This window comes from Neopsephotus bourkii, unplaced genomic scaffold (genome assembly GCF_033783945.1).
Source record: "Neopsephotus bourkii isolate Nb327-2 ecotype Australia unplaced genomic scaffold, CSIRO-AGI_Nbou_v1 NB_801, whole genome shotgun sequence".
NCBI classification, from domain to species: Eukaryota; Metazoa; Chordata; class Aves; order Psittaciformes; family Psittacidae; genus Neopsephotus; species Neopsephotus bourkii.
Window position 1 is genome coordinate 62,494 of NW_026901297.1, and position 66,680 is coordinate 129,173.

Here is a 66,680-nt window from a genome sequence, read left to right on the forward strand (position 1 = left end):
AGGAGATAATACGCAATAACCAATTACTCCTTTCCTAAACTATAGCCATAAGTATTTACAGGTATCTCTGATTTCCTGTGAGGAAACTGTTACGCTAGCTGACTGTTCTCTGCCTTGTGCAGTAGTGTTTCACTCATAGGCTGGGGTTATCAAATCACACAGCTCAATCAGTTGTGCAGGTGACAAGACCTTATCTGTCTTGTAGCCTGTGCTGCTCTGCAGTTGCTGTTATTTCTGCTGCTAAGCAAGAATAGAGCTAACAAAGACACATGTGGCTCCAGTTGCTTATAGGTGAAATCCTGGCTAACATGTCTTAACTTTTTTTCAGTCTGTGATGCCTCATATCTTCAGACCAGGATGGCCTGATTTTACACCCTGATCATATAGCTTCCCCTCCACAACTTATTTTTCTTTACCAGTCACCATTTTTGTAATGAAATTTTTAGAAGCTTCATCACCTTGTCTATCAAATTTTGTTCAAAGAAACCTTAAGTTCAAAAGCTATTTGGAGGAGACCAGCTATCAAGTGAGCAGGTTGACAATGAAGTCTCGTTGCTTAGGAGGCCTCAAGAACTAATACAGGGAATAAAAAGGGTGTTAGTAGTCTTTGTCTTGTCCTCAGTGTCATTGGCTGCAAACTGCTTTCTAGAAAAAACACACCTCAATTGTAAGATGATGTCCTTAATGATATGCTACAAGACTGACCTGCTTGTCAGGCTTGAGAGGCTGGGGAAAAAGGTGAGGTTAAGAAGTTAATGTTAAGGTTGGTGTCAGAGGAAGTTCCAAGGGATTTTACTTTTTCAGAGCTTGAGACATTATACTGTTTGTAATATTTAAGCTTTAATTCATGCTTATAAGTTGTGGTAGATTAACATAAGGGAAGTATTTGCAACTGTTGTGATTGTATAGTATTTATGATTACATCTAGTTGGAGGTCTTTAAAATATACCTTTAAAATCAAGATAATATATTGGTTGATGAGAAACTCAACATGAGCCAGCAGTGTGCGCTCGCAGCCCAGAAAGCCAACCGGTATGCTGGCCTGTGTCAAAAGAAGCTTGGCCAGCAGGTTAAGGGAGGTGATTCTTCCCCACTCCTCTACTCTCATGAGACCCCAAGAGGAATGTGGAGCTGTTAGAGCGAGTCGAGAGGAGGACCACAAAGCAGATCAGAGGGCTGGAATGCCTCTCCTGTGAAGACATGCTGAGAGAGCTGGGGTTGTTCAGCCTGGAGAATGCTCCAGGGAGACTTTAGAGCAGCTTCCAGTTCTTAAAGGGGATGACAAGAAAGCTGGAGAAGGACTTTTTACAAGGGCATGTAGTGACAGGACACGGGGAAACGGCATTAAACGAAAGAGGGGATATTTAGATTAGATATTAGGAAGACATTTTTCACTGTGAGGGTGGTGAGACACTGGAACTGGTTGCCCTGGCAAGCTGTGCCTAGCAGTGTTCAAGGCCTAGCAAGTGTTCAAGTGGACGTGGCTTTGAGCAATCTGGTCTAGTGGAAGGTGTCCCTGTCCATGGCAAGGAGATTGGAACTGGATGGTCTTTAAGCTCCTTTCCAACCCAAACCATTCTTTGATTCTGATATATATGTATATTCTGAATACAGCTGTTTAATATTTATAATCTCTCAGATGTGGAAGAAAATGTTTAACCATGAAATGTGTTCAATGGGCAGGTTCTGAAGTCATAAATAGAATTCATAATTAACTTATTTTGTAAATATCTTGATTTTTAAGCCCATCTTGAGAACTTTGACATCCGGTTCTTGCTTTTTAAAAACTTTTTGATTGGCCAAAGTGTAAGAGAATCATAGAATCAGAATCAGATAGCGGAAAATTCAGGTAGCTAAAAATCTAAAAAAAATGCATAGCTAATGCATGCATAAATAAGCCAGCATGTCTTATTCTGTACCCTTTGAATGTTATTGGCCTTTTATTTTATTTTTTTTTTTCATTTACAATGCTTCACCTATATTCAGAAATAAAGGCTTGGTAGTATCTGGTAAGGACATCAACAGCTGTAGAGGTCACTGACCATTAGTTATCTGTGCCTGAATAAAAAACATTGTCCGTGTGAAACTGGAATGTTTGCTCAAATAAACATTAGACCAGATTTTAGGGGACATTGCCCAGGCAGCAAGTTAATAATGGATTATTTAATATTGTAAAACCAATAACTGTTGAAAAACTGTGAAACAAAATTGAAAAATTAGTTGGGAATTGTCTTCCAAAATCCTCCTGCTTCTCATCTCCAGTGATGAGATGGATGGCTTCTCTATGTTACTGGCCTGTTTTCTGCTGGGCAAGGAGAAACAGCACTTCAAGCACAAACAGGGGGTTCACAGTCCTAGCAGAAGAAGAGACCATTTGGGGTGTGACTAAAGATAGGTGTAGGGTGTTACTGCCAGCTGTTTTGCTCAGTTCGGTTAGAAGCTGAGAAACTAGACCTAAAGATGAGAGGTTTGACATTGTCTGGGCCTGGTGTTAGAACATTTGCTGCAGTCCTGTCTGATCATGCTGTCACATAGAGTAAATGTGTGGTGATCAGATACATTGGATCCTGTGCCCTTATCTGTCCATGTGGGCATGTTGATGGGAGTGCTGGCCCACTCAAAGGTTGGCATAAATCTACTGAATCAGCAGCAGGATTTGAAGTAGTGATGACTAAACGTTATCAGCTGTCAATCATATCAATGCCACCTGGGAGCACTAAAATATGTGTGTCCTGAAGATAAAATAAACACAGAAACTGTACATCTTCAGTCTCCTACTTGTACTTCAATAATTTAGCCTTGGATATTAATGCCAGGCCTCAATTATGATAAACATTGATGGTGGCCTAGGTGATGTGAAAGCTGGGTACAGGACTTGGTGCTGGAGCAGCCACAGCAAATAAAGGAAATACTCAGGAATCTCTACTGACCACTGATGTTTGCTGATCCATACTGTAGATACAGTTACCACTTAAATAAATACCCCTTCTGGTATTTATTTTTAAATCATAGAAATCTTTGAACCTAAATCTCAGATCAATGCTAGAAAACGAATTGAGTCAAATGTCATTTCTGAGCCTGGTCTATGGAACAGGTGAACCAAAATCAAAATTAAATGCTCAAAACTTTGGATCCAGACATTCAGATGTTCTCTTTAACTCCCTATTTATCTTCAACTCCACTACATTTATCTTCACTTGTTGCTGTGGCTGTTCAATTTACTATCGTAAGCAGCTGTAGTCAAGAAAGAGAACTAATCAAAATGGGGTGTTCTTGGCTGTGGCTAGTAGTTGATGTAGTGGATTTCTTTCCCAGTACTCCTTTTGGTGAAGAATCTGGTTACATATATGTCCTGGCTTTAGCAGTAGCAGTCATTTTTTCTCTTTCTTGGTAGCTGGTGCAGTGCTGTGTTTTGACTTTTGGGCTGGGAACAGAGCTGATAATGATGTTTTGGTTTGGCGAAGGACTTTGTGAGCCTCATGCTCTGCCAGGGAGTAGGGGAAGCCGGGAGGAAGCAGAGACAGGACACCTGACCCAAACTGACCAAAGAGGTATTCCATACCACAGCACGTCATGCCCACGAGGTAACTGGGAGTTACCCGGAAGGACAGGGGGTCTGCTGGGTCAGACTCATTTTCAGCAGGTGGTATTGTATTCTCTTCCCTTGTTATTATCTCTTATCATTGTTGTCATTGGTGGTAGCGGTGGTGATTTGTGTTGTACATTGGTTGCTGGACGTTCTTATCTCAACCCGTGGGAGTTGCATTCTTTTGATTCTCCTCCCCATCCCTCCGGGAGCGGGGAAGGGGTTAGGGTTAGGGTTAGGGTTAGGGTTAGGGTAAGATCCCATCTAGTTCCACCCCCCTGCCATGGGCAGGGACACCTCACACTAAACCATGTCATCCAAATCTTTGTCCAGCCTGGCCTTGAACACCACCACAGATGGAGCATTTACAACTTCCCTAGGCAACCCATTCCCGTGCCTCATCATCCTTACAGTAAAGAATTTTTTCCTTATATCCAATCTAAACTTCCCCTGTTTAAGTTTTAACCTGTTACCCCTTGTCCTATTGCTACAGACCCTAATGAATAGTCCATCCCCAGCATCCCTATAGCCCCCCTTCAGATACTGGAAAGCTGCTATGAGGTCTCCACGCAGCCTTCTCCAGGCCGAACAACCCCAACTTTCTCAGCTTCTCTTCATACGGGAGGTGCTCCAGTCCCCTGATTATCCTCGTGGCCCTCGCCTGGACTTGTTCCAACAGTTCCGAGTCCTTTTTATGTCAAGGAGACCAGAACTGCACACAATACTCCAAGTGAAGTCTCATGAGAGCAGAGTAAAGGGGCAGGATCACCTCCTTTGACCTGCTGGTCACACTCCTTTTGATGCAGCCCAGGATACGGTTGGCTTTCTGGGCTGCGAGCGCACAATGAAGCCGGCTCATGTTCATTTTCTCATGGACCAGCACCCCCAAGTCCTTCTCCACAGGGCTGCTCTGAATCTCTTCTCTGCCCAACCTGCAGCTGTGCCTGGGATTGCTCTGATCCAGGTGTAGGACCTTGCACTTGGCATGGTTAAACTTCATGAGGTTGGCATCAGCTCACCTCACAAGCGTGTCAAGGTCCCTCTGGATGGCCTTCCCTCCAGCGTATCAACTGAACCGCACAGCTTTATTATTTATATTGATATAAATCTCAGTAGTGTCATTAACTGATAGAGCCACAGTGAGATAAAAATCAGCATGCAAAAAATTAATGCAATAGACTGCCTTATATAACAGCAGAAGTGAGAGGGGCAAAAAAAAGCATTTTGAAGATCATAGTGGGTTGCTGCCCCAATGCTCTTGTCCTCTGACTCCCTAAAACCAATAATGAGTGCGCTGTGTAAGGGTATGGGGTGATGTCTGCTACCCCTGATTTTGGTATGTGGGAAATCAGCAGTGCCTGTGCAGGGAGGTAAAACATACTGGTCATGCTAGGCAAAACTGAGCTGACAAAGGTGAAACTTCCCAAGGGAAAACAAGATGCTGCAATTTGATGATTTAATAAAAAGGGGAATGCTGACACAGCCAACAGCTCATACTGTGGTAAGAATTAGATAGAATTTGAATTTTATGATTTTTTGAGAACTAACTGATTTTGAAATGTTTTTTACTCTGTAATGAATGAAATGAAAATATCTTGAAATTTCTCATTATGTTGAATTGAAATGGAATTATTTTTGCCTCTATTGTGTTTCACATATCACTTTTTGGCTTTTTTTTAAATCTCGGATGCAATTAAATTATTCCTTTATGTAAAATTTATGTTTTTAAGAGCTTTTCAAACTGAAAAAAAACCAAACATATTTGTTATGAACATAACTCCATACAATTTTTCAATATTAGTTTGTATCCACTCAAAATAAAATAATTCTTTTATTTATATTTTATTTATAGCAATAAAATAATCCATTTTAAGCAAATTGCACAAAGCCAGAATACTCCAACAAGCCCTTATTTGTTTCCTGCAAGTCTCTTTGTATGGAGAAATTGTCCGCCATCCTGAGGGATGATTCAGCATCATAAACTCTTCAGAAACAATAATATTTTATTGATTTTGCTTTGAACAAATGATTTTACATATCTGGTGGCAACTAAAGAAAGGCTCTCTGGTCTCATACAAACTGCATAATTATTGCAAATATCAGTGTACTCCTGCCCACAAATGACATTTCTTTCCCATATTCACTCTTCTTGTCTTCTCATTTATTTATATTTGTTATTGTCAGTACAGTTGCTACGTCTCGCTTTAGTGAAATTGATTTTTCTTAGCTACAGGCTGTAGAGTGTCCCTGTGGTTTTTATTATACAGCAGTTAATATGACCTACCTCAAGAAAGCATTAGGCTGATTTTGTGAACCATCATTTTTCCTGCACAGCAGGGTTAGTAAAATATAAGAATATGGAGAGCCTGGGCTTGATTCTACACCAGTGAGAATTATGTGCAGAGGTTTCACATGTGGGTAGTCTTTTCCACTGTCTTTAAGTGAAGTTATAAAGCCTTAGGAAGGAATAATCTTTCTTAAGATCTTCCACAGGAAATAAAAAAAAAAAAAAAGGGCTAAGCTCATTGCATTACAATTAAGAAGTTAACCCATAAAATAACAAAACCCCACTAGCTTTTAATGCTAAACAGTGTTGAAGTTCTCTTCGCCTGTTTATACAGAGTCACACCCGTTATATCAGATATGACTCTGTGAGGGCCCTGAGATCATCCCTTTTTCTGGATGCTTGGGCACCAGGTCTCAGGGCCAACTCAGCAATAGTATGTCTAAGGCTGTTCCCCTTTCCCTTGGTGACCTTGGGGACACGGTCCCAGGCAGTGCTGTGGGGAGGCCACACCGAGAGCCCACGCAGTCCCACTTCGCACAGGAGCTGCTAAGCTCAGGCTGCAGCGTTTTGGCTGCTGCCTGTGCTATACAGCTCCTGCTGCATTGCAGCTGTGCCTGTGCCTGGCCATGGATATTATTGATCCAGATTCAGTCCTGCAGCCTGTCTTTCTGGGCAGACCCTTGTCTTATCACCATGGACTTGTTTGGAGACCACTGGGCTGTGTCTGACTCTGGTTACCATAACCAGACCTGATCCTGACAATAAGGCACTAACTCATATTTCTGGTTTGACCTCAGACTTGCATCATTTCGCATGAACTTACGTGGTGATCTGGCCTTTTCCCATAACCTGTCTACCATCCCTGGGTCTGCCCTGTTTACCTCGCTTAGGTTCTATGGGAAAGGCTCCTGCCCTGCCAGCCTGGTTATCATGCTCAACTCCATCTCACTATCTCTTGGGGAGCAGTAGTCCCACACTGTGCTTTGACAGATTTTTGCTACTGAGGATGTTATTTTCTGATGCCTTTGGGCTGTCTGAGCCCTACAAGTTCTTTTACCCTCCTCGGTTAACTTTAATTCATGCTCTTACTGAGAAGAGGAATTTGAGAATTAAAAGCCAAATACTTTTGTTGGAAAAAGCACCAGTTAAATTTCTTTTTCTAATTTATTCTTGTGCTTTCTTAAACCTGAGAATTCCAAAGATGAAGACTATAATAAGCAATTTATTTATTTAAAGATGTTACACAAATTGAAAGACCAGGTTGGCAATGTGGCTATTATTTTGTTGCAGGTAGTTGAGGTGATTGAATGCTGGCTAGACTTTGGTAGGCTTTTGAGGCAACAAAGGCTGGAGGAAGGAATTTATCTTCCTTGCTTCTCCTGGGCATGAGTCTGACAGAGAAACTTCTTCAGGAAAAGGGAGAATAACTGGTCCTGTAACTGATTTTGTCATGTCTGGTTTGTCTGCTTGAGTCTTTTCTCCATCGAGACTGGGCATATGTCCTACAGCCTCAGGTGGAACTCGCTTTCCATCTTTATGTTTATTTTGACTTTTTGGTAGATTTTTGAAAGAGACCTCCTCAGTTGAAGATGATAGAATCTTAACCCAGCCCACTGTCTTTTCTAGGTGTGGGGAGAAAGGATCAGTTTCTGAAGAGAAATCTTGTTGATGATTCTGGCTGGATTTTACAGGTGTCTGATTAGCTTGCTGTTTCCCTCTTCAGTGGCAGGATCCTATATAACAGGCAATAAGCATTACCTATTTTTAAGCTATTCCAAAGTCTTTCAGTTATAAAGAAGGTCACCCTTCACACTAAGGACCTGCTGCAATTCCAGTCTGGAAAGACCAGCTGCAGAACAGAAGGTCAAAGGACAGACAGATGGAACTCCTTATGCCAGTGGAGTTGGATTCATGAAGCTTGGGTAACTAGACAATTATTACTCTTTGTATTACCTTTGATATTTACAGTTTCTTTGTAGAGCATTCTGAACACAGTCTGTACATTTGACTCTATACTTATTCTATTGCCTCTGCAACACCTAGAAACAATCTCTATCCACCTAGCAACATTCTGTGTTATCACAATACAGATTTCTTTCTTATTTGGCCTTACCACTTTCTTGAAGCCTGTATCTTTGTGAAAAAGAAAAATTTTGAATGGCTGGGCTTTAAAAAAATTAATTCTTGTTTTGTAAATGAGTATTACTCTTGCAATATTAAGATTAGATTAAGAAATACCTGCAGATGGTAGATTTCACAGGATATTGTGACAAACCGTTCCTGTTCCAAGTGACTGTTTACTACAGAGCCTTTGCAGAAGCCTGTTTGCTGGAAGAAGAAAGTGCAAACATTTTTTCACATTGTGGCCCTGCTCATTAGCTCCGTTCTTGTAAAATGATTAAGAAAGACTGAATAGTTATAGCTTTTGTATTTGCAGGGATAAGCACCTTGGTCAAACTTCTGCTTGGGGATTGGCAAGCTTACAAAGCTAGGCAGCATTTTGAAAAAGGCTTTGTATTTGCATTGAGGATTAGGTAACATGATAGTAAAAATAAGTCGGCCACTTAGGGCTCAACTACAACAGCATATTTTAAGTTCTGCTGTACCAGAATATCCCCATGCAGGCAAATTGTGTAATGGAACATAATATCCTTTTTCAGGCAAAACCAATTTCACACCACACTACTGAAAGAAACCATAAAAAAACCCTGTTTCTAATACTTGTGGCTTTACTGGGCTGCAGGTGACATGGCTTGGATCTCAATTAAGATGGGGCTTAAAAGGCTATCTCTTGGCAGCATGCTAATTTAGTCTTTCATTTTCTCTTATACTTTTCCTTAGTTCCTAAATGTTTTCCTTCCTGACCTGATTGCTGTATGAATATACTCCTTACGCATTGTTTATGCTTTACTGTCTATGCCTGTTTACTTGGAGAAAATCCTTAAGAATGAATCAGTTTTGTAAGGCAGTGGCTTCCCCGCCTTTTTCTGGGTGGTTTGGGTTTTTTTTCCTGTTTTCTTTATTCATGAACTTTTAGGTAAGAATTCAGAACTCTTACTGAAATGTTTTCCCTATTCTAAAGCAGTTCATACAGTTGCAAGTGTTCATAAAGCTACAACCCATAAAAAGATGCGCGTGGGCTTTGCTTTTTGCCTGCAAACAACAAAAGAGATAGGCTAAATATTCACTGAGGAATCATAGTATCTGAAAAATAGATGTTTATAGAAGGAAAAGTACTCACAGCTAGTTCTGATGAAAGTGGCTTGCACTTGGAGATGTCAGCAGTCGTGTCATTTTTGGAGCAAGATGTTTCCTGAATTAAAAATTCTACAAAATATGCAGGACCTTCAACTCACTATAAATGAGAGAATAGTATAAATTAGACCATCTGTGTGCATCAGGAAGAAAGAAGAATCCTACAGGCCTTGAAATAGGTGTAAAACTCCTCCTAAATGTGGAAGCAGCAGGTTACAGTTGGGGCATTACTATTAATTGTATTACAGGAGAATGATTTTTTGTCAGCATTGCTTTATTGCCTGGTTAATTTTTACTTCTTAGTAACTTACGGTTTTGCTACAGTTGAAATGAGTTTGGGTTTAGTAGTAAGTTAACATCCACAGAACTACATATTCAAAGACCTGCTTCAGTGCCTTGTTGATAATTTCTGGCTGTTTTAATGAACAGGATCACTTTTTATATTTCTGAAATGCAAGTATGTGTAAAGGATGGAAAATAGGAGCGATTAGATATTGTAGCAATATCTGTTTGAGACAAAGAGTGAAAACCACTTTGCTATCTATAGATAATGATTTTTAGAGAGACCCAGGAGATCAGTTAGACTCTGTTAGTCTAAAATTAGTTTTAAACTAATTTTTTTTTTTTTTCAATAAATAGAATCAAAGTCTTGAATCAATGGAGATCCTCATTTCCCAGGGGAATTCTGCATAGAAATATTCTCTGTTTAATACAGATACAAACTCTAAACAATCTGTAAGACATAACAATTTGTATGAAATATAACATCTGGATCCATACTTCTTGAGGGCTAAAACAAATCAGATGAATCTTGGCTTACCTGCATTGAAGCTCTTGTGACATTGAGGGCAGAGAAATAATGAGTTTCTTCACTCTTTACGTTAAACTTGGCTTTGAACAAAAGCTTCCAAATATTTGGGCTCAGTTGGATTGTCATCAACTGGGCAGTCAGAACATACTGTCCAAATATATCTGGGTGGAACTTTATATTCAAACCAAACAATGTCATTAGAGAAAGCATAATCATTAGAGCATATTGTTAGTGTAGGTCTCTGTAAATGCATCTATGCCCTCAACCCTACCCAGCTGTCCTAAAGTCCCTTGGAGTAACAACATGTGGTTTGATTCACTCAACAATTTTAAATCTTCATGAATTTTCAGACTCATAAAAATATTGCAGTGGAGGCAGAGACACTGCAAGAAAAAAGCGCAGCCTACTGGCAGTGGGCTTGCTGTTTGTACTTGCCTTTTACAAACCCATAAAAATGCTTTTTGGACCAGAAGGTAAAAGCCCATATAGAGGCTCTGCTGAGTTTCCCAGAAATTAAAACAATTATTGACTAGTTTGAGCTGCAGGTCCACATTATCCCTATGGTCTCTGACTTGTGAAAATTAGGGCAGCTGAAAGCTAATAGAGACATGGTAGTGCCATAATTGCAATTAAAATTTACAGTAATGCTGTATAGCAAAGAGTGCTTTACCAGTCCTCTTTTAAAGTGTGTTAAATAAAGACATACCTGGTTGTAAAATGCACTCATAAGTATTAAGATGAGCAAAATTTCTTGCCTGATTAATGTAAATAATTGCTTTGCATTGACCATAAACCTAAAACAATATAAACATTGATAAACAGTTAATACTGCACTCTTTGCACCAATTAGCTAGCACCTAGACAGTGAGTGATTCATTTTCTCCTTGCAGTGATGATATTCTTGTTAAGGAAAAAGTTGTGTTAATAGATCTGTAGTGCTCCTGAAGCACATTTTTAAGTATCCCCTTCAAAAATAAAAGGCCAGATCTTCCAGTGGGGTAATTCTGAGCTAAATGATTCTATGATTCTATTTCTTGATTTCTCAGAAGACATATTGGCCATTTATGCTTTGCACCCTTTTCCTGCTGAAAGATCTGTAAGTAGAAGTACACAGAAGTGCGAAGTTTAAAAATGAAAATTGATTGACTTAAGAAGCAGCCCAGGACAATTTAATCATAACTTCTTTTTTTTTTTTTTTTCTCACCTGAAGCTTCTTTCTTGTCGTTCTTAATTATATAAGGATTTGTTTGGGGTTTTTTTTCACTTGTTCAGAATATTTTTGGTCACCTGTAGCAACACTCTTAGATCACTTTCTGTCTTTGCAGCTTATCTTGCTGAGCTTTCTTTTTCCAACTCTTTCGTTGCAGTTTTTGCAAAGTTGTCAGAATAAAAGGGGAATTAAATGAAACAAAAAATCACATTATATAAAAGTCAGTTTCTTTTATTCCCTTCTTGACAGGCTGTCTTTAAAATAAACTCTTACAGAGTTGCTATAAAAATAAACTATTTATTCTAAAGAGTGTCCTAGCATGGCTATTTGGTTATTTCTGTTTACTAGATCTGGTCAAAAACTGTCTTTTGATTTTCATTTTTAAAAATGAAGTTTACCAGTCTTGAAACTGATTAGAAAATAGAGAGGGAAACTGTGGACCTTAAAAATGGAGTTTGATGTCTTCTAAACTCTGCTGCCTACTAAAAATGCATGTGTAGGGGTTTTGCTGTCATCAGCAGTACTTGAGTAACTCATCATACCTGAGATTAAATAAGAAAATAAAATCCTTACAGTTGTATGATCAAATCTGGCCGTATAATTTTTCCACAACTTTTTGCTGAATACATGGCATTCGGTATCTACTACATCCAAGATGAGATAGAAGACAGAAACAGTGATCTCCTGAAAACAAAAAAAGAAGAGGTAGTATCCCAGATTTGATAGAACAAAGTAGGGACACATAAAAGGGAGAGGTGGAGAAATGCAAAACACACAGGTGTGACACAGATACTCTGAAAACTGAAAGTTCTGTGGGACAGATTCTCAAGAGTGGCCATGTTGAGAACAGCCAGAGCCTCAGGCCATGTTAGAACAGGCTTGGACCTGCATTTAGCCAGCTTTAATTAAAGAAAAGCCCTTTGGAATAATTTTTATCTTTCTGATTCTGGTACCAACCAGAACCCAAGAATAAGGATTAAATATGGTGATGTTTCCATCGTCAACTGCATTTTATGATTAGATTTGAAAGGCAAATTATTTTACCTTCAATAAGAATGAGGTGAGAAACACCACAAATAAAAAATAAAAAACCCCAACCAAACAAAACAAACAAACAAACAAAAGACAAACAAAACCACAAACAGCTGATGTGGATCATTCTCAGTAGGCATTAGAAATAAAAATATTATCTTATTTCTTAGAGTTGTGTCTTCTTCAAGTATGTATGCTTTGCACTTGCTGTAAAGAGGAAATGAGTGCGTTGATGTAGATAACTTAAATATTCTCTCAGGTATCAGAAAGTCCCGTGAGAGACCTTGCATGTCTGTGACTTACTTAAAGCTTCAGTCCAATTCTTGAATTGTGAGCCTGTGCTTAAGTACAAAAACCTTTATTCAGTTCATTGCAGCGCAGGCTCACAAAGCAGTTAAGGGCTCAGTTTTTGGGCAAACGTGTTTCTATGTGAGAGGGACAGGGAAAGATTAAAGGAACAGCTCTATGTATCTAGTGATTACATTATATGGTACAGAAATACAAGGTGCTGCATGATGCAGCTCCTAGTTCTGCTTAAACTGTAGATTATATAAGTTATATTCTCACATACTTACAACTTGCAATGTTTTATATGATTTCTTTATATTTTCATATCATCTTTTTTCCCTATGTGTTCTATGAAATAAGCTGGTAATGTCTTTCACTTAGCTGTTAGGTTTGCCTACACTAATCCTGAGGTTTAATTATCTGTGTTGCTTTAAAAGTTGTGAAAAGATCAAAAGCTGTTTTGACAAAGAGTGAAGCTGAGGTGCAGCAGCCCTGTGTACAGTGTCATGACAGTATCCCCACACCTGGCTGCATAGATCTTTCTGTGGAAAGAACTAGTCATAATCTTCTGTTTACGTACAAGGTATCTAAATACCATGCTAATATGTCCTTACGATGCACTAATATAGGTTAAATCAATAAACAGAAAGCAAAACTGGTGAAAGACTAATTGCCATTAACTGAAAGTGTGGTATGTTTTTGAGTAATGCAGCATTTGGGTTCAAATACACAGGGGAAGTTTAGGTTAGATATAAGGAAGTTCTTTACTGTGAGGGTGGTGAGGCACTGGAACAAGTTGCCCAAGGAAATTGTGAATGCTCCATCCCTGGCAGTGTTCAAGGCCAGGTTGGACAGAGTATTGGATTACATGGTTAGTGTGTGGTGTCACTGCCCATGGCAGGGGGGATGGAACTGAATGATCTTAAGGTCCTTTTCAACACTAACTATTCTATGATTTTATGGTTCTATAATTTAGTACAAGTCTGTAATTTTAAGTATATCCTCTAGGCGGAAAAAAACATCATTAAGACTATCCTGCATGAAGAAGTAATAACCAAGAAAAATGTGTATCTTTAAGGAGTCCCAAAATTGGGACTGATGACCTGAGCTTTCAAGCTGGTTGCTCAAGGTATTCTGATGGCAAAAGCACACACGTCTCATTAAAGAAATGTTCTTAGAGTCAAATGTTTGAGGTAGATGAGTTTACTCAGCTGAATCATGAAGACTGATCATAAAGCTTAGTGATCTTGGGAATTCTAAATGCAAGCAGGGTGGACCAAATTTCCTTTTGCCTGTGGCTCTCTTGTATAATACTAGCAGATGAGGTTATTATAAATTCCACATATATTTTTGTCTACTTGATTCTGTATGCATCATCCTCCACTGGGGAAAGAATAATTTGGGGTTTATTCAGAGCTCAGCAGATCACTGAAGGTTTCATCATCCTTCTTTTAATTTTCATTAAAAGACCATTATGCAAAGGCCTTTTGATATCTGCTTAGTATTGAATAAAATCTGTCTTTTCTGCATTGCCAAAAAGATTCCTTCCTCAGCAGTGCTGATGCTAGAATTGCCACTGGAATGCATGCTGAGGAGCCTGGGAGTTCAGAAGAGATGTGACAGCAGTGCAGCATCCCCTTTGTGGCAGAGTGACCTGGTGCAAGGGAAAGAAATGAAATATTTTGACATATTTTGTAATTTTGGTTAAATGCCCGTCAGTGAAACTCATCATAAGTATCTTGTATGATAGAAAGGTTCTGTTCTACTTGGATATAAGTTAATAGCAAATGTCTCATTAGTTTCAATTAGAGCAAAACTGAACTGTAGGTTGCTTAAGGGCAGATTTGAATTTGAAGTAACTTTGAAAATGTTTTTTTCCTGAGTATCGGTAAAAAAATGGGAGGAAGGACCATTGACTGATGAAATAAAAGAGACTTGTCCTTTTTTTTTTTGAGTGAAGTAGAAGGTTGTTACTGTCCATGAACATCCCTGCCATAGCTGACTGCTTCATATGTACTCAGTTCCAGCAGCAGCAAAAGTGTGACAAAGGGCTTAGATTGTCTACTTGTCTTGAAATAAATTATTTATAGGATGAGCATAATAAATAAAAAAAAAAGTAAATTAAATTCCTAAATTAACAAAGAGCTAAGCATCCCTAAGGCAATAATTTAAGCATCTAGAGAATTAAGTGACAGAACAAATCACAAACAAGGACCAAAATTCTCCTGTGCTGAGATATTCTTGGCACAGGTGAAGGGAGAAGCATGGACATGAATTAAGTGGTTTACAGCATGTCTGCTCCCATCATGCTGCACTCTAGGGTGGGCACAGTGGTGCTCCAATTACTGTCAGTAAGAAAAAACCCCAGGGTGGGGGTCTAAGTACCAAACTCCGCGAGTGATGATGTGTGTTCTGGGCCAGCTCAGAGGCATCCCATGTGCAAAAATTCTCAAGAGACGTGATCCAGTTGCTTAGTGGACACATTCTGTCACCTGAGCAAAACAGTGTAGAGAACATAGTGTAAAGCACAGTGAAGTGCACATCTGCAATTGTGAGATCTCAGACTGCTGGAGGTCACAGCATGTCTGCAAAAACTATGTTCTTGTGAGAGCAGCAGGTAGTGTCAAATTCTTGCCAGTACAGGTCTTTAAACATCTGGCAAGGAGCCTGATTTTCTTTAAAGGTTCAGAATTCAGCCTTTCAGGTTAAGATTATGGAAGCAAGCAAGCCATGGCAGGGAATGTTAGTACATGCTTCCACTATACCTTACATGTTGTGGGCCTTGTGCGCTCATTTCAGGTTGTCCCTGGCTAGTGCCAATAGATTCAGCTATTGTAACACAGAATAGAAATAAATTAAGCACACATAGGGAAATAAGATACTTGAGGGTATGAGACTGATATTCCATAGATATTTCCAGTGTAATTTTTGTACTTGAAATGAATTCAGACTTCTTCTGGAGAATGAGTCATCATTTGGAGGTCTGTGAAGGAATTCCCTGGTCCCAAGCTGGGTGTGTTTACACCTCTTAGTGCTTACATCTTTTGTGCAAAACATACAATTACTTAATAGCCTTTGCACTTCAACTGCTCAAGGCAGTGGGAGGAAGGTGTAAAATTAAATTAAATCAGAGTACTGGTGTTTCATAGCAATTTTGAACTGATGCCTGGAGCTTTTCCAGCGGCAGGCAGCAGAGAATCGTGACTAAGATTTGCTCTTAATTGCTCACAGTGGTGATGAAACTGTTCCTAGTCATCTGTGCGTAAAGCTGACATGGCCTCTGGAGTCCTCTGAATGTAACTTTACATTTGCCTCTTGAAATATTTCTTAGTTCAAATAGATACTGCTAAGGAATTGTGGTAGGCACAGGGCTCTTAATGGGAAAAACTGATACAGAACAAGCAGGCAACTTACCTGAGGATGTTCTTGGACACTGAAAATTCAGTACAGGCTGAGTATGTAGCCCTCATTTCCATCAGCATTGATCTGGCAAAGAGCCAGATCTGCAGCCTTCTCTGCAGCAGTGTCATCACAGGTGAGGGAAAGCAATGCAGCTTGTGCTTCTCCTGGCAGGAGGAGAGGCAGCCCAGAAGCGAAGCGCCTGTATGCCAAAGAGCACTGAACCAAGTAAAACCATTCTGCGCAGTAAACCAGTGCAGCAGATTAGAATGGTAAGTCAGTATGGAGAAGCTGAGACTTGCATGAAATACCAGATTTTTGTAATTGAGCTGTGTCTCCTTTTAAACTTGTGTCCTCTTTTTATTGCATACTGACCATCACCTTTAAACCTACAGCTGCAACAGCAAACAGTAAGTCAATGATTACAAGGTTTTACAGAGGTGTTGTTGCTCCCTCTGAGACCAGAGAGCACTTTCTCATTCTTTATATTTCTAATTCAAATTTCACTGGGCAGATCATATAACTTTGACTTCATCGCAGTGGACAAGAATATACACACAAAGCTGCTTTCTTAAGAAACCAGAGTTGTTTTAATAGACCTACATGCAGGACAGGTCTGTCTCCAGCTCCCTTCTGTCAGTAGGCCATTTCTTCTCCCAAGTAAGATAATGACAAAGATCCAAGTGATCTGAATGGGAATTGGATAACGGCCACAACGTTGACCAATTTTACACTTTGTTTTTAAATGCTAATTGTAAACAAATATACTGACTCTCTTATATGCTGGCAGTTTGGTTGGGATAGAAAGCTCAGTCTGGATTCATTCTTTGAGCATTTCTATTCAGCTGGATACCTACAGATGAATGTTAACCCTCAGCCCAGGTGAAGCTAGCAAAATGCAGTCCATGTGCAGACAAGAAGCCTGTGGATAAATGGCTCAAGATATTAAATACCTTAGATAACATCATAACAAGGCACTGTAAAGAATTAATGGTTTCATCACATCTCTTAAGCACAAATTTCTATCACTAGCACAGATGTGATAAGTTTTGTTCTTCCACCAAAGACTTAATTTCTTTCAGTGAGATGGTGCAAAATGAGCTACTGTAAGAGACTGAAGGAAATAGACAATAAGTGAACCAGGGCTATCAAAACAGTCTTAAGGTATTGAAGGCTTCATTTCAGGATTTGAGCAGAGGACCCCTCACAGGTCCTTGAAAATTCTGCTGGGAGAAACTTAAGTTCGAAATTACATCAGTGTGCCTTGTGGCTAACCTGTCAAGAACTCCATGCTGGGGACAAAGTAAAATAACTGTACAGATAGTTGTTATCTTGAAGATCTACCACCATTACTTGGGGAGGATCAAGTGAAAGTAATTGGTTTCCTAATAAGGAGCAATTCTTTGGTTCAATTCTGCATTTCTTCAGTTTCACCTTGAAGAATACTGGAAGTTGGGTAACTATATCTATGGCCCTCATTTTCTGTCATGGGAGTCTGTATGATCACAGCTGTCTGCTGGGTGACAGGGGACCTTTAGGTTTGAGGGTTGCATTGAGTAAGGAAGGAAAAGTGCAAGTGAAAGACATAATTGTCTCTATTTAATACTCATGTAAAGTTTGGCAAGTTAAAGTTTTTACGTATTGTCATGGGGTTTTACTAGTGGTATAAAGAATCTCAGCTCTTTAGCCCAGAAGCTCTCAAAGCATATTCCTTTGGAGACATCAGAGCCTGTGGAGCGTGCCCATGGAAAGCTGGGTGGGATTATACATAGAGCCAAGAAGACCTGCAATATCACGGGGGCTGAAACTTTTATAAGAAGACGTTGGTTGGTGGCAGACGTGGAAAACTCAGCTGGTTGGAAGGGGCACATGGCTGCTAGACTGAGCATCTTCATGTTTTCACCAGTTGCTTTGCAAACTCAGGGTGAGGGATAATGTATGGACTGTATCCTGGAGGGAAAGGACACAAGGGGTGAATGTTGAGAAATGCTGCTGTAGCCATAGTGTAGGAACAGCAGAAGCAGCAACTCAGGCTCACATTGTTACCTGTGCTTGGGGATGATTCCCCTGGAACTAAAGGGTAATAACTCATTTTCTTTATCTATACAGTGCATGGCATTTCTATGGATATGGGTGCCAGTTAGTACTGGTTGTGTCAGTGCCTCTTATAATTTTATATCCCTGACTGTTCTTTGCACTCTTCCTCCCACTGGAAAGGAAAAATTTTCTCTATTGAAGTAGCTGACTTCAAAACACAGTCACAGCTGGGAAATCTGAGCATGTCCAGCCAAAGCAGCACATGAAGTATGTATGCTTTAGCAAAACAGTGCTTGAGAAAACTGAGAAATATTGTCAGCTAGTGATGCAGAACTACTCCTGATGCATTTCAGGAAAGGAGGCATTTGTATTTTATGTATTGCCATTTTGCAACACTTGCTGCTCATAGAATCTATTATTAAATACTGGATCTGTTGCTAAGGTGCAGGTGCATGAATACAGGGCCGTTCTGGGGGGAGACGAAACAGTCATGGAAAATGTATCCTTTAGCAGGAAAAACATGTCCTTAAGAGGGCAAGTATTAAGAAAGATGAGGTGCAGCTACTAACTGGAATGCACAGAGCAATTTTGCCGTTTTTAGGGGTTTTTTGTTTGTTTTTTTTTTTTTCTCCCCTTATTAGGAAACAATGGAATAGTTACCCCAAGTGTAGGAGAACATCTGTGAAGTGCGGAGGCTGCATGTGTTCTGCTACATATCCTTGCTTTGTGTGGTTGGAAAAGACAACAAGACAATGCAACATTTCTGGAGTTCAGAGATCCCCATTGGCAGGGATCCCTTTTATAAACATTCTGTTTCTGCCAGCAGATAAAGAATTTTCTAAGTCTGGAAAACACTGTCTCTTCTATAACTTAGTGCCCATTTCATTATATGAAACACAATTTGTATGGTTAAGGCAATTCCTGGTTTTAAAATAAAAAAGGTAGGAAAACTAATTGCTCCAGGTGAGTTAAAAACTCATCCTCATGTATCTGCTGTTACTGTAATGCAGATCATAGTAGTAGCCATTTAATTAAGTCCTGTACTGTGTCTCATGCAGTGGGATGGGAGGACCACTTACCTTTCCTCTTTGCGAAATTTCTATAGCTTAGTGCTAGCACTTTGTGAATGAATAGCTTGCATGCAGAACATACTGGAGTCACTGCTTTACAGAGAAGCAAAAACTCACTTAGCAATTGACTGGCAGTAGCTGGTGCAATGGTCTGCACACTTCCTGCCAGAACGCATTGTATTCTTGAAACGTGAGAGCTGCTGCCTTCATGGGGAGAGCTTCTCCTCAGTAAGTTGCCATCACATTTGACTACAGCTTATAGTCTGGGCTGACTGCCCTTTTTCTTTCCCTTCTATACACCCAGTTGAAGCACTGGTTCAAGTGCCTATGGCTTTTTCTTTCCCTGTGGGTATAACAGAGCAGAACCTTTCTGTATAGCAACTTGTTGCACTGTCACCAAGAACAAATGTTAGTTTGTTGCTTTCTGAATACTAGAAGGTTGTAAGTAGGAGAACAGTGTAGGTTATTTGAAACAGTTCCGAAATGACATGTGTTCTGCAGCTTTTGCTGCCTGCATGATAATTACCTTGTAGCAAGTACTGTTCCTGGTTAAAGATTCATGAGTGTCTTAGAGACTGCTCCCACAGGGCCTGCAGAATTCCAGTCTGGCTGGCAGTAAAGATCATTCTGGCCCCTGTCTCTTATTACTTTTCTACCTAGAACAGATTTTGCCTCTAACATGTGTCAGAAATTTGGGGAAGATTTGGCTGCTAGGGCAACGGTAAACTGCCATCACTGTCCGACACCTATTACATAAGATATATGTCTGTAATATATTTTTATTCCCTTGAATTGGTATTCCTTCATATACAGATAGCACATGCAGTACCCATGATCATATTGCATCTGTGTATTTGCTGGAAGACAGAGAATGCACTTCTGTTTGGCTGGAAGGATTGATGCTTTCAGCCTCCGCAGCCTTGAATGTGGGTTCTTTGCTCTTTTCATAGACATGGATGCCATGTCCAAAAGTATTGAAGTACTTCTGGTAGATAATAAAAGTAGGTACATGCTAGGAAACACTACAAGTGGAAGGGATAAATACATTTTTTCCTGCCACTTCTTCAGTGTTACCAGTGTGTGATCAAAAGAAAGGACTGACCTGATTTTCTAGTGCTCAGTACCCACACATCCCAGTGAAGCTGATGAGAAGTGCAGGAGCTTACTGTTTTTGAGATCAAGCCTAGAATATGACTCATAATGCTGTGAAGGAGGTACTTGACAACTAAATGAAAATATATACAGACAGAAGATACCAAAGCATTTCTGTTGAGCATTTTATTGTGCAGTAACTTTTCAGGTGATGTTTCTATCACAAAGCTGCAACTGCTGTATATGTCTTACAACAGTTTCATTGAAACATTATTTTCTGTATTTTAACTAGAGCATCCTTGTATGTAGAGGAAAGAACTGCTGTATGTAGTAATCATCTATATTTCGAACCAGGCCTTTTTGCAAGATGCTGGCCACAGCTCTGCCCTCTGGAGGGTAAAATTCATTTAGGCTCAGAGTCAAGCATTCTCATCTATTTGTATTTGATGCTGTGGCCTGTGTTTTGATGCTGCTGCTGCACACTTGTGCTTCACTAAGCTGTATTGCTATGTCTGTAACAGCCTATATCTTGAAATGGTGAATCTTCCCAGGGCATGGAGGAGGAGGAGGCACAAAGCCAACCGGGCGAGGTACTTTATCATGCTGAGCAACCTCTGCAACTTCTCTCTTTGCTACAGGTTTTGCAGAGAGCACGTGAGTAGGAAATTCTGAAGAGCTGGATTCAGATGCAACAGGGTTATTGTGGGAGAGCCTGAGATTGTGGTTTGTGAAGCCTTGTACAACACTGGGCACCAGTCCAGCTGATGTGTCTTGGCCTGGTTGAGAGTAGGTAACTCCAGGCTGGAAAAGAATAAGTTTGTATTTGTGTTCAGTATCTTGGGGTTCATAATAGAAACATCATTGACCTCTTAATAGGTACCCTACTCCTAACTATATATAGACCTCCAATGAGGTACAAAATATTCCTGACCATCACAGAAGTTTGATTTGCATTTTAACACATACACAGGAGCTCAGGAACACGTTTTTAATATCAGGCAGATCATTAGCACCAAATTCTGTGCTCCGTGAACTTTCAGGGCCACCTATGCAGCTGGTGAAGCATTCAAAACTAGCTGTCTTACTCTTTATTTCATATATGTCCCAGACAGCTCTTGTGTTACCAAGAGCTCTGGTCCATAGAAAGTATTCAACCACCACCTAGCCCTTCTCAAACCAAATGGAGACTAAATTACCTGGAGAGCACCCTAGTGCTAGCATATATATGTTTCCCTCCTGTTGCTATAGCAGTGCAGGTCAGGCTCCCTGAATTCAGTCGCATGTAAGGACTACTAGTAAAAAAAACCCAGCTGATTTCATCTACCACAATGGCTCTTTTATATTTTACATCTATCTGCCTCATCCCCCTAACTGAGGAGAGTTTGGTTCCCTTTTCTCCATCAGACATGTGAAGCTTCCAGATAGTTAAGAGGAAAAACTGTAAAAAAAAAAAAAAAAAGCATGGATGGCAGAGATGACATAACTCCTGGCACAGAAGTCCATAGGATTATCAGGAGCTACTTTACCTTGTTTTTTTAGGATACAAAATTAAACTCAAGTTATCACAGATAGCAAAAGAAGTAAACTCAGGGAGTGTTTCTGACAGTTTAGTAGGCTAGAATACTCTGGAAAGGAAGGGAGTATCTGGTGTTGGTACCTGATGTCCATAGAGCTGGCAGTCCACTTTGAGATCCTGTGAGGGGCGTGTTACCATTGTTGCTGTGCAGAAACCAAAATTCTGGCAAAGCAGAACATAGTCAATAGAAAATAGCTATAAAATACAGGAGACCTGCATTACAATTTTTACTTATCAGTATATTTAGAAATCTTCTCATGTTTTATCTGAGCAGTAAAGTGCTTGCTTTTTAGTCTGTTGGACAAAAAAAGCCAAGCTGTTTAAATGCCTAACCAGCAAATAAGTGAAACTCCTTCATTTTTCTAGAATAATGTCCTTTGTATGTCTGGATATGATGGAGGGAAAGAATATATAGGAATCTTCCCACCCACTAAAACTGCTTAGGACTCAATTTGATCAGAAACAAAACAAAACAAACAAAAAAGGCATTATAAAGTGTACAGTATAATTCTCAACAGCCTATATGTCAGAACAAAGCAAAATGACTGCACTTAAATTACAGGAAGGTGAAACAGTCTTCCCTTTTTCTATGTGTTTGTGTACTGCCCAGTACAAACAGCCTGTTTTTCTCAGGTGTTCTTGATAAAAAGAATAAAAAAATAATATATATTCTGTTGATTCAAAATATTTTGTGTTAAAAACATTTTAGTCCTCAAGCCTTTTTGAAATGCATTCAAATACATCAGGTTTCAGTGCAGACACTTCAGAGAGAAAAGAAAGGTGTGATATAGCTTTAGGAATTATATATTGAAAAGCATATAATGATGGTATACCACTCTTGTACTTTCATCCTCACAAAGGGCTATTCCTGCACAAGTGTTAGCACATCACAGTATGCTGCTTTTTCACCTCTACTTACAGACTGATCTTCAGGCAGCAGTTGACAAGCCTCCACATTAACTTTAGCAACTTCTGCTGAGCAGTTCGTGGCAGCCACAGCAAACTCAACAGAGACAGCATGTGTTGGTTCATACTGTTAATACAGGAAAATTGTTTAAATGACTTTGAACCAAGAGAGCTGCTGACAAAAGATAAGAGGCAAATGTTGTGGTTTCTAACTCTGCATCTCTCACTGAAGTGAAAAAGAATCCTGTAGCTAAAATGACACAAAATGCTTAGGAAATCAAGAGCAATTCAGTAGGCCAAATAAGAGCAAGGTCAATCTGTTTGCAAACATACCTAGTTAGCACTGTACAGTTACCCCTGAAGAAATATTCTGTTCACATGGAAGGCAGACATAGTTCTAGCAATTACCTGTATTTTGGCTCTTCCAATCTCTAGGAGTCTGAGGTAAGCATCAGCCGTTTTGCTGTTGTGGTCATTGAGTGCAGTTGTAACAGCTGTTAATACATCAGTATTATTCAGACTTGCCAGCAGTGGACAGTCAGGGCAGAGTTGGAGAACATCTTCACTTGAGTCTGCGGGAGGAATCAAACAGATCATGTTTCGATCCGATTGGCTGTTTTGAAAGGCATTGTAGACCTGTTCAGTCACACAGAAAATACTGTTTCATGATCAGTTCCAAATTATAGCGGAAGGAATTTTTACAGTACAGACTATAGATGGCAGTGTTTCACACGACTTGCCCTATTTAAGCCTGCAAGTTAAAAGTGCTGTGGACTTCAGCATATTTTGAATGTTCTTACTCAGGTTTTAATAAATTTTCTTTCAGGCAAACTATCCATGACACCAACGAAAATATGTATCAGCTCACCCAAGAAATGGTGGGAAAATGAATATATTTTCATTTATTGGGATTTTTTTTTTTTTTTATGAGTGTGTTATTTCATTCACTCACCAGTTTTGAAAGTAGTCCTAAAGATACCTCATACAGAGCAAAGAAATCTCATATGACCAGTGGCAATATTGAAAATGCTGGATTTAGTAAATATGCTGCATCTGGCAAAAGGACTCTGAATATCAGCAAGCTTCAGTAAATTCAGACTGACAAGGAATCAAATTCTCCAGGCTAAACTTCTGAGTCTCAGAAGTCTCAGTACCAGTAAACTCCAGGTCAAATATGGGGCTTGCTCCCCAGAGAGTCTTATAGTGTCTTAATAGACACAGTAAAAAGGAGCAAAGAGAGAGGGCTGGGTTTGTAGGTGAAGGAAATGAGATTCAAAATTAAATAACAAAGTCTTTACCTGCATGTGAGTGGCATTTACTAGCAAGTACAGATAATATTCCGTTCACCCTCTGCAGTTTGACATCACAGTCACCTTCAACTGCCTGGACAGAGTAAAAAAATCAAAGGGTTACATTGTTCAGATAAATAGGGATTTATGAAAAGGGTGACTATTACTAGATTCAAAAGAGCAGATCCTGGCTGAGTGTTCCTGGCAATATCAGTCTGATTGCAAAGGCGCTGCTGAGGCGTGTCTGAGTGTCTGTGATTTTGTAAAACAGGCCAGAGCTGCAAAATTTGGATCCAAATCTGGATGTCAAAAGTATCAGAAGTGCCAGTGTAGCCAGATTATACACATTTCATTCAGGTGCCTCTCTCATAAAGAAGAATATGAATACTTTGAATTAAGTCCTTCTGCAGAGCATTTTGATAATCTCAGCTGGTCAGTGGCCGTGCTAACAGCAGTGTGCTGCCTTGTACAAGCTGGCTCACATGCAGCGCAGTCTAGCAGGGAGATGTCAAAGGGAAAGCTGGAGTCTCTGGAAACAGGGAACAGTTAGAGTTACCTCCCCCAAGATGGAAAATGGGATCTGAGCCCTGATGAATACAGGGGTGGATCAGGATTCAAATTTAGTCATGAGCTCTGTGGATGGGGCCCCATTCTAGAAACAGCAGTCTTAAATTGTCAATTGCTCTCTAAGTTTTCTGCTTAGAAACCTGTACTCAGACAACACTTCCACTGTATGGTTATGGAAAGCTTTTCACAGTTGGATGGCACTTGCATAAGAACAAAGTATTTGAGGCCAGTAAATTCCAGCTGGGCATTACTTTGAAGGCAAAGCCCTGTCTGAAGGGAATAGCTCTTCTGTAGTCTTGATGGTGGCTAGTCAGGACTAGGTGGCTAGACTTGAAAGAATTTCACTAGGTAACACCCCACATGTAGCCAAGGGAAGGTTGTGTTTGCACAGATTCACAACTTGCCCTGTCTATGGTTCACAGTGATGCAATGACATCTGGACTGACCATGGAGGGCTGAATGTGGAGGCCCTAAACAATGTCTCATGGCATCCGTGAACTATGTGGAACATTATGCTGACAGCGACCTGTCCTCTTCACATAGAAAGACATAAAAGAAAGCCAGGAGAGAAATCCTTCATGACATGAAGGCAACAAAATCATCAAGGAGGTTACAAGTGATTGGATGGTTACAAACTGTAACAGTGATACAACATTTGCTTGGAAATCTGATGATAGCCTCTAGCATCAACGTACTGAAAATACACCTCTGGACCAAGCTACTAGTGTTTTAGATACTCACATGTTCTGTGAAGCTCCTTACTGTGCAATTTGCAAGAGGCGTAGGGCTGAGAATGGGGCATGTGGTCTCCAATAAGTCAAGTTCAAGAAATATGATGTCATTATTCAGCCCCTGGAAAAAAAAAACCCAACACAGGAACTGTAGTAATTACTTCAAAAAACATCATCAGTTTTCTTTTCTGGAGCTGTGCTGTGGTCTCTGTTGCTGATTGTCATTGGGTAGCGCCAGGTATACACTAGAGTAACTGAGTAAGTCTTTACTATATAACTTCGTAAGAAACAGGACACAGGTTTTTTAGCCAGAGTAAGTGTCACGGTCAAGACAGTCACACTGATATCTTTCCAGCTAAGGAACTAGCCTATAAATGTTGGAAAACACAGCCTGTATGTAGTGGTCACTTCTCTTAAGTTAACTTGATTTTTTTGTTGTTGGGTAGTTTAAAAAAAAACAACAGCTGTCTTTGTTGATGAAAAACCTTTGTGTTTCTAAAACCAGATACCAAATAAACACTGGTGCACATGGGCCTGTCCCATTTAGTCCATTGGAATGGCACTGAATTGCACCAGCTAAGTTCCAGCCCCAGTATTAATGTTTTTTATAGACTGCAGGATCTTTTATGGTTGTTCCTGAACCTTTGCAACTCTAACATAAGACATGTGAGGGGAAGGGCAGAAATGAGCTTCCCTAGCTCCAAGACTGACTCTGAGGTTTGAGTCATGAGCAATCACATTTAAACCAATAAAGTTATTTTACTATAAAAGTATTAAATATGATCAAAGCAGTGTCACCGGTGTTTTTGTGTGGGTAACTGTCAGCATGCTTCTAATCTCATTAGTCTGTTTTAGTCTTTGGTACATGACTTCGGTATCCTCTCATAACAAGTAGAAAACAACCATGGAATTTCAGTTATGTTAATATTTGGGACCTTTTTCAATGATTTGAGAGAATCATGGGTTCTGAATGGGCACATACGTTGTATTCATGACCGTTTCTATGGCCTTTCTAGATGCTTACAGTGATGGCAATAGATCTTAGTGAAAATGAGATTCAGTTATTTCCATTCAGCTTCCTTGTCATCTCAATAGGGTATTAGGTAAAATTAATGCCTACTACAAAATCACTAATCACATGGAATTATGATAAATATGCATTTAGCCAATAAATAATTACCTGCATCATGAAAAGTATCTTCACAGTTTTTCTTCAGATTATCTACTGGGCTCATGAATCAGCACTGTGAAGGACCTGCCCTAGCAAGCATACTGCATTTCTAAACTCAGTCCTTTTTGAGCATTGTACAAAAATATCTGAACATTTCTCTCTCCCCCTCTGTCCTGCTCTTTGAGAGATACATTCCAGTGACCTGGATTCTCAACTGCTACCAGGTGGCATTGCCCCATTTAAGTCAACAGAGCCATGCTGATTTACCCTGTGTGAGGATACAGCTCTTGGCAGGGCTTCTTGGTCATTTCCAGCATCTACAGGTTAGCACAGTGCTCTGCCTGCAAGCTCCTCACTTACCTGGGGTAGCACGCGGATATTCTCGATTCTGTTTAAGGCAAACTTGTATCCGTGCTGACTGTGGCCATTAATATAATTCACAGCTACTTCAGCTGCTGCTTCAGATTCTGGGTCATCACAGCCCAAGGGAGCAGGGGGAGCTGCTGGTACGGCTTTGTGAATTGGAAGCTGAACAAGCAATATTAAAGCTACTAGTGCCTTCATGGCACCTGGGGAAAAACAGTCCCTTTCAGAAATAAAGATCTAAGAATACTGTTCAGATGGTAGCTAGGTTGCTAGAACTCGGGTCTCATTTATATAGTACATACCACAGACTTTGCATGAGCACATCTGATATTTGTCCCAGTTCCAAGAGGCATTGCAAACAACAAAAGAGAAAAGTAAATGTTAGGACATGAACCTGACTGATTAATATTGGCCAAAGTAAATTTTATCAGGCAGGATATTGCGAAGTCTGCTAAAGCAGCTGAAGAAGAAAGAGTCAGCAAAAATATAACAATTTCTAGACACTTTTCTACCAAACAAATACAGTGCATGCAAGAGGAATATGATCCCTCCTGTTAAATGTGTAGAGCTAGACGCTAGAGCTAATTGCACTTTCTTGTAAACAGGACACATTCTGTTAGGGCCAAAATCTCACCAGACACCAGTCTAAATTGTGAGGTCAGTAACATGATAAACTAGAAAATGGAACTTGAAACAGTTCTAAGGATCACATTCAACAGTAAATGTAATTGTATAGCAACTTTAGCTACTAAATTCATTTGGATTAGGAAATGAGACATAGTTTCTAAATCTTTTTAATCAGCTCTTTCTTTTTCTGAATAATCTGAGTATTTCCAGTAGTTCCTGGAATTTTATTTTGCAAAGCCAGGCATCTTGCAGAAATTTTTCTGGAATATGTTGTACAGATTTGAGGATTTGGCAGAAGGACCTAAAGGGCACAAAAGAGTTTTAAGGAGAATGTAGATGAAAATTAGCTGCTTAAATGCTGAGGATTGCTGGACCCCTGCTTATACTTGCATTCACAGTATACATGTTTATGTAAAAAATAATTGGATAACAAAAATGTTCTGTGGAGCAGAATGTAACTTCTGCAATGTAGCTGAGTAGAAATGGTTCAGTTGGACACATTTAGTGATGAAGAAAGAGAATGGGAAAAGACTAAAAAGATGGAATGATTTTTTTGAGCTGTGAGGTAAGTTTTTAATACTAGGATTTGCATATTGAAGAGATTCCTGGGGAAAGAAAGGCTTTTCCTCTCTCTTGCTGTAGAAAATTGCTCTAAGCATGATTTGTTTCTTCCTGACACTTGAAGCAGGTGCTGTTTGGCATTTATTCTCTTCTCTTGGATGATCGTTTGTCTTCTTGAGTTTGGCCTGGAACACTTAAAAGATGAAGGTTTGATGTTCCAAAAACATATTCTGGGTGAACCTTGTGAGTATCTTTTGAATCATGACAAATTTATTTTAAAATGTAGTCTCTTACTCTTTATTTTCAATCCATAGGTCAGTTTCTATCTTGTGAATCTTTTAACTCCCTTTTTCCTTTTCTGATATGAAACATTGAGGAAAACTTCCAGCAGGTGCGCACTGAAACTGGTTTTCACTTCAGTATCATATAATTATCATTATCTATAAATTCAGTGTGGTCATTACTCAGTTTCTTAGGTTACATCTTCTCCACTTCAGAGTTGCAAGTACTCTAGGATGTATAACATTCCTGCAGTCAAGCTCTAAGTATTCCTAAATATAATATATTTTTCTAAATATAATATATAACCCAATTCAGTCAACTCCAGGTTCCATTTTCAAGGAACAACTTAAAACCTCAAATAGCAAAACCAGGATTTATTATCCTCTTTCTTCCCTCTCAGTTGTCACTCACATGCAGTGTTTCATTTACTAAGCAGGACAAAAATGAAATACTTTGAAGCTGATGTACCTCTTTTCAGTTTCTCTGTAGGTTTACTGAAGACTTTTGCCTCTTGGTGACTGTATGAATTTCTTGGCTGGCATAGAGAGGATCAAAAATGTGCCCACATGATTATTAATACTCAGTGCAATGCAGAATGTTTGCAGCTGGCACTTTTTGGGTGCTTGTTATATGTGTGAAGAAATTGTTATTTGATTTTTATGTCTGTGAATGGAGTTAGAAAGTGCAATCGAGTAGTTTGGATACAGGTAATACAACAAAGGAGCCTTTCACCTTTTGGATAAAGACTGATACAGATCTGCCTGAGTATTCCCTTCTGAAAGTGGGATTCCTGATGTAGTTTCCCTGCAGGCCTGTGTGCCATCATGACTGGCCCTTTTTTGTCACCCTCACTTGAGATGCAATAATTGCAGAAATAACTTCTCAGTGAATTCAGTGGAGATCTATTCTGTCTCTTTCATGTCTGGAACATAGTAAAAAGTTGTCCTTTAGTACTGGCTGCAAATAGTTCTCACAGCACAAGAAAGTGAGCTAAATTCCATGGGCTCCTGGACAGAAGGTCACATCTCAACCCCATTGAAGTGAACAAGTCTTTTACAGAATCACAGTGTCATGGTATAGTTGACATTGGAAGGGACATCTGGAGCTCATTTTGTCCATCCCCACTGCACAAGCGGGGCCATCTAGACACAGTTGTCCAGAGCCATGTCTTTTGAGTACCTCTAAGGGAGACTCCACAGCCTTTCTGGACAGCTTGTGCCCATGCTTGGTCACCCTCACAGTAAAAATTGTTTCCTGATATTCAGACATAACCCCTTATTTCCATTTGTGCTCATTGCCTGTGGTCTTCTGACTGGGTACCTCTGAAAAGAGTTCAGTCCTCTTTGCACCCTCCCTTCAGGTCTTGATATATGTTAAGATCACCCAAGGCTCCTCTTCCCTATGCTAAGTAGCCCCAGTTCTCTCAGCCTTTCCTCTTAGGAAGGGTGTTCCAGCACCTTTGGACCCCTTTGCTGCACTGTTTCCAGTATGTCCCTGTCTCTCCTGTACTGAGGAGTTCAGAACTTGGCACAGCACTCCAGGTGTGGCCTCACCAGTGCTGAGTAAAGGGGGAGTATCGCCCCCCCTTAAGCTGCTGGCAACACTTTACCTAGTGCAGCCCAGGATACCGTTAGCCCTCTTTGCAGCAAGGGCACATAGTTAGCTCATGTTCCACTTGGTGCCCGACAGGACTCCCAGGTCTGTTTCTGCCAAATGCTTTCCAGCTAGGTGGGCCCCAGCATATATTTGTGCATGGGTTTTTCTTTCTCCAGGGTGCAGGATTTCAGACTTCTTGTTGAACTTCATGAAGTTCCTGTGAGCCATTTTTCCAGCTTGTCATGTTCCCTCTAGGTAGCAGCACGACCCTCTGGCATATCACCCACTCCTCACAATTTTTTGTCATACACAAACTTAGTGAGGGTATCCTCTGCCTCATCATTCAGATCATTAATGAAGAAGTTGAACAGGACTGGACCCCAGTATTGACCCCTGGGCTACACTGCCAGAGGGTCACACTGGCCTCTCACACTGGCCTCTAACTAGAATTTGGGCCACTGATTACTTCTCCAGACCCAGCTATTCAGCCAGTTTTCAATCTACCTCAATCCACCTTTCACGTCAGTAGTGTTAGACTTTGGCCCTAGTGAATTAGGTTGCCTGAGAGACCTGACAAGGCTTGGAAGCAGAACAAGCTGGGTTTACTGCCCTTGTTATATAAAATATAGTATTGATTTTATGCTCAAGAATTGAGGCTCCTCTGAATCTTAGTTCTTAATAATTCATATAAGACACAATGGAAAGGTGAGTTGATGGTTTTCTTTTTTGCTTTCTTTCTCTTTTCTTTTTTTTTTTTCTTGGTTGGATGCTTCGAACAACTGGTGATGATTGGAAACTTGCTGCCCCTGCTCAACCTCATCTGGAAAAAAAGCAAAGAATTACTTCCACAAGATGTCAAGCTGACACCTTCTAGAGCTTAAAATTCAAACAAATTAAACAAGCAAACAGATAAATATCATCTTTCTAAAGCTTCAGATCAAAGTTAAACACTTATGGGGATTTCTGAGGCTCTCTTTTCAGATTACTAAAACGTCATTTTTTGGTAAAGCAGACAGAACTGTTCCAATTCTCTGCACCACATCAAAAGATGCATTTCTGATCAGTCAGGCATTGTACAGTACTTCAAAACTTAATCACCTTTTGCTTTACACTTGATTAAGTACATTACTTTTGGATCATAGAGTTCACAAGATCTTGGAACATCAGGGCTGTCTTCTATATAGCCATCACCTACACAGAAACCTGCATGCTAAGGCAAGAAAATGTCTGCAGGGAAAATGTCAGATAGCTAAAGTGACCAGTCTTCTCAAGGCAGCATATTGCTTCTTTAAATGACAGTGTAATCAGCGTTTAAAAATAAAGTGTATGAAAAACCATTAAGGTCTGAGAAAAACCTCAAGACAAATTAGACTAATTGGTTTGTATAGTCTTGTTGGCCCCTTTCCACTACACGGGCAAATCTTCAGCAGATATAAGTTGACTCAGATTCACTACAGTCCAAGTCCCTTAGTGTTCCCATACCAGAAAACCTGTTAAGTGTGAACAGTTTTACCAGACTGTAATAGTAGAACATTATATGTTTTGGGGTGTTTTTTTATACGTATATGAGAATCTTTAAGAGAAGGAAGGCTGATCATATGCCATGGTCTGCTCTAGTATTTGCAGTTGAGAAATTCCTTATTGTGCAAAGTAAAATGTGCAGACATGGCCTCTAATTTGGGAGCCTCTAGTTTTGGGTACCCAGCTAGAGATTCCTTCTCACTCAACTTTTCTGATCTCAATCTGTTAATATCTATTTAATTTTAACTGTTAAATGGAAATAACTATTTTCCATTTTACTTCAGTGATCTGAAATAAGTCACTGAATTTTGTAAAAAGTTTTGATATCACTGAGTGGAAAGATCTGTTCAAAGCATAAGCATTAGAGGAATCAAAAACTCAGACAAATCAGATGCCGGTCAGTAAAAATTTAGGGATTCCTGGACTTTTTCGAGATGTAGTGTGATTGAAAGGGTTGAAATCTGGGCTCCCAGATTTAGTATTTATTATTTCAGAGAAATGTTATTTGCTGGAGTTTCTTTCCAAAAGCTGTACTGATTTTTTTTTTTTTTTTTTTGAAAGAGCACGATAAGTTGGCAAGAATTCTGAATATTTTACTGTAAAAAAAATTCTGATTTTTGACCCATACAAAACCAGCTGAGTCTATTTCTGTCCTGTTCCCTCTTGTTCCATTTTGCTCTTCTATTGTCTATGCCACTGAAATACTTGAGTGCCTTCCAGAAGTACATCAAGTGACATAACTCACATTTTTTACACGAAAGTCTATTCTCCTGTTCCCAGTGGGAAGATTATATAAGATGTTTTGTCTTAGTGAAGTTCTTGATTGATTTAAATTTTCCTCCCCATATCCGCATTTTCTCTGCAATGTGTGTTAATGTTGCAGCCAGTAACAAGAGCATTTTTCTGAGTTAAGGGTTTTCAAGCCCCTGTAACACTTACCCTGTGTTATGCTGTCCTGGTATGTAACACCCCCTTCGTAAATTTTAATACATTTTTACCCTTTTATCAAGGTTAAAGTTATTTATGTTGCCATGCAACTCTTAACAGTGGGATAGATTTGCTTCAGCCCTGCAGGGATGTCATGGTTCTCTCAGTATCATGCCTTTGCAATTTGATGGGTGTGGGAAAGCTGTGTTGGAGATGGATAGGTGGCAACTGTGAAATCAGAGATTAGCAGCTACTAAAGTTTTTCTTTTGGCTTTATGGTATAGTTTGGATTTGCAGATTATATGGGTGCTCCCAGTGACCACTGCTCTGTATCAGAACCTAGAACAAATAAAGCAAGATACCTGGGAAGAAAATGCAAGGCTGAACAGCAGGTGCAAACAGTGCATCAGACTGCAGAAACAGGGTATTTCACACTGAGTAAACAGACACCCTGCAGTCAAACTGACCTCTCCTTGTCTCCATGAACAGCATGTCAATTTAACTGAATTTAAACTCCACTCACTGGGAGAACCAATGACTGTCCTGGCATCACCAGGGTATCCACAGACACATGGCACCAGTTTAAAAAGGCAAATTGAAACATGCTGCATTAACTTCTTCTACTTACAGGAATGTCTGAAGATGTAAATGCACAATTGGTCTGAATGCTGTCATGTTCTATGATGCTGTTAGTCTCTTTGATGGAGAACTCCACATGATAACTCCACATGTTATCTTCCCTTGCTGAGTTAAATCCTGAAATTTAGTAGCAAGTGTTAGGGAAACCTGCTGTGCTCTCTGGATTCCCACATGCTCAGCTGCAATGACATATTTTTGATGTGAGAAACAAAATTTGCTCTTGGCACTGTAAGTGCATGCTTTTTCCACTGAGTTTTGTAGAAAAAGCTACACATTCCTTCTCATGCTATGGCAGTCTAAGAACATGAAATTGTTACCTACTTATACTGGGCTACTGTTTTGACATGTGTGGTGCATGTATTTCCACATCGAGGCTCGTTCGCGTGAGTGACAGGAGGGCTCATGATGTTACTTAGAGGCAGGACTAAGGAATGGCAGATGAGAGGTTGGCAAACTGATATGCTTTCTCACCTTGGAGCACTCCTTCAGGAGCATGACAACCTCAATCAATATCCCAGTGAGATTTACATAATTCTAACAAGTGAGAGGGTTTTTAAAAAAATATTTATTTTTAGTGAGGCAGATGATCAAGAAGGTTTTTTTACTGCTACGTGTCCCTAAATCACCCATTTATTCAACTCTTTCTGCTGCCTTCCAGCTATATGGATGAAAACTGGAACTAGGATAGGAAACATGACAGGGACATTTTGATTTAATAGCATGGAGACAGTATATTAGTAACACGTTTGCAGTAGGGGAAGTGGGTCTTCCCAAGTAAGTGGAATTTGAAAGGAATTATATAGACATTCCTGCTTAAGGAATTTTGCATGTTAGACATAAAGTATGGATGACTTTTATGACAATAAAGTAGCTATACTTACAGCTTTCCTTGCTTAATTTACAGTACATCAGATTCACAGCAAACAGGGACTCCAGGCTGTCAGGAGCAATAAACATAAGGACTTCTGAATAGACACAGGTGCCCAGGTGACCTTCTCCTTAGTGTCTAAAAGAAAGGGAGATGTGAATGTAAACATTGTGAACTGATTAAAAACAACATCCAGTGACACATTTATATAAAGAGGTACAGATCAACACCTTTTCCTGATATGCTTGTGAATTTGTTAAATTTTGTAATGTCATAGAAAAAAGAGCTATATTTTTGTTTACGATTAGCCCAGAAATTCTGAACTTAAAAGTGATGTTAAACCTGCCATTTAGAATGTGTACATATAACTGGCTAGTGCAGAATACTGCTTTTGTACTTGTGGATTTATGAATAAAACAGGTAAAGATAACTCACAGGACAGCTTTGGTGAGGCTACAAGATTTTGTAGTGGGCATCTCAGCCTTTGCCTCTGGCTTATCCCCTCTACTGTTTTGTTGAGCACTGTTGGTCTCAATGAGTTTCTGATTTTTCCATTCATTGTTTCAGTTCTTCATTGCCGATGGCAGCACCCTTTCCCTGGCACACAAGTCTGTGTCTTGAAGGAAATCTTGTGTCTTTTTGAGTTCTTTTGTTAGCACAATTAGTCTGGGTCTACATCATAATTTTCTTTCTTCCAAACATATCTGAAATCCCTATTTTATCTGTCACTACAGCTCAAAATGTTCATATAGGCTAATTTCCTTATAATATCCTCTTAAGCACAACCACTGCTCATACTCCCTATTCTAGTCTGCTGAATATGTCATTGTATCTCCAAGCAGTTCCCCATTAATGAGAACATCAAACCCAATCTTCTCTTCTCACCTGCAAGGCTCTGGCCAAGACCAGACCTTCTTGTTCAACTGTTCACCTGGGGCTCACCTCATCCCCTCTGCCATCCCAATCTCTTTGAGCCGTTCAGCCATGTCACTGACAGGTATGTCTCTCACTCTCTTCAGAAAAAAATCCCATTTCTCAGCTTGTCCCTGAGGCTATCACCTCTCTGAATTCTCACAGGGCTCTTCTCACATGATCGCTAGGAACATGTTACATGACTTTTAAACCTGTGCTTATTACACAGAGGGTGGCACTTACACTGGAAAAATTTAGGACTCCAAAAGGCAAAATATTTTAAAACCACCTGAAATGGTGAGTTTGTCTGTTGCATTTCTGTTTTGTCAGCTATTTGCCTAATCTGCCTCTAAGAGCACACATGGAAATGCCACTCTAGGGTTTGCGTTACCTTCTTTGCTTACCAAGAGCAGCTTGGTATGAAATGTTTCTTTGGAAATTATGCATGTTGGCATATGTAAGGAGGGAGGAAACCATCCTGTAGTTCACACACAAGTCTTGAAAACAACATTGTCCTTGGGATACATGGAGGAAAGCCTTTCACTGTGAAAATGGAACACGTAGTATTTACTTGCTACAGAAAAGGAAATGAGTTCATACATTTTGAAACCTGTGAGTTCCTAACAGAAAAGTTGTTAATACTGGAGTTAACCATTTCTATTTATCTTGCTATATAACTCACCTGGAACTCAGCTACAGTTTTTAGGATGCATTAACACAGAAACACAAGGCTTGACTAGGATTACGGTGTGGCAACTCCCAGGTACTTTCTGAAAGGAAGCAAGACTTTTGTTAACTTTGCACCAGTAAGAATATAGTAGATGTCATTTGCCTGAAGTTTCATGACAAATTATTTGCTTCATTGTATGAAGCTTACATTATGCTGTTGTATAATGCTGCAAGTTAATTATACAGTTTTTGAGAGAACTGATGGGTATTGGTTAGAAATCTTGCAATCTGAAATCTCAATAGGTATTTCCAGAGGAAATAATTTTCTGAGCTGAAGTACTTGAAGATTATTGTGTAATGTTTTGTGTGTATTATAGGAACAGGTAGAGACAGAGTGCTAAAAGGGGATTTCTTTGCCTGAAATTCCCCACTACTGTCAGTATTCATGTATTTCTCGGCTTTTGATATAGCCTTGCAAGTCTTTGAGAGTCAGATACTTGGGGCAGGCTCATGGAAATGCCAATACAGATGTGCTACATGTGCTATGGAGAGTTAAAACACAGTTGCAAAGATCTGCTAGAGACTATTTGTGCACAGAGAACATATTCCCTGCTCTGTAATCAAAAGCCATTCTTGGCTGGGGGAGGTCCCTACAACAACATTCTTTCCTCCCCTTGAGAAAAAGAAGCCAATGATTATTCTGTTACCCTTCATTATCATTCAGTGTGGTATAAACTGGCCAGGACTTGAACTCTCAAGTGCCCAGGAGGGCCAGTGCATGAATATACCTTATGTCAGCAGAGGCCATTTCAAATAATACAGATGATGACAGATTGATGTTGGTAGCTCATTAGGCAAAGCACTGACCGAGACATCAAATTCCTTTCAGCAAGAATATGGCTGGACTGTTTGCTGTTGTGCATTAAAGAAGAGAAGCATTTTTCTTCTTTGATTTCACTTGCTTCCTGCTTCCCATGTTTGCATCAGACAGTGCCGGCTATCAGATCTGTCATCATGTTTGACTTCCCTAATGTGAACAGCTGTGCCAGAAGAATCAAGGTGTAAAGCTAAACCCAATCTGTAGATATAGTATATATAGTACATTTCAACAAAAGTCCTGTGTTCACAAGCCTCCTGTGGCATACAGTTTTTAATATAACACTTGGCTTCAAGCTCATCCAGATCCAATAGTAGAGTCTTCCCAGCTGTGCTTGAAAAGATAGAGAACAGATTTCTGAAACAGTGTAAGGTGTATTTAGATTGCTGTCTCCTTGATATGCTAAGTCCTGCTCTTGTGGATTATGCTTTCACACTTTTGGGGCATGCCTTAACCCATGTGGTTAAGCTGGTAGCCTGTGGGCCAAATCTGGCCTTCTTCCTGAAGAAGACGGGGAGCAGTTTTCCAAACAGCAAACACTGCCACAGTTCTTTACCTACCTGTCACAGTCCAACAGAGGAAGTCAGGTGACTTCTGCTGCCATCATCTTCCTCCCTAGGGATCTGTCTAGGGAGGCAGACAGAGTGCACTGGGCAACTGCAGAGAAGAGAGGACCAAGATTTAGTGAGGGAAAGGAATTCCCAGACCGTATTTGGTCCATGTGCCCATCAGGGATGAAATACAGTGCAGTCTGGGGGCTAAGGGTAAATACATCTGAGGCAAGTTGGCCACTGTGACTGCCCAATAAAAAGGGCTAGTGCTGATGCCAGAGAAGGAGCCCACAACTGCTGAAAGGAGCCATGGAGATAAGATGGACACCCAAAGGAAAAAAGTCAAAGCAGGGAAAGGAGGGGAGTGTTCAGCAACTGAAAAGACCCTAGAGTCGGTATGGGTGCTCAAATAACTGGGACTCTGATGGCTGCCTGCTGCAAACAGCTCACTAGCCCCTATGCATACCAAACAGTTGATCCAGCCTCCTTGTACAGAATCATCTCTGGAAGTTCTTTGCAGCAGTGCAGTTTTTTGGCTTTGTGATTCAATAAGTAGTCTTTCAATACATTGGGTACTTTATCCTCACAGCCAGTATTATACTCTGTGCTTTTCATATCCAAAATGATTTTACAAACTGTAAGGGTAATAATCCCTTCGAGGTAGGAAGAGGCAGACATTGTGTTATACAAAATACAGACCTGGAATAAACACCACTACCATTCTAGCATGGTAAATGTCACAAATGGACATGATTGCTATGGTCCAAAAATTATCTTTTAAAGTAAATATGCATTTTTCCCTGTTTAGTATAGTTTTCTCTGCTGTTAGGACTTTGTCTTTCAGCTGAAGTCTAAGGTATACCAATAGTGTAAATTGCAACACCAGTGATGAATTGTTTTAAATAGAACTGGCTATAAATAAAGTCAATGAGAAATGATGATACGGGCCAGGAGTAGCCTGTCAGACATTTCCCACATTTCAGTGCTGTGCTAGACATCTTAAATGAAAAGATTAGTGTTAACATTATGTCTAATGTTACTACTTTGATGATTCACATGCATTTTATTGATTTTGTTTGAATTGAGTTTGTAACTGTTGGGTTGGTCTTAATTTATATAACCAGTGGCCAAATGTGCTGTTTTCTTAGTAACACTTGCATTACTGAGAGCTAGATGCAATGACAGTAACTATGCCTGGCAGTCTACCATCTGGGTACAAGCTAATAAAATAATCATCTGCATAATTTTGGAAGTCATTGCAGATACTGGGGGAAAAATGTACTGGATTTAATCTGAAAATTGCAGGCAGCCCAGTAGAATAATAATGATACAAATAATTTCCCCTAAAATCCTGGAATGGTCTCTGGTGGGATTTGTTTTATATGCATCATGGAGCTGCCTATGTTAACTTTGCTTTGATATCAAAGGTAAACAGAGAGTGACTGATTAAATAATTTCTATTCAGTTTTGCTGAAAGTAAACTCTAAGGCAAGATGAAATGAACAATTTCTGCTCTGTATTATGACAATAATGAGGGGGGAACCCCTTTTCTTGGATAAATAATAAACTATTAGGGCCTACACACTCAGTCAAAATTAGGTTCCGCTGTTAGGATCAATATGCATTTGAAAGGAAAAGACTAATTGCTTTCCAAGGAATATATGCTCTTTGACTTCTTCTACATTTTGAAATCAACTGTAACTCACCCCAAAGCTGCCTGCAAATAAGTCCAGAGAAAGTAGTGATCACTTGAGAAGTATGTGTCTGTGAGAAGATGTGTGTGGATCCAACATGTTAGCACTAGATTTTATTCAGGGGTAACTTCCCCTGTTCTAGCCCCAAACCTTTTCTGTAGCTGGGGCTTAACACAAACCACCTTATTTTGGGGCAGAAGTGTCCACACATTAGATTATTTCTGAAATAGCTATTTCCATATTCAGTTCCCACTCTGTCTCCATCCAGTTTATATTTACCAAAAACACTGGAGAGGGTGCAGTAGTGCCTCTGGAAAAAACATTTGTGCAATGAGCTAGACTGGTCGGTATCCTGAGTAGAGCAGAGAGGCGAACTGGAGATCTGGTATTTTTGATTTTGGACACCACAAATTGAAACTTACCAGCAACTAAATCTGTGGAAACAATTGAAGGAGGGAAAAATAGGAAAGCCCATTAAATTCCACTGAAACTAATCAGGTTGGAAGAGCCAGTTTGAAAGTTTTGTAGATATTTTAAAAAACATTTCTCACTTGCTGGCTGCATTTACAGCCTGTCCCCTCAGACTAGGGACAATGTGAGAAAATTAACACTAAAGATTGTATTTAGGCTTTTGGGTGATGGATATTTAAACAAAGAACTTGAGCTGTGAAACCAGTTTAGCCAAGTTTGAAGGGACTACAGATTCCAAAGTTACCAAGAGCAAAAGAAATACCAAAACAGTGCTAAACAGTCTTGCAGAATACTATGGGCAGCTTGTGGTAGGAGAGAGGGAGAGATGAACAGGCTTTCCTAGAGTAAAAGTTCAAGGAAATCAGACCTGAGCGGGAAGGTGTCCATGTTTTTGAAGAGAAGCTATTAAGGCAGAAGAACATGAGCCGACAAACCAAAGTTGCTTCAAAGTAGCTAGGAAATCGGGGAGGTCCTGTGTATGGGGTTAAATACATTTTGCCTGCAGCCAAATTCTCTTAACACTTGTAATTTTTATTGTTCAGAAAACTGGAAAACCTGAACCAGTGACATATCCCAGAAAAGCATATTCTGGTTGAAGGGGGTTGTACCTTCAGTAAGATGGTGAACATGCTGGGAGAAAATTAAAGAGATGGTGCTAGTAACAGGTATTAAGCACTGGACTCCGGGACTGCCACTGCACTTGGTGCCTGCAGACTGAATGCCAGAATTCATGCCTAATGCTTCCCAACTGCAGGAAACTCGGGGCAATTTGGCAGATGTCCATCAGAGGTACTCAACCACATCTGTGACGCTGTGACGGGTTGTGGAAATGGGGCAGGTGTGGAGAATGGATCAGGCTCAATTCCCATGTCTGCCCCTGAGGCACAGGTTGACGTTACCAGTCCAGTTGATGTAGCCGCTAGCTGCTGCGGAAAGGGGAGGTCCTATCCCCTGTTCCTAGCCACAGGCTCTCACCCTTCTCTGGCATTCCTCCGTCATTCATCTGACCATGCGGTGAGCTGATGCAAGGAGCTATGCCAGCAGAAAATGAATCATTCATTATGGTAAGGTTAGTTCTCTGGCAGATTCACTGCGTGAGTTGGGTTAACAGAGATCCAATGAGTTGGCACATGGGAAAAAAACAGCAGCCAGTGGGGAACCTGTATAATCTAACCAATCAAGTCACCGAATCATAGAAATTCATCTGGAAGAGATCTCTGAAGATCATTTGGGCAAACCGCTGACACAAAGCAAGACTAACAATGGCATTACAGTGGTGGTTGGCAGCACTGGCTCTTTTAGTGTCAGTTTCTTTGCATGGGGAATAGGGGTTACCCCATGATGAAGCCGAATCACTGTTTGGTAATGCATCTGGAGATCTGTAGGTGACAAGTACTGACTTAAAATGAAGGACTTACAATACCATGCAGTGCTGCTGGGTGCCAAGGATAGGAATTGTGATTTTCCTGGCCTTTGTATAATGTTTGTGATGTGGACTAATGTTTTAGATGCAAGGCTGATTTTGTTCAAATATTAAATCTTCTACTCACAGCCTATGGAAAAAATACAACCATATGTCACTGAAGAAGGGGTGAGACACAGCACTAAATATTCATCTGTTTCTCAGAAGGTATAAAAACAGTGGTTGCCTGGAAGCTATTCCTGATGTGATAATGGCTGTCATGTTTGCCTACCTAAACACAATGATGTCAGAAAAGAGAAATTTTATTTGCTCCTTTATAGTAGCTGTTTCAGACTGGATCAGTTATAACCAGTCCCTTCAAAAAAAATATTTACTTTTCATCAGAAGTTTACATAACATGTTCTCCAAAGAAACAAATACTGTTTCAGCATAGTTTGAAACATGGGAGGTGGAAAAGAAGTTAATGAACAACATTTAAGTCAACATCAAAGCACTTGCTTTCTCTAGTAAATACCCAGACCATCACACTGTGATGCAATAAGGAGAAGTTCATGGTCAGTCTCTTTTACCTTGTTCTTCAGTACTTTTTTGAGAACCTCATGTAAAAATCCTGCACTGGCCTTGAAAGTGTTACCTGCAGGCAGGAAGCATTAATGCATATATACACCTTAGGGTGAGCCTGATCTTATTAGAGAGGTCTGAGGGAGAATTGTGCTAAAATATTATAAATAAATGAAAATTAGAAGAGAAGGACTTAGCGTCCTCTCCAGAGGAAGGAAGGGCCAGATGACAGATACTGTGCGGTTCTTGAAAAAGAGGTCTGCCAGGCTGGCAATAGAACAGAAAGGGGTGAAGGAAGTAAGAATACCATGTTAGTGGCCTCAGCCCATGGCAGGGGTCTTGCCTGTGAATCCTGTGTTAGGGAAGAAACAGAGCTTGGTTTCCTTTCAGGGGAGGAGGACCTCCCCAAAACAAGCCCACACTACGTGGGTTCAGAACTGGAGACTGCTGGCTGGTGAGAGGATGCTTCAGTAGCTGAGCAGGTCTGAGGCTGAGTATGAGTTAACTAGAGGACTACGTCTTGAAAAGAGCTTGATTTTTGTGGGCATGCACAAGGAGTTTGTGGTCCATACAATGGATAATCCCAGACCATTTAAGCCCAATGAGAATGGTACATAAAAATTTTTGTTGCATCTCTTCAATATGTCACAACCTGTAGCCTTGCTCTGGCTGCCACAGGAATTAGCAGCAAACTGCTTGCATTCTCCTTCCCTAAAGAACATAAAAGCCATTGGCAGAAGTAGAAGAGAGAAAATGGTCCAGCAAAATCTGGAGAGCTTTGTGCATTTTCATGGATAGAAGTGAGAAGTGGGCACTGAAGACAAGGCACTTTTTGTCCTAGAAGTCTTTCAGACTGGGCTCATGAAATTGTTTATCCCACGAGTATCTAAAAATGAGTGAATGGGACATCAGGCTTGTGATTGGAGAACAGGAAAAAAAAATCCTGTATTTACAAATAGTAACAACAGGGTTGCTAGACTTGTAACAGCAGCATGTAAGGCTTACTAACAGTTGGAGGGAAGAGGAGTATGAAAGGGAAGGTAGGAGAGACAGAGGAATATTGAATAAAATGTAACAAGCTTTAACCAGTGTTGGGTTATATTACAGCATAATTTTTAAGATAGTAACTTCATAGCCAGGGAAACCGTGGTAGATCTCCTAGGCTTTAGTAAGTATCTGATAGTTGCCATATGGGGAGTTACTAAAGATGTTAACTTTCATGTTACAATTCTGGCTAAGGGGAGACAAAAATGTGTACTATAAATAGGGAAAGTATCAGCTTGAAGGAAAGCTGGTAGTGACGTTTCCCAGATACTTCAGGTTAGTTTTGAAACTGATCCTGCTTTAATATATTCATTAATGTCCTCATCACACTGAGCAACATCTATGCACACTGCTGGTAGGGGCGCATTTAAGCAAGTTGTTGTCAGCATTTAGAAGGCACCATTAGTAAAGGAGGATCAGGATATGCTAGACAAAGGGCCAGATGACCTTAAGAAGTGGAGTAACAGAAGTGGCATGAAACTTAACAAAGAAAAAGTGGGGCCGTGTGGTTGTGAACATGGTGCTGCAAGCTCATTAGTAGCATAGGGGACAGGAAAATGTGGGCATTTAGCCTGGTTTCAGGATGATTGGACTGTTAGCATGAAGCACCTGGAAAAGAAATGCAGTGCCTGATGGTGTCTTGAGGAGCAGCCGGCCAGAGAAGTGTGAATGCCTTTGTCCAGGGAACCAGTATGACATCTGCAGTGCCGTAGCCTGGTCTGGTCACTCTGCTCTGAACTGAACTTAGTGGAGGTGGGTGTAGGAAAAGGCTTCTAAGATGAGCAGAGAATCTCCTGTACAGGAGCAGACTAAGGAAGAATAGCTCTTTTATTCTTGGAAAATGAAGACTGAGGTGGGGGTGGCAGCAAAGAAGGCTTTTTTTTTTTTTTTTTTTTTTTTTTTTAACAGTACAGCCTGATTATAGTCGGACTTTAGCAGTCACTGAAGCCTGGACAGATTGACCAATCTGTCTGTCTGAAAGAATGCAGTTCACCTGTGCTTCCACAGCCTGTGTTTGCATTTTGCTGTGGACTTCCAGATCTAGGCATGGTCCAGCCCCTGCAGGCCCATCGATGGCCTTCGCTGAAGCAAAGACAGCCCTAATTAGGCTCATCTTTAAAAAAAAAAAAAAAAAAAAAAAGAAAGAAAGAAAAAAAAGAGGAAGAAGAAAAAAACAAGGAGAAACTGCAGAGATGAGAAGCAGCAATATGGAGATAATTCTGTTTCCCCTGTGTGGGAGGCTGGTGTGCACTGACTGCAGAACTATTAGGTATTTGTGTCCTTTAAAAAGGAGAGTTGGAGGATGCTGATAAAACAGCCAAAACTTGAGATCTACTGCAAAGGCTTGCTCAAGATCTGACATCACAAACAGATGCCTTAGAGTTGCGGGGGGGGGGGTGTGGGGGGGGTGGCGAGGGGGAAGTCCGGAGTGCAGCCTCCATTATGCAGGCCTGAATCTGGATAACTCTGCTGGAGTCAGTGAGGTTATACCAGTTGGCTTTTAGCCTGGTTGGTTTGCTTGAATCTTTTCACCTTTGCTCGCAAACAGCAGCAGATAAAAGTTGGCCCTGTCTGTGCTCTTTTTGGTGACTTAATCCCCAGCACAGGCTTACTTATCAGACCTCTGTACATAAGGCTGAGTTAATTGGCTCAGATCCACTCAAGCGGAGGTCCCTGGAGCTATGCTGATTTTTACCAGAAAATGTTCTGACCTAGCCGCTTGATTTCGTTATGTAAAAGAGCTAGCTGTATTTTTCAGTGAGCTTAAATTAGTAATAAAAAAGAAATCTTTCCTCATTTCATGAGTTGGGGACATCTTTATTGTTTGAGTACTTGCTGGGGAAGTGAGAAAGTTGTTCCCAAGCCATCGGGCTGTATTTGTTCCATTTCCCCTGCTCTCTAAGGCCAAACTGTGGTTTGGCTGCAGCAGTGTGTTTCCACCTGTGAGTTCCTGAGCACTGATGTCACCAGACCTGCCTAAGTGGCCTCTGTTTTTATTAATCTTACCTTACAAGATAAACATAACATAATCTTGAAAGATAAATAAGCAGAAGCACAAAAAGCATGGAGGCATACAAACGGCCTAAGGTGCAGTATTGACTTCCTAACAGTAGATGGTACTAATGCATCTCCAGTAACATCATCTTTCTGATGGATTTGAAAGGCCTAAAGAGGCTTAGATCTGAATCTGCTAAAAATCACACAAGCCAAAGGCTGTAGAATATCATCTCCTCAACATCAGAGGGTGTTTAGCAGCCCAGTCACGGCCATATGTCAGTCTGTTGAGCTTTGCTGAGTTCTCAGCTGAAAAATGACCATATAGGAGAATGGCAGGAAGCATAGCGGTTGTTATGAGACTTTGTGAATTTTAAATTTATATTCAGGAGTTCATAAAAAATTCTCTCTGGCATGCACTGGGAAAGCACTCTTAAAAATTACTGCAAAGATATGAAAGGCCAAGGTGGAAAACTTCTGAGATACAGCAGCATAGATTTTTACTCTTTATTTTAACCTTTTTTCCCTACTGATGTATCTGTCCCATATCTTAATTATCTCTGAAGGAAATCTCACCCCTTCCTGCCTTTGCACATAGGATCCTGCAAATGTTATTATGTCTTGTTGTTTCATTGCACAGGAGAGCCCAGGAAGCACTTTTGTATCATCTGTATGCATGTGATTAACACAGATTTTTGTCATTGGTAGCAGTTCACCTGGACCAGTTTCCATGGTACTGTTAAGCTGAAAGTGTGGGATCTGGCACTCATTTGCTAAGAGCTGATGAGGAGTTGAAAGGGAATTTTCCCTCTGACTTTTTTTGGTAGAGGTCACTAGTGTTAATCTATTTCCTTATTGGATTTCAAGTATTCAGGTACTCTTCTTAGACATACCCTCAGAAATTTTCAGTGAGGACTGATTAAAGGGAGAAATCAGATTTGCAATATGACAATTCCCTTCAGCAGGCAGTGAAAAGTCAGTCAAATACTTGCTAACCTATATGAACCACCCAGACTCTTCTGCTTCTTTAGTGATAATGTGAGCTATGTTTTAGTTTGAAGGCTCCATTGCTACCAGCTATTGAAGTTCATGTACAGTATAAATAGAAAGAGATTAACATCTTAAAGAATAGGTTTTGTTTTGACCAGGAATGGCTTGAAAATAGCTGTCCCAGCCTTTGGGGAATGGGCTTATATTAGATTTATAAGTTTTATAGCAAAACTTCAACTATTCATTAAAACGTTTGAGAAAAAAAAAATCTACTTCTTTTTATTGTGGCAGTGATAGGAACAGAAGGCATATTTTGTTCATCTGTCTTCCGCTGTAGTCTAATACAGCTTTGCATGGTAAAAAGGTGCATGATTCATTTGCACAGTAATTGGCAAAGATACGATAAAAGCCAGTTTACCAGTGCCTATTGACTGATGTTTTGAGTGTGTCTTTGTATTGCCCTTGAAGCTATGATTACTGAGAACATATAGTATTGGTTCCTAGTCATTATTTGTATCTAGGTACCTGATGCTAAAAATTTTAGTGATTAAAACCAACGCTAGCAATCAATCCAGACCCCAATGAAATCAGTGAAAGGTTCCTATAGATTTTATGAGCAAACAGGTTGGTACAGTCTAACCAAATACCACTGAGTTCAGTGCAAGGATGCTTACCCACAACAGTGGATGAACAGGGTCTGCCTTCTCTTTGTACATATACACCCTCCCCTTTACACTCACATGCATATGTGTGCACTCGTAGAGCTACAGAAGACAGATCCCTGAAATCTATTAAAAAATGTTTTTGAGGTTAGGACTCATCTTCAAGGAGTTTTGCTTCATCCTGGAACAGTCAAAATGAATAAACTGTTTGTCTAAGTACATACACCAGGTTTCAATTTAGAAGTATCTTGTCAGAAACAAATGTACTTCATTAGGAGTTTAGGGCGGTTTTTTTCCCAGATAGCTGTGAAATAACTAATGTAAATATTCTCACTTCAGACAGGCAAAACGTATTTAAGAAATGGTTAAATATACCCGTGAGAGAGCTACCAATCAACACTTTTTTTTTTACTACTTTTGTTTTGTATTCTTTCTGACTAGTATGTTCATGGACAGCTGTTTTCAGAGCTAGTAAAAATTCTCAAGCTCACATTAGGAAGGTTTTCAGTTACATGATCTGTTGCCACAGTTGTTAGAACACTTGGCATGGCATTTAAAAATGAGAAAGTTGTTTTTGTTGAGTAAAGCACCAAAGCTCTGAAACAATATTTCACTGGACTTACAGAAAATGTTTTTGAACTTTGTCTTTAATGCCCAAGTGACAGGCAATTTGGTAGGCAGGGAGTTTCCAAATGTGACTTAAAGTGGTGTCCATTTTATCTGTGTGAACATTAAGAATTTTAATCCACTTATAAGGCAAAAACTTGTATCAAGTCAATCTAGAGCAATATTTCTTTCTTCACATTAATGTGCTAGCTCATCTCACCCAAGAGTCGCCTCCACATCGGTGGTGAAGCATACATGCAACAAAAGTCTTCCTTGTCTTTGTTGTCACCTTAAATGGGGAAGCTAGCAAAGTTTAGTTGAATCTTAGCAAGTATTACTCTTAACTGTGCACTGCCTAATAATGTTTCTTGTTTTCTGGGCAGAAATTACCTATTCTGTGTACCATCCATCTCTGCCAGGTGGATTGTACAAACTCTGTCTCTATTACAGAAGTGAGCAGAATAAGAAGCATATTTGGGCTGTGCTGATAGAGAAACTGGGGCTTATAATGGTGCAGTGGCTTGTTGCTCTCTCATATTACTTTAGACTCCAGAGGGAAAATAAATGCTGAGAGTTAAAAGAATGTATGAAATTCAGAGGGTTACAGGAAAATCTAGCCTGCCATTCTCAGAGCAGCAAAACTAATGGAATAAGGGTGGATGATTGGATCTACACTGAGATTCATTAAGCAGGATCATTCCAAAATTCCTGAAAAAAGATGGAGGGCACAAATTGGTGTTGCCATTAGCACTGTTTCTCAGGTGCTCTTGGGGAAAGAAGGTCTCGTGAGACTACTGAGATGGGATAGCCTGCTTTGTCCATTTCATATGGATGCTTTTGTAGAGCAGGGGAAAAGTTCCGTCCTTCTGCTAGCCCCTGTGACATGGCAGGAAACAAGAAAGCTGATGGCCTAATTTGGCCAGGCCAGAAGAGCAACCCAGATCCTGCATCTGGTCCCTGCAGGGTCCAAAGCATCTTGCAGCTAGCAGCAATTAAAGCTATCCCTACCCTTGGCACCCAGCTCCCATGATTTGGTGCCTCTTACAGCAGTTAACACTTTTTCCCACAGGCTCTGCCCTGTGCACTGCCATTTTGGTGAACCCTACAATGTATGAGGGTCCAGAAGGTGCTGGGAGCAGATGGGGGCTGGAAAATTGAGGAAGGAAAAGGCAGTGAGGACCCTTCCCACCTAAGTGTGGGGTTTTTGGGGGAGGCTCCTTTGATCCATGTGTACCCAGCCATGCCACCCTCACCTTTTCAGCCCTGGACCTCAGTGCTGCTTACAGACCCTCTAGCACTGGGCCATTTCCACCCTTCAGTTGCCCTCCAGCCTACTCAAAAAAACACTGGATACTCCCCATGGAGGTGAGACCAGCCTACATGTGCCTCTTGCTAGTGTTACAAGCTCTGTCTTCCCCTCCTTAAATGCAGCTATCTGCAGATACTGGCATGCTCTTAGATGGTGCTTGCCCCTTGCTGGGCTGGCAAAGCCCAGTCTGCAGTGTAGCCAGGGGGCTTGGAGACACTGCTAGCATGGCAAGGGGGCAGCCCTGCAGAGCTGGCAAAGAAAGAGAGCTTACTGGTCCATCTCAAATGCCCTGTGATTAATTCCCAGCTCTACTATTTACTCCTTGAAAATCATTTCTGGCTATATGCTGTAGTCATTCCATATAAAAATTCAGAAAATAAAGCTACAGAGCCAGAACGGATCAACATAAGTACTGTCAAAGAATTTGGCTGATGGTTCCATTCTTAGGGTAGAACTGGCCATTGCTCTGTATATGAGTGGACAGAGGGTGTAAAAACCATAAAGACACCAAATGTTGAGATTCACATTTAGACATGGCTCTGTGTCTCCTCTTAACCAGTATTAGGAGTAAAAGAATCGAGGGAGTTAAATATCCATGGGGCTGTCTGAGGTTTTGTTGTGGTCATATAATGAGAAATATGGCATATTCCTGATTTTTCTGAACTGAGATTGGATGGACTGTAACTAATATTTGTCATGGTACCACTAGTCAAGTTAAATACGCTGGAGTGGGACTGGAGGGGAATCAGGAGGAATAATTTGGTCCCACAGCCGTGACTTACAGGCTGGAAGGAGGACAGTGTGGAGACATGAGAGTTCCCTGAGAGTTACTTTTGTCCAACCACAGACAGTTGTAACAATTACACTTACATTTAATTACTGCACTTAGACTGTGGTAGGCTAAAGCACTCAGTAGGATAGGAGGTGTTAAGAAGCAGAATACATTTTAAATTTAGAAAATCCCCTTGAGAAATATCCTTATTTCACACTTATTATTAGCAAAGCCAGCTTTGGAGAGAAAATCTTTGCTTCCGTGACTGGAACCAGTGTCTTCAGCAAGAAGCAGGTGTATAGAAATCTCTTACATGGGGGCACTGATATTCCATCTGCTCTGAAAATCTAGTAGCCGCTGAGTCATCTCCTGTGCCATGTGTATTTGACATAAAGGTTATCAATACTGGGGCACTGCATGCTTAACAGATAGGGCTTTTTATCTTATTTCATTTTCCTGTGAGCCTGAAAGTAAATACCTGTCTGATCCTGCTACTGTTAAATTCAATGGCTGAAGTCCTTGTTTGTTCCAGTGGTGGTGGATTTAATATTGAAAATTTAAATAATTAAAACAAGTGACCCATAGTGATATGAGGCACACATCCAACAGGCAGGAGGTCATTTTCTTCTTAAGGTGTCTATAGGTGTGAATTAAGATGCCTATGAAAAACGCTTTATCATTTCTTCCAGATTCACCCATGTAGCAAAATACAAGCAGAGCAAGCAGAGTTTATAGGGGGAGGATTGGAGCAAAAAATGGCAAATAACATTTTGTGCAGCTCAGAGTCTTGGCTGAAGCTGTCAGCACCCAGCAGTTTCTGTTGTGCTGCCTATAGGCTGAGATCCTTGGTATCCTGTGCTCATTGTGCACCTTGTGCATTGGGCCCCTTTGAAAATTTAGGTACTTGTTTTCCTGCCTAATTAAAAGCAGAATTCATTTGAAAATGTATTTGCTTTCCCTCCAGGGATGGTACTATACCAAAATACAGTGTATGCTTTGGCTTAATTTAATAAGTTATAATCTCTTCTCATATTTTATTACATTTTAGTGCGAGGTGATTTTTTCCAGAGATGACTCAAAGTAATACAAAAGAAACAAGCTTGTCCTGTGAAGAAAACATGAATTATAGCTGATAAAATCAAGATAGTTTGAAAGCTTGCCAGCACAAAGAATGCACTCCCTCAGATTCCTAACTTAAGAGTAATCTTAGCAACTCTGAATTTGCCTAGTAATTTTGAAGTTTAAAGGAACCTTAAGGATAGTTTAAGGAAATAAATAGAAAGAAAAAAATGTCCTGTTAATGCAGAAAAGAAATCCTATGAAATGAGGAAGAGAGCAAGGTGAATTCTGCTGTTTTGATGAAGACTCACAGCTTCCAGTGCTCTTGGACACACTTAACCCATGCCTTTTGGACGTGGATATTGTTACGCTCATTGGGAACTGTCATCTCAAGAAAGTATGTAATGCTGTGTGTGGAACGGTCAGCATAAGCAGAATTAGGTATTTACCTGGGTTTCTGAGATTCTTGCATGAGGGATATAGCACTGAAACCTTTGTAGACTGCATTATCTCACTGCTCCTTGCCAGGTGCTGTTAAACATGTGAGCTTTTAAAGCCATTTATGGGTGGAATACAGCACACTGCTGGCTCAGGCTGCAAGCCTTCACATGAGGAAGTGGGCTGTAAATTCAGCATGTAGCTATAACTGAGCATTCAAAGATTTACGCTGTGAATCTCATCATTTGGTGGTCTGGCAGTGGTGTTACTTATTTTGATGTTGGAGAGCCTTTTTCAGTCAGCCCTTTCTACAAAAGGAAGTGGAACTAATTCAAAGAAAGAATCTATTGGGTTTTTTAATATATTGAACTCGTGTTGAGGCATCCCAATACATTCATAAAAATTCATCCTATAAAAGCCTCTAGAAGAGCCTCTCTTTGTCCTCATCATTTTCTCTGTTGCAGGATGCAAGAAATAAACTTATTTCAGTGGGGACTATATCCTGTGAGTGAAATCAGCTCCAGTTCAGTAAAGAATAAAAGAATGCATGTAAGCACATTTACATTAAGGTTTTGGATGTAGGTGGAGTTGTGCCTAAAGTGAAACTCATGTTTCGCTAAACAGGTTTAGGCATGAAAGAGACAATAGGATAAATCATGTGAGGCTCTCTGTATCTTCCTGATGTTCTCAGGAACTTTGTCTCCCACTGGAACTTTATTCACAGTGCCCGTGATGTAGAGGCTTGGTATTTTTAGAATGACAAGTAATGCAAAATGCTGTTCTTACTTCATCAGATCATCCATTTTTCTAGATGCCTTACACCAGAGTTTTCAGAAGGTATCCACTGACTCTGAAACTCTGAAACTCAGTGTTGTCTGCACTGTTTGATGGATTTATAATCACCATGCTTCTCTGTCTCATACTTTAGAGATGCATTCTTGAATTTTCCCCCCACAGTCTGACTTCTGTTGGTGTCTTTTGGGACTCTCCAAAATTGTAATTCTCAGAAATTAGACACCTTAAGCCACTGGCAATATTTTAACATGTCTGAAGATCATATCCCAGACATCCTTTGTAGCCTTGGGCAAGTTGCTTAACCTCTCTGTAGCTTCAGTTTTTTTACCTGAAAAGGAGAGAGAATATCTGTTGTGAGCATACTGTGCAGCTTAATTCAGAAATGTGAGCAGGAGGTGCTGTGAGGTGTAGCTGAATTGCAGAATGCAATTAAGCTACAAAATATTATTAGTATTGCTATTAAATAACAATATATATTTACTATTAATATTCCATTCTACTGCTTCATGCAGTACTATCTAATAGATCATTCACATTAAAGAGAGACATACTCTGTGTGGTATGGGTGATGTCTTAGCTTTATGAAAGTTCTTTCACTGGCTTGTGTGGGGCCAGAATTTCACTTCATAGTCAGTCTTACACCTGTGTGAATCAGTGGAAGATCAAGGCTCCTATACTGTGAAAAAGTGAGTTGTTCTTGATTTTTATAAACCATGCAGAACCATTTATTAGACACAAAATACATTTAAAAGGAAAAAAAAACACATAACTATGCAGTACAAATCAGTTAAATATTGCTGGCATTCGATATATTTAAGTCTTATGAATAATTTGGAAAAATTGTTTCAGTGGAATGATTAATCAAGGTTCAGACATATCCCAGAGTCAATGATACTTGTTGCAACCGCTGTCTGAAATCAGTATGTACTTTCTAAACTCTTCAGAGGACTGGTCCCTACCCCAAAGAATTCAAAGCCTAAAATGGAGAGAGAAAAATCCCTGAAACAAAAAAATAGCTTCTCAGTGTTTTTCAGGTACTGAGATTGGAATTGGTCAAGGTTGATGGCAGTCTACTAATGACTCTCTTATCCTCTAAGATTTTGTTAAAAATGAATACTGAACACAAATGAGATTCAGAGCGTACAAAATCTAAGATGAGGAATCAGTTCCCCACTGACATATTTTAAACCTGAAAAGTACATAGCTACAATTCCAGGCAGACTTTTCAGCTCTTCTTGTGTAAGTCTAATAGTGGTTATTTTAAATGCATGCATCATACTGAAAGGATGGTGGAATGGATGCTTTCTAGTTCAAGGTCTGCTGCTGAAAGCATTTTCTGCTTTATTAGATGTATGCATGCTGTGATGTCTCATAGTGCTCAGTAAGAGTGCACCTGGGTGCCAGGATTTGCAGGATTCAGGCCAGAACAGAATGTAAGATTAGGCTCTGAACTAGTATGAGTGGACGTGGACAAGCTGCAGGTGTGTAGAGGGTAGCAAAACTGCACTAGTTATTGCCTAATTACCACCTCCTTATGTCACTTGGAGTTTTCCCTTTCAGCCTGTTGCTGCAACAGGTATGTCTAATAAATCACTTTTTTACATCATATGCACCTAGATCTCAGCTTTGCTTGACTCACTAACAGTTAACATTGGAGAATCACTCTTTCAGGGAGAAACTCTTTATCAGTCTAGCAACTTGTGAGCTCCTCAGCATTTGATCTGATGCAGACAGTACTCCTGATTAAATCAATAGCTGTATTGATGGAGTAGCAACCTGAGGGACTAGGCCCTGAACTGGGCTAACACAGTTGAGAGATGAAGTCAGTGACTGAAATGCTTTCTGTAGTTAGGAACTGTCCCCTAAGACAACAGATTTTCTGCAGACTAGAGATTTTAGGTGTCCTCATATGAACTCTGGGTACAGACAACTCACCCCTAAATCCATCTTTTCATCCTGTAAACATGGCTCTGAAAGTTCTCACCATGACTGAACTCCCAAGAATGACCTGGAGGTGCTGCCTTTCATGCTTCTACAGTTGTGTTTTCCATTAGGTGAAACACTGGCTCCCTTCAATACAGAATAGTGCAGTTTACTGACTCCTTTGAGGGAGTGAGTCTCCTTAGAGTGACTGGAAACAGCAGGACCTCTGAGCTACCCTAGGTTGTGCCACCAAAGCTTACAACCTTTTGCCCTCCTGGAGGAAAGAGAGTTCTAATTACTGCAGCTCCAAATCTTTTCAGTGCTTGTGTCACACTTGCACCTTCTAGTCTTTCAGAAGTAACCCTGAAAATGAGCACTGTCGGCCCAGAAAAAACAGTGTGTTAACCTCCATGGTCATCCAAGGGGCAATCCAAACTTGGAGCACTTTAGTAGCTGGGCTTCCTAATCTCTCTGCTTCGTGCCAATGTGGCCAGCCTCTGGAGACTTCACAGATTCATTCCTTACCTTGGTTAACCAGCTTTATCTAGCAGCATGACTCAGGTCAGTTACACTTAGTGAAACTCCTGACTTTGGATAAAGCCTCACTGATCCACTCAGCAAGACAACATCCTTTTTCAATACTGATAAAAGGCCTAATTCTGTGCATTATGCAGTTTTCCTCTGAGTTATTTTTGACTAAAACCAGTGTTAGGAAAGGACAGCAACAATTTCTGAAATGTTTACATGGATTTTTTTCTTTTTAGTTGACACTTATTGATCAATACTTTTTCCATGGCACAGTGAGAATCAAAGCTAGATTTGTGGCTGCATCTGCTTATCAGTGCTTCAGTTGCAGTGGAAGACAGTGTCATTTGTTTCAAAATATATGATATGTACAGAGTAGAATCATAGATCAACTCTGTTGGAAATGACCTTTATGATCATTTAGTCCAACCATTACTCCAGGACTGCCAAACCCACCACTAAGCCATGTCACTAAGGCCAAACTGATCTCTCCCCACGATCTCCCCTCATGGCCACCCCTCCTCTCCCCTTATGATCAACTTAAAGTGAGGCATGAATTTAAGGTTGGGTGAAAATTTATGTGGACATTTTAATTCTAGTGTCTGAGAGGTTTTTCTGAGTTCGGCTTAAAAATGAAGCTCAAAGAGACATCATCTCTGGGTATTTTTCTGCCCTAAAAAACCCCAACCCAAACCCAACTAAATTAACGAACTGTGTTTTCTGTTTAATATGACAAAATTTTGACCCTGTGTGTGGGCCACAGGAGATGTTCTTAGGTAAGTGCTCCAAAAACCTTTCTTTTTTCCTTTGTGGGACCTTTCTTGCCAGGTGATTCAGGTCACCGACTGTGCTAAGGCAGGATCAGATATCCATCTCTGAATCCAATTGTACTAAAAAAATAAAGGGGGTTATTGTCTCCCAGTCTTTCCTCCTCTACCCGTAGTTTGTCCATGTCTCCCTGCCAGATGTTATCACATCCTCGGATTGTTTGTAGAGATGTTCAGAAGGGGGTCCTTAAGTTGCTTCTGACTAAATCCTCTGGGTTAGCAAAGAGCTATTAGTTAAGCCATCTTAAGTAAACCTGTCTTGTTTTGATTGATAGGGGTTGGGAATGCTTAAAAGATCAGCCCTTAAGAGCCTGTGTGACCTGCCTGCTGATCAGGGCAGTGGCAGGTAGCTGGAGACAGTGACCACTCATGAATTTGCAGAGAGCTCATCTGACAAAAATCCCAAAGTAGCTCCTCAGCCTCACTGACACCAGTGGTGGTAGGCAGGGACTCCTAGGTTCTGTCCCTGATTTAGCTGCTGGCCCACTATATAGTCTTGAGCATATCAACCATCTCTGCCTCAGTTTCTGCATCAAGGCACAATGATCTGCACAGCAGGAGGACTGTGAGAGCTAACTGTAGAGTCTGATCTCCTTGGTGCTGAGTTACAGGCAACTACTGCACTTCATATGAATTACCTTTTTTTTTTCTCTTTCTGATATCTTGAGTAAATGAAAACCCAAATTTGTGTTCACAATGGGAAACTACACTTCATTTTGAAGAATGCTGTTTATTCTGATGACTCACTATCGGCATTGTTACTATGTTAAGTGGCCCAGCAAGGAATCCTCCCTCTCAGCCCTCATCAGAAAAAGCACACAATTCCCAAGAACAATTCAGCAAACTCTTCAGCTGTCCACATGGAGGGCTAAAATCTGCTGGCTGGATGCCTCTGAAATTCAGTTTGACTTTTTATTACTGAGTAAGGTTATCATGAATGCATTCGTATGTGTATACAGTTAAAACTCACATCAGCTTCTCAGAGAGACCAATGCTAGTAACACTGGAGTAAGCAATAGCAGCCCCGGCTCCTTATCTGGCACTAGTCTGACTTTATTTTTTGTCATATAATTATGTATCAATTATGATACAGAACAAAAAAAAAAGTGGGTGTTACATGATGCCTGGGTTGTTGCTAAGACTGCAGTATAGGCAAGACAAATTGTTGATAGAACATTCTACATGTCAGTGAGATCAGCAGAAGGGAAGAGTCCCTTTCCAACACTGACAAAAGTTAGGAACACCTTTTCTTCTCCTGAAGACAGGCACATAAATCCATGTTGTGTCATGTCATGTGGATCTAAGGCCATTGGTCTGCAGTATAAAATATTTGTCAGTGATGCCAGCTTGAATTCCCATCCCTAGCTCACTTCAGTAACAGAGCACTGTTCCTCAAGTGGTCATCTCTGTTGGAAGCAAACCACTGTGCAGAGGTAGCAATAAACAGTCAGGGGTCATTTCACTCTTGATGAAAACAGAGTATGTGACTATGCCTGAAAGTGTCTGCTAAAGTGGTGCATGGCTGGGTTGCTCCTCAGTTTGGCTGATGTTCCTCTTTACACTACTTGGGCTTTGTAGTGCAGTATCGCATATATATGGATATATATAATCTGTAATATGGTCTGAGTAATACAGTGGAATAGCTAGGGTAGGGGAGTGCTGCTTATGTGGCTAGAAGAATCTAAAATTGAGCACTTAAGTGAAAATTAACAACTATTCCTTTGTGATGGCAAAGGGGCAGTGTACAATGTGAGTGGTTTTGTAATACTGCTATAGCCCAGAAGTCAAAAATCTATTTTGAAGAAATAGCCTTCCAGAAAACTCTCACTCTTCAAATTATTATGTTTCCAGCTCTCCCAATATGATATGATGGATGATGAAAAAAGCAAATTAAATGTACTGAGTTTAAGCTAGTTTACTGCTTAACTGTATCCTCTACTGGGTTCGCTGGGTTGGGTATTTTTAAGCTGCAGAAGGGTTATTACCATCTTAAAGCTGGGCGCTCCAGTCTCCAAGTCCCTATAACATCATGCAAAAGAAAATGGGACAGTTAACTGACAGACACTGTTATAACTTACTCACTGGAAGCTCATGCAACCTCCTGATACTAAAATCCTGCCTGTGAAGGCACAGAACCAAACCCATCATCACCTGAGCAAGCACAGTTTGACCACAGTAGCCTTGAGTGGAGCTATGTCCTCTCCACCAGACACAGTTAAGGGCCAGCCCTTACCTTCTCTGTATCTGTTTTGGTGTCTGCCTGAGCTGTTGCAGTGTGACAGCACCCCTCACGATTGAAGTCTTTAAGAGGAAATACGGAGATCGTGGGGGGAAAGGTGGGAGGTGGGTATTTCCCAGAGAAGTCCAACCCAATTCATTCCCCTAAGGATGAGATAGGATTGCAGGAATATCTCCTGGCAGCCTCCTGCAAATAGGTACCACCCACTCTGGTCCTCGAAGGATGTCTCTCCCTCCCTTGTCTCCACCATACCAAGGCTCCCTTGGAGCACTATTGACAGACATCTGTTAGCTGCTGCTACTTCTGATCGCTTCTCTGCTTGCCACAGAGCAAGCCCCAGGAGCAGCTCACACTATTTCAAGTGACATTAGTTAACTGCTCATTCTTCCTCTCTCCACGGCTGTCTCCATGGCCACTGTCACTTTTGCATGGGTTTGCTGTGGCACCAGGGTTCCTCTTCCCCAGCAGGATAGAGCCATGGGACAGGACATGCGGCAGGGAGGACAGTGTGAGAAACCTTTCCAACTCCTGCTCTTGTTCCAGTATATAGTCCATGCTGCTAATCTGTTTTTCTGACACATTTCTCCTTGCTCCCTACAAAGACTCATTTTCTCTGGCTGATTTCAAGAAGCAGTGGGAGATGCCGATGTGAAGCCAACATTGTAAAAGCACACTGAAACCTAACTTAAACTTGGAGCCTGGCCTAGCCAGATCAGCAGTAAAATTTTCAAAAGGAAAGAGGAAAAAAGCTATTTCCCATCACAGGAGCAATGGGGTGTTTTCCATGGGAACAATGATGTTCTGGTTAAGTTCTAAGAACTTTTCTAATTATTAGGCCAAACCGATGTGAAAGCTGATGTCAGCAGGAAGAGCTGATGGGAGGAATTATAATTGTGTCTGGGGCCATATGAAAGCATTATACCATGTCTTGCTCCAGACTTTGCATGAGTCATTTTCCTCCTGGTCAGGATTTTGTATTGAAGTGCAGACTGGCAGTTGTCTGGATCTTTCCTTGTGCCAAAACTGCTGTGAAGCTGGTTTTGTTTGCTTTTTTTCCAGTGCCACTGTGAGAAGTACCATCAACAGAATTTCTCTGCTGTGGAGGGAGCATCAAGCAAGGCATCACACTGTGTGGGGCAGTAATTGCAATGCTTGCTGCTGATTTATTGTCAGCAAGCTCTTTTGTGGGAAGAGTGCTTCCTCAGTTCCTTCTATAAAACCACATTGGGTTCAGGAGGAATTATGGCTGCTTGCCACTTCTGACTATCTGCCTCTGAGTGCTTAGGTCTTTAATTGTGTATAGGCTTTCTGTAGAAGCCTATTTGCTGCAGAGACCTACCTTTAGACACCACAGTGCAGGACTGTTCCCAAATAATAAGTGGTTTCCATCTGTAAACCTGAGATAACAGTTTTTCACCCCCTGCCTTGATTAAAATGTATTTTTAAAAGAGGGTGCACCAAGTGATCTACCTCTTTCCTCCCCTTTCAGCTCATCCCAGCTCCTTGTGGCTTCATTGGAGGAGTACCCATTGTTTTCAGATAGATCTAGATTAGACTCCAGGATACTCTGAAGAGACAGTCACCAATTTATTGCTGCTGTCAGCAGGTGAAACGGGTTATAAGACGGTGTAGGAAATTTTGTAGGAGCCAACAAAGCAAGCAGATATGTCATAGAAAATGGGCAAAGCCTGGAAATGATCCGACAGTTGTGTCAAGCACTTCCAGCTACAGTCTTCAAATCAGAGAGAAAACCCCATCAGCTACCATGTGATTTGTGTCATTCATGTCCATACAATGAGTTAAGCCACCACACTAGCATCAGCCACATGTATTCACAGCTGTGTGGTACTTGCTGAATCCTTGTGCAGTCTTCCTGGTGCGTAATCTGGAAGGCTTTTTATAGGTCAAGCTTGCTTAAATGTTTATGCACTAAAAATATTGAAAGGCTTCTGTCACACCCACAAGGCACTGGCCTCAAACCTCTCCTACACTGCTCTGGGAGAGGCTTGACTTTTTAGCCACTGGGGTGTTAAGTGTGTGCTCTGAAGAGTCTCTGCTCAGCCCTGGTATGAGGTGTATGTTCACACCTGAATACAGATTTTCCCAGACTTTAACATGTGGATACTCAGAACTTTTCAGCATATGCATGCAAGAATATGCACTTGAACTGGATGCACCAGCTTTGCACACGATTTTAAAGCATAATTGCTTTTTACTTAGTAGCATAAAACTATACTAATCTGCAACACTCCCCAAAACAAAACAAAACAAAGCAAAAAAACCACCAACAAAATAGCTTTATTTCCTGCCTCTCTTTCTTTACCACTATGGACATTACGCAGAGACCTGTAAGCTGATCAGTTTTCTTTGCAGTTTGTCTTAGGTCTTTTGAGCCCTACAGTCAGTACTTTTTGGCTGGTACCTCAACTAAACCAGAAAATGCATGCTGAAAAAGGATTTCATCCTTCTGCCCCATCTTCTGCTCCGAATCTTGTGTGTCTTGCTGCAAGTGTGCTTCTATATCCCAAAGACTGATATATCTTGATTTATGTATTTGTTTTTAATGCTTTTCTCTGCTGCAAACAGCAGTCCTCAGCACAAGGAGTGGCTTTTCCTGCTCCACCTTATCTGACAATAACTCCTAAAACTGATAAGCCTCCTTTCATCAGTTCTCCACTGTTTTCTGATGCAAATTCATAAAACTGGAATTAAAATTCATCCTTCTGCAGTATGTGGTGGTTTTCCTCTCGACAGTTTTCTGAGTGAGAGCAGCAAGTGTGAAGGTGTTGAAAAGCAGCCTGGAGTGCTCCATGTCAGCTGTAGCTCTCTAGCAGGAAACACTGCTGTAACAAGATCAAAAACTGATATTAGCACGGTGTCCAGGTCAGTATGGCCTATTCTTTTTGTTCTATTAGTGAACATGCTATTTTCTTGCTTCACTGCTTCATCTACAGCACACTGGCAGTGATGACTGTGATTATTTATTATAAGGGATAGTCTATTGGATTCCTGACAGAATCATTTGCTCAAAGTTTTGTCTTTGGTTTGAAAAATTCACTTTTATTTCATTAAAAATCATTCAAAGAATACATGTTTTGCCTGAAAATTTTAGAAAGTATTTCTTTAGTGCAATGTTATTAATTTTTATAGGACATAGGACAGATGTGTTTATATCTTCTGTCTCTTTTTATGGCTCACTATTATAGCACTGACTCTTGTGGCTCTTTGGAATACCGTTCTGTGTGCCAAAGAATGAACAGAGGGCCAGTATCTATTTTGTAGTTTTATCAGGATAAATCCTTGCTAGTGCCACTGAAAGGAAGGCAGTTTCTTTGTATATATGTCAGTCTATCCACAGGGCTTCTTGACTGGTTGAGCACTGGGGGCAGAGCTCCCTGGTGGAGACATGGCTTATATTGGCAGAATAATAGTAATCTTTTGCCAATATACTTCAAACTAATTTGCCATACTGCATAAACTGTGCCTGGAAGAAAACTAGTTCCTGCTGACACTGCTTTTGTCAGAAGAAGAAAAAAATCCGGCCTCTGACCAAGACAGTCATATGACCAGACACATTATGTGCAGGCAAGGGCTCAGATGCAATATCTGGTCTGACTGCCACCTGGCTATCCCTACAAAGAGATTTCTGCTCTTCTTCTTGCCCTGTAGTAGAACTAAATAATACCATTTCCCACCCCCTATATACTTACAAAGGTACAGGCAGATTTGGTAGGTAAAGTAAGTCCCCCTACTAGTCTGTGATTTTAATGTGAATGGCTAGGTTCATCACTATGACCTGCCAGCAGAATAACGGTCTGTCTTCTTGGTGATAAGCCACAAACCCCTGAAGGCACTCCTGGCATCTTCTCAAGTGCAATCTAAGGTGCATGTCAGCACTGATTAAATGGAAGCTTTATAGAAGGCTGTTTGGACCTTGATTATTTCAGAAGCACCAGTAGTCAGGGAACTGGATCGCTTGAGCTGTCAGCTGGGTGATTTAGTGCAACTCCTATAGGGAATAATGAAGGTTGTGATAAACTGCAGTGTAAGAAGCTGGTAAATAATTTTTATGGTAGAACTGTATTTGGAAACACTGAATGATGGCAGCTTGTGTCACAGATCTTATGGAAAGGTGCTTTCCAGAGTTATATATTTAAATGGACATAGTCTAAGCTGTTCTTTGGGAACTCCACTGAAATCGATAGAATGACTTCAGGGTTGATTTAAGAAAAGAAAATGCCATCAATAATGTTACATATTTATTGATAACATGAAACAATTAACTCCTTTGGAGAGGATGAGTAAACATGTTTACATTAATGCTGATTTATTACTGTATTGCTTCTAGAACACAAAACAATACTTCCAAACCCTAGTATGCACTTGGTGTTTTTTTTTTAATCTTGGCCTATTTATCAGTTCTTTTATCATGAAGCCCACACAAATGAGGAGATATATTTATTAGGGTCTTCTTATTTCACAATGTCTAATTCAAACCTGGCAATAATGTTTCCCAGAAGAAATACACATTTATTTTTAACAGGTTTGTCTAATTTTATTTTCTATAGGTTATTTTAAGACCTGGCCACATTTAGATTTTTTTTTTCTTTTCTAATTCAGAAAATTCCTAAATTAATGTCCAGTGGAAAATTAAATTTCATGTTCTAGTTGTAGGCAGAATTAGATAAATAAATTACTAAAACTTATTCATGAGATTCCTTTTATGCTTTCATGAGCCAACTTTCTTTGCTCTAGCAAAATTTTCAAAGTAAATAACTGAAGTAATTCTGAAATACTATTTGGTTTTGGAGTGCTATACCATAGATGCTGTACACTGGAGAGGTGCTTGTATTGACTGTCATTAGAATTTGGTTTGATGACACTCAAAGTTTCCGTACACATGGAGATAACTTCTCAAAAATCTCTCTGCACAAGTCATAGGTCTCTCTTCTCTCCTTCCCTATGCTTTGGGCACTTAGGGAGCATATGAAGCTGACATTTTACTCAGCTGGGGATTGTATTGACTGGGGTGCATGACTGTGACATGCTGACAGATGATGGAGGACCCAATATTAGCTCAGAAGTGGTGAGAAGTGCTGCTCAAACCACTGTGGGTATACTTGCCAGCCCCAGAAAACCTGTACACAGGTAAAGTAATGCAGTTATCCACTGCTCTGGGTTATGCTGTCATTCTGTATCAAGACAAATTAGGGTACTCGGAAGCAATCAGAAGTAATTACTCTTTAAGAAACAATAGGCGTCACCTTGTGGCTTCTATCTGACAGCTGAAGAACTTGTCTTCCTGTGGAAAACCCATACAGCTTAATCTTCTTGTGTCAGATCATATTTCCCTGTCTCCTTCTGGTAAATGTTTACATTGCTGCAGTAAAAGGGGCCCTGCATGATCTTGGCTAACAGGGGACTCCGTGTTTAGAGATAGTAATGAGATCCAGCATCTTTTCAGCTATCACTCTCAAGATGAATGCAAAGAAGGTTTGCAGGTACAGAATAGCACCTCAGCAGGGACTTGAGTGGTCCCATTCTCAGGAGTAAATCCTGGTTCCACAAAGTCAGTTCCTACTGTTACATGAGCTGGTACTGCAGCACAACAATGATAGGAAATGAAACAATAGGAAGTGAACACAGAGACCTGGCTGTTCCCTTGCTCTTCAGGTAAGATGCTCAATGACATTCCACGTAATTCATTTTAGGATTGTAAATATATTCACTTGAACCCTGCTTTTCTCACCCCTACTGCTGCATTTTCATTCCCATCACCCACTTGTCATTTTTAGGTATTTCCTTAAAGACTGAACCCTTCCTAAAGGCTCCAGTGGCATCTTTGAAATCTTACTGAAATCTGAAGTCAGTGTGTGTGTCAGTCAGTGACAACATTTCACATTCTCCAGGAGGAACTGCAGAATTCATCTCAGTGAAGATGAAGCCAAAGAGTGGCAGACTGAGATCCTGGTGAGCTCCATACTTGTAGTGATAATAAAGTGTGACTCTTTCTTAGGTAGTAAAGTAGAGAGTGTCTAAATTTCAGATCCTGGCAAATGCTGTCATCACTAAAGCTGCCCTCAGTGGGTTGTTCCAACCTTTTGTAACTTACCTTTGCGGTAGCTTGTGGGAAAGGAAGACTAAGTAACAATAAAGTGATCTTGTGTTTAACTCAGCTAAGCAGTGCACAGAAAATCTGGATTCAGGTCCTGGCTTTGTTTTGGATGTCCTGTGTAACTGAATACAGTGTCTGTTCACCTTGGTTCTCCTCCCATCAGATACAACAAAGAACATTTTCATACCATCAGAAAGTGCCTTTGAGAATATATTCACTGATGAGAGATAAAAATACCACATGTTATTGGGTAAAATAGAGATAGGCCAGTTAAATACTATTATTTAATCGGGTTTTACTAAATCTCTGAGGGTTAACAGTGAGACAAGACTTTTATGGAGTGACAGTCTCTTTCATAAGACCAAACTTTACTTTGACCTTCATCTGTCTTTTAAAAGAGACTCTTGATAACTTTGTCATGCTTGATTTCTTCATCAGGAGGGTGGTGTAGCACTGGAATATGTCACCTAAAGTGGCTGTGAAATATTTGTCTTTGTATATTTTTGAGATGCTGTCAGACCAAGCCATGATTGACCCGATCTGCTGTTGGCAGTAGTTTTCCTGCTTTGAATGGGAAGTTGGACCAGGGATCTCCAGAAGTCCCCTCCAAACAGATTTTTTGTGATTCTGTATTTCTAATTAGCTTTGTCCCATGTGGAAATATCAGAATTATTTTAGGCAATACCTATATCTTTGTGGTGTGGAAGCAAACAAATTCAGTGTTTATTATCCCTTATTACTGGTATTAAGTATTCTAACACACGCAAACTCTTGAATAGCCTTGCTTTCTGGCTCTCTCAAGGCAAGATTAAGGATAGATATTAGAATAGGTAAATTATCCACTTTTCAAATTATTTTTATATTATATCCACATATTATATATATGGTTATGTGCCTTACTTAATAGTGTATTTGATAACATCATACTTATATCACTTTGTATAACAATACTAACACAAAAAATTGTCAAGCATTAACTCTACAAATATGTTGAAAAATACAACCTACGTAAGTCAGTGTCTTATGAGGATACTTGAGGCTGAAGTATCTTCTCTACCTACAGACTTTTCAAACTAATTCATATATGCTGTACAGAGTTAACAGCTGCTACTATTCCATTAATGGGAAGTGTTTTCTCTTTCTTATATTAAAGATAAATCATTATTCACTTCTTTCTGTCTTATGTTGAAGGTCCAAATATTCTAGTCTCTGTAATAGAAACCAGCAGACCTTAATTAGTACTCCCAAAACTCAGAATGACTTGTGTGTAAGCTCCTCTAGCTATTAATGCTAAAAGCTCTCACATAAAGAACAAGAACTGTAGCGTAGTAATAACATCATGTTCTCGTTTTATGTTTTTATGTTTACTACTTGTCACTATTTCACATGTATGAAATGATATAAAAAAGTGTGCGTGCATATTTATAAGGATGCACAATGTAATGAATTCTGCATGGTTCTGTTAATGGGCTTTTAAATTCTGGCTTTGTCTGTAGAAGAAAATTGTTGCATTTGTGTCTGTCACTTTGTCCTGATGCAGAGGAAAAAAAGGTATGAATGACACATGTCAGGAACTAGGGAAATGAAAGATACAGAACATCAAGGCACTGCAAGATGTTTGTTTGTCTCGGTTTATTCCTCCTGTCATCTTACAACTGCTGTCTTACATACATATTAAATACCTAAATTCTCCATTCCTTCAGTTTTTGTCCTGAAGAAAAAAAAGGTAGTAAGTGTAGTATACAACAATTATTTTCCTTTGATGTTCATCTGATAATTTAAATCTTCCTTTTATACCCAAAAGGTCTGGCTTCTTATTCTGCATGTGTGTATGCCGGCAGAAAGTGGAAGTAACCTACCCATCCCTGGCTGTTTCTGCTGGCTACTGACTGCCTTCAGTCTTCCCTCTGAGTTGTGTCCTCCAGAGGCTGGGAAAGAAAAGAAGCAACGGCAGCACTATTTTGGCTGATACTCCAGGAACTCCAGAGCTGACTGTGTAAGCTGCCATAGCAGGAGCTCCAGCACCCTGGTTCCCAAGTGGAACTGAAGTTGATTTGTTTCATCTGCACTTCAGGCTGGCAATGCACTGCCCTGGGGACCTCACTGCCCTGTGCTCCCTGAGCCACTAGGACTCATGAAATGCAGGGAAAGGTGCATGCTCTGCTGTCCTGTGAAATATCAAAAGGAGAACACCTTTCCTGGGTATGCAGATTCCCCAGGAGGGAGACACGACCATGAGAAAGGGCTGTTACAGGGCTAACCCAAGATAGAGCCACATGCAAGGGCACATGTGGGTAGTGCCACAAGTCAGGAAGAGAGCATGTCATGGCTGGGCTGCTCTTCATCTCATACAGCAAACTATCATTGTGGGACTGGGGAGGTCACTAAAACACAGAAGACCAAGCAGACGGTAGCAAATCATGGTAGGCTCCATTCTTTTACAACTGATTTTTTTAAGGTGAATTCAATAGACTGATCACAATTGCAAGAAATAAACAGCAGCAGAGGGTGCTATGCCAGCCAGAGCTGCCTGGACTGGCTCTGTAATGATACCCATGTTACAGTTTCTGTTCTATAGGGGTCCTTGCACTTGCTTTTTGCCACTGTATCCAGAATGTGGATTCAGCAACAGAGCTAACAGCTGTCTTGTGTCATTTGCTGTCTTGTTCTCTTCCCCTGCCAGGGAGTAGTGCAGTTTGTTTCAGCAGGGAATGTCTGTCTAAACGTGTACTCTGCTCTGTGTTTATGTTGGAAAAGGAAAGATCAAAGCATGTGCTTGGAGTTAAAAATGGAAGCTGTGTGATTAGGGACCTCATCTCATTCCCGGTCATGTGCATATGTACATGTACTTACATGACGTACCGCTGCCCTGCTGGAACCTGGGGCAGGAGAGAGGCCTCGGAAGACTAAGCTGTTCCTTTAGATGACCATTGGAGGTCAGGGCTGCTTTGAAGGGAAGTGGACTTAACCTTATCTGTGACTAATTAGTTGTCTGCAATGAGGAGACACCCAAGATCAGGTGATAATAGTGGCTTTGTTGAGGCAGAACAAAGCCCTATCCACCCTGGTGTCCTGTTTTAGAGAGTGCAGTACTGAAAGCATATAAAAAGAGCACAAAACAGGACACTGAGACAAGAGTCCTTTTTCTGGTATATTTTTCCAGCTTCTGGTGCTCTCTATGGAGTCACTTCCTGAACTCCAGGCTGTATCTGAACTGCTGTACATAGTGGCTGCTGCTGGATTCCCATGAAATTATCTAGTTTTTTTTGAAGCCGCTTACTCTTTTGGACCCTGCATCAGTGACCTTCACATTCAACTACCTCCTATGTAAGAAGTGCTTCTATGTTATAAGGAGTAAAGAGTAGTTCTTCCCTGTTTGCCTTCTCCACTGCACTCCATGATAAATACCTCAATCACATCCAGTTCAGCTGTCTGTTAAGTGACTGAGTCCTTGCGCATGAAGTCTTTTCAGATATAGTTTTAGTACCTCACTTCAGTTTTAGTACTTATGGTGTTCTTCCTGCTTTCCTTAACTCTACCATAGCTTTTTGAGATGGCACGACCAGAATTGCATGCAGTGCTGACGACATAGGCACACCACCAGGGATTGACAGAATTGCAGAATGATGTTTTCCATTTTGTTGTCTCATGCCTTCCCATTTGTCCTTAGCATTGCGTGAGAGTTAACAAGTAGCTCTATTGTTAGAAGAGCCCACAGGGAGATCCTTGCAGGCTCCTTCTGAAGGAAGGACGCAGATAACAAGACATGATTTACCTGTTTAATTTATGTTGGACTGTTTGGTTTTGCAAAATTAACTTCCTCCGTGAAGAAAGATGTCAGATGAAATGTTCAGTTGAAAGGTGCAAGGAGAGAGTGAGAGATTAGTGTTCATAGCAGTGCAAAGCTATGCACTTTGATCCTTCTTCATGCTTACTGCTCTGCTCCATCGTGTATCTTGCCTACAGGACAAAGTTTAGGGGCAGAACTGGGAGACTGCCTTATCCAGAAACTGCCAACCAGATTGTTTCCTTTGGATCAGGCCCTATTTCAGCAGTTATGTCCTTGGCTTTTCACATGCAAAAGAAGCACTTTATTAAAAGAAACAAGATACTTCCCAGAGTCTGACAGCTTGCATTTTAACTATCACCCCGAACAAGGGACCTCAAAACTGACCCCAAGACGTTAATTTAACCATTACAATTCCATTAGTCTAATTTGTCATGAAACATCTTTGACTAATTACCTGCATTTGTAAGTTAGTCCACATGTCATGGGATAAGAAGTCAAGCATAGTTATAGGTCACTGCTCTGGGCTGCCATCACATAACACAGACCCTAGATGAAAGGGAATTTAGAGTTGATAGGAGGAATCTAAATGACAGCTACTCAGTCAGTACAAGGCAGCCAAGGCTGTAATGTAAAAACTGGACCATTGTCTTAGAAGTGGTGTTTTGGAAAAGATGGGGCATGCCCTCATTAGCAGCATAAGGTCTAAGCAGACTGAGCATAGTGCATTCCCCATAAGCAT

At 40.4% G+C, this 66,680-nt stretch overlaps 2 protein-coding genes and 1 long non-coding RNA gene across 3 annotated transcripts; 1 reads left to right on the forward strand and 2 right to left on the reverse strand.

Annotated features, from left to right (window-relative positions):
• Nucleotides 1-5,730: 5,730 nt before the first annotated feature.
• FETUB (fetuin B) lies at nt 5,731-16,106 on the reverse strand. Its single transcript, XM_061355428.1, is given in 10 exon segments — nt 5,731-7,594; nt 7,597-7,606; nt 8,112-8,201; nt 9,115-9,228; nt 9,949-10,021; nt 10,023-10,110; nt 10,646-10,733; nt 11,723-11,833; nt 15,884-16,033; nt 16,035-16,106. Coding segments are annotated over 10 exon segments (1,203 nt in total). The 3' UTR covers nt 5,731-7,187.
• LOC133213282 (uncharacterized) lies at nt 12,846-19,313 on the forward strand. The gene is made up of 3 exons (XR_009725758.1): nt 12,846-13,052; nt 16,043-16,140; nt 18,547-19,313. It is a non-coding gene; the product is annotated as an uncharacterized LOC133213282 (long non-coding RNA).
• Nucleotides 19,314-20,238: 925 nt separating this feature from the next.
• On the reverse strand, nt 20,239-26,948 carry AHSG (alpha 2-HS glycoprotein). The gene is made up of 7 exons (XM_061355427.1): nt 26,668-26,948; nt 25,147-25,257; nt 23,848-23,932; nt 22,958-23,121; nt 22,563-22,676; nt 21,725-21,805; nt 20,239-20,868 (listed from the first exon to the last, which is right to left on the reverse strand). The coding sequence occupies exons 1-7, from the start codon at nt 26,869-26,871 to the stop codon at nt 20,590-20,592; spliced, it is 1,038 nt and encodes a 345-aa protein (XP_061211411.1). The 5' UTR covers nt 26,872-26,948; the 3' UTR covers nt 20,239-20,589.
• Nucleotides 26,949-66,680: the final 39,732 nt, after the last annotated feature.

Excerpts from the sequence above, each read along its gene's own strand:
- AHSG (XM_061355427.1), bottom strand. The coding sequence starts at position 26,871 with ATGAAGGCACTAGTAGCTTTAATATTGCTTGTTCAGCTTCCAATTCAC. Across the intron at positions 23,933-25,146 it reads TAAGGAGCTTCACAGAACAT|GCAGTTGAAGGTGACTGTGA; the intron begins GTGAGTATCTAA and ends TACTCTGTCCAG. Across the intron at positions 21,806-22,562 it reads TGCTGCCTGAAGATCAGTCT|AATTTTGGTTTCTGCACAGC; the intron begins GTAAGTAGAGGT and ends CTGCTTTGCCAG.